Source organism: Prionailurus bengalensis, chromosome A2 (assembly GCF_016509475.1).
Source record: "Prionailurus bengalensis isolate Pbe53 chromosome A2, Fcat_Pben_1.1_paternal_pri, whole genome shotgun sequence".
Taxonomy (NCBI): domain Eukaryota; kingdom Metazoa; phylum Chordata; class Mammalia; order Carnivora; family Felidae; genus Prionailurus; species Prionailurus bengalensis.
In genome coordinates, this window is record NC_057348.1 from 128351290 (window position 1) to 128423378 (window position 72089).

The following is a 72089-nucleotide window of genomic DNA, read 5'->3' on the forward strand; positions in this document are numbered from 1 at the left end:
GCTGGCCAAGAGTTGGAGAGGTAGTGGTGTCCTTGAGGGCTCATGAGAGACCAAACAGCATGAGGGACCTTGACATTTAGTTCTTATACCAGGGTGAGTTTATCTGCTTCCTTAATGAGCAGAACTGTGGCCGCTAGTGCCCTAAGGCATGATGGCCATCCTGCTGCCACTGGGTCCAGCCTCTTTGATGGGTATGCTCCTGGCCATTGCCAAGGGCCAACAGTCTGTGTGAGAAACCCAAGGGTGACCTTTTCTCAAGCACAAAGAGCTTAAAAGGCTTTTCTATATTGGCAAGGGCTGGTGCCTGCCCCAAGGTGGCCTTTATCTCTAGGAAGGCAGCTTCGGCCTCCTCTGTCCAGATACCCCAGGACCGGGTTCTTGATCTGGTCCTACCAAGGGATTTTAGAGGGGTCTTGCTGTTGCCGAGAATCTGGGGTTCCAGATTTGGCAGAATCCCACAGCCTCCTGGAATTCTCATAGCTCTCTCTTAGTTTAGAACTGGGGTACGGAGGTGATGACCTTTATTTCTCTCCAGCCCTAGTGCTCTTTTACCTTGGGTGAGGAGGAAGCCTAAGTATTGGACTTGCTGTTGGCAGATCTGTGCCTTTTTCCATGAGACCTGACACCCTGAGTCCGACAGGAGTTGGAGGAGGGCCCTTGTGTGCTCTGTGCAATGTGGCCTATCTTGGAAAGCCGGAGAAGCCTCTCCAAAGAGGGTAGGCAAATTTTTAAACCTTTGTGGGAGGTGCGTCCAAGTCAGTTGCATCTGACACCCTGTGTCTGGTTTGGTCCATTTGAAGGCAAACAAGGGTTGGATCTGAGGGGCCATGCAAAAGCAGAAGAAGGCATCCTTTAAGTCTAGGCAGGTAAACCAGCTGGCATAGCCTGGGATCTGGCTGAGGAGGGTGTATGGGTTTGGGACCACTGGGTGCAAGGAGACAGTCACTTTGTTGATAGTTTGTAGGTCTTGAACTGGCCGGTACCCTCCTCCTGGCTTCTTGACTGTTCTTGGATGCCTGATCTTGTCTCTTGTGGGAGGGGATATTGCCACTGTCTCTGTGGTTGAGCCCCTGGGATCAACTCTACAATGGCAGGGGCCCAGTTATGGGCAAGTCCAGGAGGGTTGTCCTCAACCCATACAGTGAGGAAGGCAGTCCTGAATTCTGGTGGGCCACTTGGTTGGACCTGGTATTTGGGCCCTCAGCTTTGAGAGTACATCCTGGCTGAGGAGAGGAATAGGGCTTTCAGGTAGGTAGAGGAATTCATGCTGTACTCTATGGTCCCCAAGTTCACATAAAAGTCATAGTTTGGCCCCCTACTTTCATTTTGACCATGGGCTTATGGGGGCCAAGAAGAAGTGAGCCTGGTCCCCCCTCAATCTGAATCTATAACTGCTAGGCTTATGAGGTCTTTTTTGCAGGGTTCTTTTGCGTATCGGCTGGGTTTCTGGGACTTTCCCTGGTTGGGACATTTATTCTAACAATGTCCTTTCTCCTTGCAGTAGGCACATTAATCCTTTGCTAAGGAGGTTCTGGGCCTCCTCCTTTTGGCAACTGGACTTATCCTGTCCTTTTGTCGTGGCTCTCTTGTGCCTCAGGATCAAACAGGGTGTAAGCCTCACATAGCCTCTCATAATAATCCCCGGGGCATTTTCCTTGCTGGTGAGCATATTCATGGCTTCTTACTCTCTGCTCAGATCCCCTGGAGGAGAGTTTCTTGGTACCGATGGGTGTGGACCGGCATCTGGAGAGCACCTGCACCTGGCTGATGGCGCAGTCTGCCTGCTGGTCCGGGGGAGGGAGAGGATCTGCCGAGTCTGAAGGTGGCAGAGTATCAGGAACTGGGGGATTAGGTGCTGACAGTCTTGGGGGAACATATGGCAGGGGCACCATTGGTCCTTCCTCCGGATCACTGGCGAGAATTTGTGGGGGTCAGGACCTCCGTACCCTAGCCTGTCTCTGTTCATTGCAGGTCAGTCGCACCCAAGGGGGAAGGGTTTGGGTAATCCCTAACCAGAAGTTGATATACAGGACTGATCAGGGTGACCTGGGTCCCCAGTGACAACACTCCAGATGCAGCAGACCATTGGGACATCTAAGGTTCACTTCGAGGGCCATCCTATACCAAAAGTGGGACATTCCAATTTACATACTGTCCTTAACTTGCCAGGGGTCATTTTAATTCCATAGTCTCCCCAAAACCCCATTTTTGCACTGTCCTGACCCCATAATGTTCCTGTGAGATGGAGTCGCAAAGAGACAAGAGGGGTAGAGGAGCCCCCTCTAATGAGGAGACCAGTCAGATGCCTGTTTGGCCATGTCCCGAAGTTACTTAGGTGATGCTTAGCTGTAGCGGTCTCAGCTTTGTGACTTAAGATCAGAAACTATTCCAATGCCGTCATAGACTGTGTGCCATTCACCATGGAATTGCAGATGGGTGCACTCAGACTCCAGGTGCTTTTGGGGACCTTATGGGGTGCCTGCCTGTGGAGCCCCAGAATCGAACTTGGCGGGCAAACCAGACCGAGTTGCACATTCACACTCACGTACACACCAGAGGTTATTACATTCCCTCCCACAGAATTCCTACCTTTGAGATCTCTGAAGTCTGAGGCAACAGAACGGGAGACTGCTGAATATCAGGCAAGACATGCCTTCTCCGTTGCAATTCCTCATTCTGTCACTGCCTTGCCGTTTTCCCAAACTAGTGGCAACAATGGGCTCGTGCGGTTAGGGAACCAAATGTTATGAAACCTGGTCTGGATCACCTGATGGAAGAACCAAGCGGCACTTGGAGATCTTGGAAGGCGGGAGGTTTATTTCACACTGGCAGGCTCAGAGGAGATCACTCTCCAGAGGTCTCAGTCCCAAGTGCAAGCATGGGGGACAATTTATAGTCGGTTACTTCTGCATTCCGCATTAGTAGTTATTTGGTGCCCATGGCAAGCAGCGTAGGAAAAAGAACCCAGAAGGGGAGTCTTTGGTTGGGGACTGGAATTTCCCTATCAGTCCTGTCAGCCATCTTGTAACAGATTTTTCCCTATCAGTAAAATTTCATACAGATTTATTTCTGATTATTTATTTCCATAACTGCAAAAACATTCTTTTTAATGCAAATTTTACACAAATTATTTAAAAATAAATATTAAGCTATATAATAAGTAATGCCTTTACATGGATTTTTTTCTTACTCTGAATATAAATTGAACAACAAACATTCTAGAGATCTTATAATTTGAGAGCTAGAAGGGTCTTTGGAGATATCCCAAGAAAACGTAGTTAGTTATATACGAGGAAACTGAGACCCAGTGAAGTTAAGGGACTTATCTAAAATAAGGGACTTATCTAAAATGATACAGGGGCGCCTGGGTGGCACAGTCGGTTAAGCGTCCGACTTCAGCCAGGTTACGATCTCGCGGTCCGTGAGTTCGAGCCCCGCGTCAGGCTCTGGGCTGACGGCTCGGAGCCTGGAGCCTGTTTCCGATTCTGTGTCTCCCTCTCTCTCTGCCCCTCCCCCGTTCATGCTCTGTCTCTCTCTGTCCCAAAAATAAATAAAAACGTTGGAAAAAAAAAAATAAAATGATACAAATAATTAGTGGTGAAATTAGATTTAGATTCAAATCACCTCAGTCAAGTGCCTCCTGTGAAATTTTCCAACATTTTATAGAAAAAAAATTAATTTCTTCACATTTTGTATATTTTTTAAGGTTCATGTATTTATTTTGAGAGAGAGAGCATGAGCATGAATAGGCGAACAGCAGAGAGAGAGGGAGAGAGAGAATGCCAAGCAGGCTCTGCGCTGAGACTTGATCTCACAAACCGTGGGATCATCCCACAAACCATAGGATCGTGACCAGAGCCAAAACCAAGAGTTGGATGTACAACTGACAGAGCCACCGACTGAGTATATGTATACTTTTTAGTTGATTCCTAAAGCTTACTGTGTAAAATTCAAGGCAATATTTCTTAATTATTGTTTTCCTTAGGAAATGTTACTATCCTTGATCATTCTTGAGATCAAAGCAATTGACTAAGTAACAAATATAGATACAAATAGGCCTGGATTCACATCCCAGCCAAGTGTGTAACTAATTTCAGACAAATCACTTTACCAATCTCAACTTTAATTTCCTGATTCATACAATGAAAATAAGAATTGTGCCTTTCACCAGGCTTGTGGCAAGAATTAAATAACATGCACCTTAATTGTTTGCCATTAGTAATAATAGTAATAATAATAATTATTATTATAGCATTTCTTATGTGACTGTTGTAAGGTTTCAGCAGACTTAAAGTAGGTATTAAAATGATTTTATATTACTTTCCAAAACACAAATTCTATTTTGTAAAAGGTGGGAAGGGAAATGGAAATATAAATTGCAGCAGGAGGAGTTAACCTTGGCCCTCCTCTTCCATCCCCCTCAAATGAGGGTTGTTCACTCTTTTATTTCTGTATAGCACTGAATCAGGAGGTGATATTACATTCTTCTAGTTCATTCCTGACACTTTTGTGGAGCTATCACATACTTTACCTTTCACATCTATTATCAGAGGACCTCATAATTACTCCCCAACATTTACTGAGGATGTGGATACCAGTTTCTGGTCCATCTTTCTACCTTAGTTGGTGCTATCAATGGACATTATTTAAAGTTCCAAGTGTACAGCCTATCTAGGATGCCAGCCCTTGAAAATCACTCAAAGAATACTGTATGTCATAGAGGTTTTCCCAAAGGAAAGAAAATAAAAATAATGAGATGTTCAATTGAGGGCATAAATATAGTAACTAACCTTGAATAGATATATAGGTAGATAATGTTTAGATAAAATATTCAAATAATAATAGTATTATTGTTTAATTTTATTAATAATGTATTAATGTGAAATATCCAAATTATGCCATGGCCAATGTAATCATATGATATAGACATAACCATGATGAAATGAGCAGGTTCAGTTTATATATGCAAAACTTTGATGATAGAAAAAAGGTAGAATACAGTGAATTATCTGGATATGAGGTAAATGGTGTCTCCAATCTAACTTGATGGATAAATTAAACTCTTTATTAAGAAATTATTCATTATAATGTAATTTTTATAGTTATAATTTTAATATATTTTAATGTTTATTTATTTTGAGAGAGCACAAGCAGGGGAGGTACAGAGAGAGAGGGAAAGAAAGAGTTCCAAGCAGACTCTGCACCGTCAGCGCAGAGCCCAGTGTGAGGCTCAAACTCATGAACTGTGAGATCATGACCTGAGCCGAAATGAAGAGTCAGCCGACTGAGCCACTCAGGCCTGATTATTATTTTAATTAGACAAACAGTTGGGAAACAAAACATTAAAAATATATCTCTTTTATTAAAAAAAAAAAAAAAAGACCAGGGTGCCTGGATGGCTCAGTCAGTTAAGCGTCTGACTTTGGCTCAGGTCATGATCTTGCAGTTCATGAGTTTGAGCCATGTATCAGGCTCTCTGCTGCCAGGGCAGAGCCCGCTTCAGATCCTCTGTCTCCCTCTCTCTCTCTGCCCCTCCCCCCATCTTGTGATGTGCTCTCTCTCTCTCTCTCTCAAAAAAAAATTTTTTAAATAAATAAATGAGCTAATGAATATTATATACATTTGTGGGCTATACTGTTCTATCTCCGTTTGCTTGTTTTGCTGCCTGCTGAATTAAGCAGTTAAAAGCATCAGTGGCAATTATTCTTGCATCTGCATTAGACCATGTGTTAGAATGCCTCATACAAGTGATTAAAACCTTCAGATAAATAAAAGATTCAAAATCATGGACCTCTAATATGTAGCTAGTAAGAATGATCTTGCTTCAGTTAAGAGTTCTCAGGTTGAATTAAAATCATAGCAGCTGTTGTAGGATACAGCTTTACTTGCTGGCCAGAGAGCAGGATGGACAGTTCTGCCACATTTGGGTTGCAGCCATTGAACCATAATGACTGTAGAGCCCTTTCTATGGCCCCACCTGGACAGGGAAACAATTTGTAGCCCTGTCCAACTGCTGAATACAGCATCCCATCCCACTGGCTAGAAAGCCTGACCAGAGCATGCGGGCAGCCAGAGAGCCCATCACACTGCAGCACCTGAGCAAGGAATCAAGCCAGATATTCTTTTCCACTGTTCCCAGACAGTGGCATGCCTCTTGATCTCAGAGCATGAGCAGTGGCCTAACCCAAATAGAGACACTGATAGCAGGCCCCAACTGCCAAAGGATGCGACCACCTGAATCATGCAGAACTCGAAGCTAAACTGGAGTCTGGAGGAGGGGACAGCTTACTCAGATGTTCAAATACCATTGCAAGGAATTAAGGATCACAAAGAATCAAATAGACATGACACTAACAAAGGAAACTAATACAGTTCTTGTGGTAACCAAAAGAAATCAGGAGTAGCTATGCTTACATCAGATGAAATAGACTATAAGAGAAAAATGCTCAAAAGGGACAAAGAAGGTCATTGTGTAATGATAAAGGAGTCAATCCATCAAGAAGATACAATTCTAAGTATGTACTCAACATCAGAGCACCTAATATATAAAGTAAATAAGGAAAAATAAACTAATAAAAGTTGGGGAGTTAATACCCTACTCTCAACAATGGATAGATCATTTAGACACAGAATCAATATGAAACAATGCTATAGACCAAATGGGCCTAACATATATACAGAACATTTAATCCAACAGCAGAAGAATGGACATTATTGTCAAATACATGTGGGACATTTTCTATGATAGGTCATATGTTAGGGCATGAAATAAGTCTTAACAAATTCAAAAATTTAGAAATTATATCATGTATCTTCTCTAACCACAATGGTGGGAAACTAGAAATCAGTAACTGGAATGAACCTGGAAAATTCACAAATACATGGAAAGTAAGCAACACACTTCTTAAAGGATCAAAAAAGAAATCAAAAGGGGAAAAAATATCTTGAGACAAACTAAAATGGAAACACAACATACCCAAACTTAAAAATATGGCAAAAGAAGTTCTCAGAGGAAAGGATCTAGCAATAAGTACATACACTGATAAATAAGAAAGATCTCAAATAAGTGACCTAATCTCATACCTTAAGGAACTAGAAAAAGAATGAACTAATCCCAAGTTAGCAGAAGAAAGGAAATAATAGAGTAGGACAAATAAATAAGGTAGAGAACAGAAAAAAAAAAACAGAAAATATTTACAAAATTGAGTTGGTTCTTTGAAAAAATAAAATTGACAAACCTTTAGTAAGACTAACCAAGAAAAAGAAAGAGTACCCAAATCATAAATGCAAGTGGAGACATTACAACTAATACCACACATATACGAAGAGTCAGAAGAGATTACTGTGAACAACTATATACCAAGAATTTAATGACCTAGAAGAAATAGACAAATTCCTAGAAACATATAACCTACCAAGACTTATCATAAAAAACAGAAAATTTAAACACACTAATAATGAGTAAGGAGAGTGAATCAGTAATCAAGAAACTCTCAATGAGGAAAAGTCTAGAACCAGATGGTTACAATGGTGAATTTTTCCAGACCTTTAGAGAAAAATTAAAGACAATCCTTTTCAAACTCTTCCCAAAAAATAGAAGAGGAGGGAACACTTCCAAACTCATATTAGACCAGCATTACCTTGATATCAAAGCCAGATAAATATACTACAAGAGAAGGGAGCTAGCTACAGGCCAACATTTCCTGGTGAATATAGATGCAGAAATTCTCAACAAAAATACTAGCAAACACAATTCAGCAGCACACTGAAAAGATCATACACCATGATCAAGTGGGGTTCATCCCTGGGATGCAAAGATGTTTCAACATAGGTAAATCAATAAACATTATACATTAATAGAATGAAAGATTAAAATCATATAATCATCTCTTGATGGAAAAAAGCAATTGATAAAATTCAACATCCATTTGTGATAAAAATTCTCAAAAACACCCTGATAGGTAACATATCTTAACATAATAAAGGTCATATATAACAAGCCCACAGATAACATCATACTCCATGGTGAAAGGTCAAAGCTTTTCCTCTAAGATCAGAAACAAGACTCTCCACCTTTATTCATCATAGTACTGGGAGTTCTAACCAGAGTAATTGGGCAAGAAAAGGAATAAAAGGCATCAGAATTGAAAAGGAAAAAGTAAATTTATCTGTTTGCAGATGACATGATTTTATATATGGAAAATCCTTAACACTCTACCAAAAAACTTATAAATCTTATCAATGACTTCAGTGTAGTTACAGGACACAAAATCTACTTGCAAAAATTAGTAACATTTCTATACATTAAATACCAATAATTTGAAGGAGAAACAAGACAATGTCATTTATGATAACATCAAATACAGTGAAATACTTAGAAATAAATTTAACCAAGGAGATGAAAGATTTGTACACTGAAAGCTTTAAGACATTGATGAAAGAATTGAAGAAGACAGGAATAAATGAAAAGATACTCATGTTCATGGATTGGAAGAATTGATGTTAAAATGTTCATACTACCCAAAGCCATCTATAGATTCAGTGCAATTTCTGTCAAGATTCCAATGGATTTTTTGTTTGTTTTTACAGAAATAGACAAGGCAATCCTAAATTCTTACGGAACAAAAGCTGCAAATAGCCAAAACAATCCTGAGAAAGAAAAAAGCTGGAGGCATTACACTCCCTGATTTCAAACTGTATTACAAAGCTATAGTAATCCAAAACAGTATAGTATTGGCTTAAAAACAGACATATAGATCAATAGAACAGAATAGAGAGCTCAGAAATAAACCCATGCATTTATGGTGAATTGATTTATGACAGAGGAACCAGGTATATACGATGGGCAAAAGGCAATCTCTTCAATAAATTGTGCTAGGAAAACTGGAAAACTAGATGCAAAGGAATGAAACTTATCTACACCATTGACAAAAATTAACTCAAAATGTATTAAAGACTTAAATGTAAGACTTGAATCAGTTAACCTCCTAGGAAAAAATAGGGAAAAAGCTCATTTATATTGGTCTTGGCAATGATTTTTTGGAAATGACAAAGAACAAGCAGCAAATGCAAAAATAAACAAGTGAAATTACATCCAACTAAAACGCTTCTGCACTGCAAAACAGATGGTCAACAAAATGAAAAGCAACCTATGGAATGGGAGAAAAAATCACCTCTCTGGTAAGGAGTTAATATTCACAATATTTAAGAATTCCTACAGCTCAATAACAATAGCAAAAGTAATCTAATTAAAGAATGGGCAAAGGACCTGAATGGACTTGTTTGCAAAGAAAATAGTCAAATGGCTGATAGTTACCTGAAGAGGTGCTCGACTTCCGTAATCCTCAGGGAAATGCAAATCAAAACCACAATGAGATATCACCTCACACCTGTTAAGATAATTAATATCACAAAGATGATAGGTAAGTGTTGGCAAAGATGTGGAGAAAAAACCCTTGTGAACTGTTGGTGAGAATGTAAATTGATGCAGCCATTATGGAAAACAGAATGGATATTCTTCAAATATTTGAAATCCAACTACCATATGATCTAGCAATTCCACTGGTATATGTCCAAAGGAAACAAAATCACTCTCTCAGATATCTGAACCTTCATGTTCATTGCTACATTATTTATAAAAGAAATGGAAGTAACCTAAATGTCTATACACAAATGAATAGGTAAAATGTGATATCTACTTATGTATACATAATGTGATATATAATGTCCACATATATATGGTATAGAGATGTGTGTATTTGTGTGTGTGTCTATATATATGTATATGTGTGTGTTACACACACATATACATATATATATGAAATATTCAGCTATAAAAAGGAAGGAAATCCTACCATTTGTGACAAAATGGGTGAACCTTGAGGGCATTATGCTAAGTGAAATGTTAGACAAGATAAATACTGTGTGATTTCACCTAAATATGGAATCTTAAAAAACCTAACTCATACAGACAGAGAACAGATTGGTGGTTGCCAGAGGTGGGGAGCTAGGGGTTGGGGAAATGGGTGAAGGTGATCAAAAAGTAGAAACTTCTGTTATAAGGTAAATAAATTCTAGGGGATATAGAGTGCAGTATGGTGACTATAGTAAATAATACTGTACTAAATATTTGAAAGTTGCTATAATGTTAAGAGTAGATCTTAAAAGTTCTCATCACAAGAGGGGTGCCTGGGTGGCTCATTTGGTTGAGCCGCTGCCTCTTGATTTTGGCTGAGGTTATGATCCCAGGATTGTGGGATTGAGCCCTACATCAGGCTCCGCACCGAGCATAGAGCCTGCTTGATATTTTCTCTCTGCCCCTCTCGCCTGCTCACACTCTTTTTCTCTCTAAAATAAAATTAAAAAAAATTTTTTAAAGACATTTTTAACTATCTGTGGTAATGAATGTTAATTAAACTATTGAGGGAAATACAAATACTTCACAATATATACCTAATCAAGTCATTGGTACGCTTTAGGCTTATACAGTGTTACATGTCAATTTTATCTCGGTAAAGCTGGGGGAAACAAAGGAAAAGGGCATCAGGTATAGGGTGTCCAACCTAAGTTAGATGAGTTAGGCAGAGAAGGCCTCTAAGGCCTTACTGAGGTATGACCAAACTACTAAAAAAGAGTGTACTCAAAGGTTTGGAAAAGAGTGTTGCAGGAAGAGGGAGAAATAAGTTCCAAAGCCCGAATTTTGAGGAAATTAAGCAGTAAAGTTTAATAACAAAGCTAATATGGGGCAAATTATGAATAAGAACAGAGGACATAACTAATATAGACAAATAGATCTGGGATGTATTCCCATTACCTGAAATATGATGTTGAACAAAATTGTTAAACTCTCTGCACCTCAGTTTCTTCATTAGCAAAATGCAGATAACTGCCTAGTAAAGTTTTTCCAATTATTAAATGAAGTTATATATGCAAAGAACCTTGTTCATAAAAGTGCTCAGTAACTTTTTATTCCATATTTTATTGAAATTGCTTAACCAAATGTTGACATATTACCCCTCTAATTCATGAGATGTTGTTCCAAAGTAAAATTGAGAGAAAGAGAGGAAGGGAAAAATTGATTTGTGTCCTTATGGAGAGGAATTAGACTATTTTGTATAATCTAGTAGGAGAAAATAAAATTTTACCTTCCAAAAGAAAACAAATTCTGAATATTTCTGTCTTAATTTTTTTGTAATAGCTTATTGATGAATACATAGAGAATGGTAATATTAAAGAAACACTACATACGAGATCATCTGTTACTACTGCAATCTACTTCTTTATGTATTAGACAACTCCAGTTCTTGCTCACTTCAGTCATATTTTAAGGAAAATTTTTAGATTCAGGAGACCTTTTAATTAACTAGTGAATATCTAAATATAGGAGTGAGCAGATCCTCAACATTGTATAGAGAATGAGAAAAACACAGGAGGGATTGAAGGAAAGAGAAATACCACATAGTGGTTGCTAGGGAATAAACATGGAGAAATGTATTGCCTTCATAAATATATCTTAACTGGGGTCAGGAAATAAAGTGCTAATCAAATGCTAATTTATTTAGTACCAAACAGAGGTAATTACAGTGGAGAGAGAGAGAGAGAGAGAGAGTGAGAGTGTGTGTGTGTGTGTGCACGCGCGTGCACACTGGCGAAGGGGGTTAGTTCTCCAACAAAACTGTTTCTGGTTAAAGCAGGGGTTCTTATTAATAAAATTGCTGACAGGGAAAAAATTCATTATATGGCGTAAGAGAAATTGTATTTTTTCTTCAAGGGAAAATGAATTTTAAATGTAATGTAAAAACAGTAATTTAAAAGATTCTAATTTCCAAAATGCTTAAGTGACTTGTTGAATTTTCTGCAGTGTAACTTTTTTAGATGAGTGCTAATATATGTACATGTCAATTATTTATTTTAGAAGATCAACATTTTTCTTTAATATTGATTTCTATTTCATTTCTTCCAGAGCTATTACAACTAATTGGTAGGTAGTATGAGTTGTCAAACAGAGAATTTTCTCATGCTAATAGTTTGAAGTGGTGGATGGTGGTATACTACTCACAGAACACTGATTTTATGTGTGTGGTCTTGTTTGAGAGAAAAGGAGGGGCCATAACTCATTTTTAAGATAAAACACAGGCCAAAGAAAAAGTAAATGAGATAATAAAAGATACAATAAGTGCACATGTGTGGAAAGGTTGAGAAAGAGACATTAAGAAATAAATGGGGAAAGAAAAGCTGTCCTCTATTACTCACCTGAATTTCATATTTACTGAGTAATAGCTTATCAATGTGAGAGAGGCTTGAGGTTTCCACTTTTATTCTGCTTGGTCCCATTTGTCCCAGTTCAAATTTAAGCCTCCTCAGTGTTCTCCATTTAACTTCTTTTAACTAAAACGGAAAAAAAAATCTCTCTCAAAGACTTTTCATTCACAGCCATTAATTTAGCCCTGAGACTCTCAATTTTCATTGCTTTCTTTCACTTTTTTTTTTTTTGAACACCATCCCATGAAAACTGTAATGAAAATAATCATGTATGTGCCTGCTTGTCACGTGACCATGCAATAATTGTGACAGCAAATCTTTGGAAAGAGAGATTATTAAACTGATAAAGTGGTCATCTCAGTGGAAAAATTGTTCTAGCACCTATTCTTTACACAGAAATGTTATTACAGATGGGAAAACAAATTAACTGACCATGACAGTATAATGAAAGCGAATTGACTTAAGTATATATCCTTTGTGTGCTGTGTATTATTGTCTTAAGTCTGCTTCATGAAATTTTTTAACAAATACAGTCTTGTCAGCCAGGGCCAAAGACTTCTCCATTTACGGAAAGTGTGATCATGTTAAAATGTCTTACTAATTTTACCCCTTCCTCATTTTTACTATAATCCAATGTCTTATAGATCATAAAGATGGAGTAGAAAAAACAAATGTATTTAGAAAACCTATAAAGGATTTAAATGAGGGGGCATATATAGAAGGAATAAAATTTAGAAATAAGAATTGTTACTAGAGACAAAATAACCTCAGTAAATGTTAATCACAATTTATACATATTGCTTTATTTATTTACTTAAACATTGTCTAACCGCCCCCCCCCAATATAAAGTCCATGTATCAGCTTTAATTTTGCCGTACTGTTGTATTCTCAGCATATACAGTACTTTCAATAAATAATCTATTAAATGCATACACGTTTATGCTTTAGAAATAAATGGCAAAAGCCCTGGCTCCTTGGGTTTGGGGTACATATATTAATGTTTATTGGAGTGGGTGGTAAACATATACAGTTTTACCTGTCTTGAGAACCAGTTTGTTTCTGAAATCAGAAAGTTAAACTTCACCAATTGTAAATTTGGTGAGCTAAAGTGGATTTAATTTTTAGATACAAAAAGGCAAAAACAGGGAAGTGGACAATCATAGGATATATCATGACTTTATTTTGATTAGAAGTGCTCTTTTTGCTTAACATCTCTAGATAATTATGTAGACTTTCACATTTATTGTGTATTAGTAGGAAAAGCTACAAGATGTCATCTCCCATCCATTGTGCTAAAACCCAGAACTCCAGAGGCCTGCATGTCTCTGGTCTTTCCCACTCTCTCAGGTAGTTCAACCATCCCACCTTTAAATGTGTTGAATCTATTCAATATTTTCATCTCCATGGCTGGTCCAAAACACCATTACATTTCTCCTGCATAACCACAGCAACCTCCTTCCTTCTGTTTTTGCCCTCCCCCCACAATCCTTCCTCCACATAGCATCCTGTATGATCATTTTTTATCAGTCCAACCATGCTATCACCCTGTTTCAAAGAGTCAGGTGATTTCCAGTTTCACTTAGAATAAAATTCAAACCTCTTACTTGGCCTATGAAACTATGAAATCTGCATCTCTCTTAGCTCATAACCACAAACTGTAGCACCCTGTATTCTAGTGATAGTGGTCTTTTCTCTATTCTGCAAGAACACAAAGTTTTTTCCCATCCCAGGTCCTTGGCACATGGTACACCCCTTGCCCATGTACTCTACTCCCAGATGTTCACATACCTGGCCACTTAGCATTCATACTCCCATCCTGTAAAAAGTCTTACTTGACAGTATAACTAAAGAAGCCTCTTATCCTCATTTATTCTCTGTTCCAGGGGTTGGCAAACTGTGGCTCCCAGTTCAGCTGCCTGTTTTAGAAAATATAGGTTCATTAAAACACAGCTATGCTTTTGTGTATGACTGCTTTTGTACTACATCAGAGTAGAATGACTTTGGGAACCAAGTTGATGAACCATAGTGACACAGACCAAAAAGCCCACAAAACCTAAAATACTTGTTTTTGGGTCCTGAGGTAAAGACCTGACTGAAGAGACTCATTTTGGAGATGTTACACGAAAGAGAAATAACCTTTGTTTGTGCAAATGATTGGAGGCTTTATGTTATCACAACCCAACTTAGCCAGTATAAATTGACACAAGGAATATGTAGAATATATTGTAGATAAAAATAGAATGGTTTTTAGATCAGTGAAATAAGTCTTTATGTAGAGGTATTTCCATGTTACAGCGTGGGGTGTTCAATGTATCTTTACTAACTGTTCTCAAACATCTCTTATGATTGGGAACAGATGGCTGCAATGATTTTCAGATGATGTTCTGTAATCCTGGAAACAGTGAGCAATCTTTAATCATCTTGAAATTCTTAAGAAATAATTTGTTATTTATTGGGACAAAATGAGCTACAAGGTATTTTTTAAGAATGACTTAGCATAGAAAGTACCCATGATTAAAGAATCAAGTAAGACCAACTGCAATTCAAGTATTCTAATTTCAACTGCATTTTCTTTCCTATCAATATGTAAAGATCTATGTCCTGCAAAACTATAAATTCTGAATATTAAGCAGTTACTGAATAAAAGATCAGAGACAAAAGCAGTACAGTGTTACAACATTCAAATAAGTGTATATAAAGTTGAAATTTTAATGTGAGGTAAAAATATTTAGTAAAAGTCATTAAATTTGACTCACTCATATCTTAATAGTTACTCTTTTGATAGACATATATATCTAGTACTATTAAAAGTCATAAGATTATTCCTTTTATTTAATATGTGGAGTTAATTTAAAATAGAAAGAAAGGATATATGAACTTTACACTCAAAGTTCTTAATCACACTGCATTATTTGGGGCTAGTTGTTACAGTGTGTCTATATCATATCCATGGCTATTATCTGTAAAAGCTTTTACAAAATTTAGATCACACATTATAGTCAGATTCATATCCTGGATTTTTTTTGTCATTATGAGTGATTTATATTTCTAAAATTTTTTAATGTTCATTTATTTTGGAGAGAGACAGAGACAGAATGTGAGTGGGTTAGGGGCAGAGAGAGGGAGACACAGAATCTGAAGCAGGCTCCAGGCTCTGCGCTGTCAGCACAGAGCCTGACAAGGGGCTCAAACTCATGAGCTGTGAGATCATGACCTGAGCTGAAGTCAGATGCTCAACCGACTCAGCCACCCAGGCACCCCTATTTATTTTTTTTAATACAACTTATTGTGAAATTGGCTAACATAGAATGTGTACTGTGTGCTCTTGGTTTTGGGGATAGATTCCCATGGTTCATCTCTTATATACAACACCTAGTGCTCATCCCAACAGGTGCCCTCCTCAATTGTTTATTTATTTTTGAGAGAGAGTGAGAGAGAGAGACAGAGTGCAAGTGGGGAAGGGGCAAAGAGAGAGGGAGACACAGAATCTGAAGTAGTCTCCAGCCTCTGAACTATCAGCACAGAACCTGATGTGGGGCTCGAACTCATGAGCCATGAGATCATGACCTGAGACAAAGTTGAACACTTACCTGACTGAGCCACTCCAGCACCCTGAGTGATATTCTTAGAAAATCTATTTTATTAATAAAATAATTGTGGAAGAACAAATTTACTGAAACTTGCCCTATTTTAGACAATTTTGTTTATGCACTTTGTTATTAAAAGTGCTGTTGAAAGAAATCCATCCCTTTTTGAAATTATGCAAATGTTATTCGTATTATAAACATTATTGAATGATTAGATTGCTGATGCATATCAACAAATTGCTTTCCATATAGTTTGCATCAAATTTTTACTGTCTTGATAAATATGCATCAAAGTGCTATCTTAATATAGGCTCACTAGAGGGGTGGCTGGGTGGCTCAGTTGTTTGAGCATCCGACTTTGGCTCAGGTCACGATCTCATGGTTTGTGAGTTCGAGCCCCGTGTGGGGGCTCAGAGCCTAGAGCTTGCTTCACATTCTGTGTCTCCCTCTCTCCCTGCTGCTCCCCCACTCATGCTCTGTGTCTGTCAAAAATAAATAAACATTAAAATTTTTTTTTAAAAATACATGCTCACTAGAAATGTTACCTTTTTGTTTTGCTTTTTATTTTTGTAGCAAAGAAATCTCTTTATTGTTTTAATGTATACTCTTTCATATTTTATGGCATTCATCAAATACTTAAGCTTTATTTGTAATAAAGTCTTATTCTGGGTTTCTATTCTGTCTCATTGGTTCATACTATATCACAATAATTTATATAATGCGGATCCTCTTTTCTTAACATATTTGGATTATTTCTCTATTAATAGTAGTCAAATGATAATGGTAGCTGAAGTTTCTGGAGTTCTTAGTATGTGTTAGCCACTCTGCTAAGCAGACCAATCTGTTTATGTCTCTATGCAATGCTTATCATTGGTTGTGGCTGTTTGCTGAATTTCTGCTATAAGATACTACTTTTCAGTTTTCTTCAAATGTCTTCTCATTATGGGAAGCAGAGGTTGTGACTGTCTGGAATATGATCTTCTGATGATAGAAAGCAGTAGGGGAGAGTTGGCAGAAACTTGCCATGCCCCTGTAGTCTTTGCTTTAAAGTGGAAGCTAGTCAGTCTGTCATATGACATACTGCAAGTCACATAGCTAAATCCAACATCAGTGGAGCAGAGACAACACGGAGGATGTGAACATTTGCAGACAATTTTAAAATTTACCATACTCAACAATGGTTCTTTTGTTACTCTGTGGTCTTTGTGAGTTCATTGCTTGATCCTAATCAGTGATGCTTTTGGATTGAAATTAAGAAGTTCTGTCCTTGAGAGGATTTTCAGAGAGAAATCAGGGAGGGTTTTATAATAACTTATTTATTATATAGATAATAAAAGCATGGAGGAATTTAATGCAAATATTGCTAATGCTAATGGATTTCTTAAGTTTCTGTGGCAGGAGAATCTTCATCTAGTGTAGAGACTCAATGTTTCATATACTAATGACTTTAAAATGACAGAGGAAATCCTATAACAAATGTAATAGCAGTTTACATTTGATCACAGTGGTCTGATTGATAGTAAATAAAAATGATTTTACTGTCCATGTATTTCCTTTCCATAGTGGTGGCTTTTTGATGCCTGATACACATGTATGTCTTTACTTCAGAAACAGGTATACACAGGTATGGTTTTATATAGCCAGTTATGTCTCTTCTTTCATCTTATGAAACCTAAGGCTATCTGCTCATTTTGGCAACCAATTATGTAGCATTTCGTGTGAATCACATTATGCAGCTACTTGCAACTATTGTGAAGATTACTGAACAAATATGCAAAGTTAGTCAGTCATAGTAAAGTAAGAAATCCACAGGTTATCAGTGACTGTAAAGGAGACCAAAAGTTTAGTTCATGGTAGCAGTTGTCTTTTTGCATGGACTCTTTTATCTTTGCCATGTATTAGCTAGATGAAACTTAGGTTAGGTCTTAAGGATATGCTATTGTTTACCAAGTGAAGAAGAAGTTTTAGACATTCCAATCAAAGGGAAAGTACAGGGACACCTGGGTGGCTCAGTCAGTTAAGCATCCAACTCTTGGTTTCAGCTCAGGTCAGGATTTTGATCTCGTGGTTCATGAGTTCAAGCCCCTGCATCAGGCTCCGCGCTGACAGTGTGGAGGCTCTCTCCCTCCATCTCTCTCTCTCTGCCACTCCCCCACATGTACTCCCTTTCTCTCAAAATAAATAAATAAAAAGGAAAGGGAAAGCACATGACACAAAAGTGAACAAGGTCTTGCAATTAATGGTATGCTTCCTCAATAGTGCAGTTTATAGTGTCATACGGAACTGAAGGAAAATGTATAATCTGAAGGGCACTCATTTAAACCACATCCACATGGTTTCTGGGTTCTAGATTCTTAGAAGATTCAGCCTACTTTTTTAAAAGAAATGTCACAAAGTTGATTGAACCAAAACAATAATTTGTTTAACATTTCACATTAATTTTTGTCCTGCTATATTCCCTAAGAATACAATTTTATATATAAAAGAATATAATGGAATTGTGTTTTCAGGTAGTGCAATTTCTGGGTGCCTACCTTCTAAAATGTTTTCTTTCTCAGATGTTTGGAATTTCATGGAGATGCCCTAGGCATGGGTATATATGGAAAGGTAAGTAAATTGGTTTCAGTGTCCAAGCCTTTCTTCCATCAGGGCAGTTCTACTTGCAATCAGCTGATGTTCCACCAAAGACTTATTTGAGAAAAATGATGACAGTGCTAAAAGCCAGAATGTCATTGTGCTAGATTCTTTCTGGCACACAAGAGAGAAGGAGGGGCACAGTTGTGGCCTGCTTTCACCCTCTGTGAAATGATGCTGAGAGCTGAGATGAACAAAGCCAATTTCATCCGAATACTAAAATCCTGACAGTACTTCAGTGGCATTGGCATGAGGAAGGGAGAGGCAGTGTGCTGCCTCAGTACACACTTCAGTCTTGGAGCAACTCTCACATGCTCCACCAACACAGATTCTTAAATGACTTGGTAAGTCCCTTAGGAATCTGCATTAGGTTTAGAGACTACATTAGGCAGCAGCTGCTGGCTACAGCTGAATGATTACCTATTCAAATGGAACAGATTCTAGGGAGGGTGTGAAGGGAGGCCTTCCCTCACAGTGACTCTGCAAGGAAGATTCTCGAGGCAAGGGAAGCCAGGAGACCTTCAAACAATAAGGTTTTATGATGCTGCTTAGCCTTTCTAAAATCCTTCTTAGTAGACAGATGCAAAAAAAAAAGCAATGAAAAGATGCTGAGGGGTAAATAAAAAACCTCTCCAACATCTAGAAATAATGTAAAGATGATAAAACTTCATTTTTTTTTCAGCTGGTTTGCTTTCCTACAAATTTTTGTGCTGATGAATGAATTTTGTTATCCTGTAAACTAGATGAAGAGGAAGTGAATATGTGAGCACACCATTCATCACAATGGACCTGATCTATAGAAAGTACTCAAGAGGGCGTTATGTGATTTTTCTAAGGACCCCTTTTACAAATGATTTAATTAAAATGAATGATTGCACAGCTGTCGCATAAAGCAGCATTTTGAAAAGTGCCCACTTCTGCCTAATCAGCAATTAAATATAGGTACAGGGAAATGCCACTTTCCTCTTGCTGATCATATATCCACAGATACCTTTCACTTGAATAATTGTAGAGATGTCTGTGTTGCTGTACCTGGTTCAAATATCACCATGGTGACAATAGCGAACAAAATTTTTGAAATACTCTAACTTAGAGATAATATATATATTAAAAATGTATATCACAAATCCTCATATGTAATTATTCTAACTGAAAAGAGAATTTTTCAAATTAGATCACACAAAAAAGTACTTTATAGATCAAATACTTTTGGAGAATGCTAAATTAAACAAATTGGTTTCTACTGCATGAGGCATTTGAAACTTTAGTTGTAAATTTCTAAGAGGAGAATATAGTAGAAAACTCCTCTGATTCTCTTATATGTGTCTGTGTATGTGGGTATGTGAGTGTGTATAGAAGTATGTATAGAGTATGTAAAACATCTTGAGAAACACATGTGTTCCATAGAACATAGAGAAATGAGTGTTCTGTGGGTACTTGCTGTTTTTCTAACAATACTATGTGTATAGACATTCTCTAAAATGGAATTGCTTAATCAGATAATCTCCATGCCTTGTTGTCTTCAGTTATGATGGTTGCAAACATGTAGTTGGTCATTTCTCAAATCATATTGATCACACAGTCTTCAAGTATTACAATCAAGAAGCTACTCTGATAATCAGTTTAGTCATTGACAATTTTCCCAGAAACATGTATATAATTTCAGGGGTTTCCAGACCCCTTGAAACTTCTTGGAGCACAGAGAGGGAAAGAGATCCCATTCACAAACATTCTTTGGGAAAAACAAAAAACAAAAAAACTGAGAATTATAGAATGAAAATATGGATGATTTTGAGAACCATTCAATGCAAAAATTAAGGGGTTGAACTTGGGACCCCTTTTTTGTGGTGAGAAGAAATAAACAGAACAAGTGATAAGGGGAATGAAGAAGGGAATCATGATTATATATTAATGAATAAAGAGAACCCCCAGGCTTTGAACACTAACATATAAATATTCCATTTATAAACATCAGACACTTGAAATACCTGAATTGAAGGTCTCAATCCCACCCATGGCAGAATGAATTGCATGGGTAGCTCTGTCTTAAAGTGATCAAAGGGCAGATGCATAGTGGTTAGCATACAGACTCTGGAGTCTGACTGCATATCCCAGCTCCACCACTCACAACTTGTGAACTTGAGCAAATCATGTAGTCTACTAGTATCTCTGCTGCCTCATTTGTAAAATGTGGGTAATAAAAGAATCTAGTCCATCAGGTTGTGAAGTTCCAATGAGTTAATTTTTTAAAAAATAGAACAGTGTCAAGTATATTTAGATGGAAATATAGACAAATGAATAGACCTCAAGATCAGTAATTTTTGGCGATTATTTTGTTTTATATCTAGATTGTCTTGTTAAGTGGAAGAAGACCCCCTAACATGTTACTAGTGCCAGTAAAGACTATCTCATGTCAGTCTATCTGACCCTACCCTCAACATTACCAATGAAGGAAGATGTGTCCTCTTCATGCAAGGAATGCATTTTCTACAAGATACTATAAAAAAACAATTTTGTGAATAGATTGTACCATTAGCAAGAAACCTCAATAGACATTAGAGGCTAAATACCCTGTATGGCCTTGAAAATATTACCATTTATAAAATTATTTCTATGAGGAAAGCTATTCCTGTTATAAACTTGGTAACAATTTTGTATAATAACCTATGTATAAAATGAGGACATCTTGCAAAAAAATTATACTCACATGATGATTCGTTATTACGATTAGAATAGAGAATATTTGGATTTTGAGAATGCACATGTTCTACTGAAAAGGGCAAAAGGGAAAATAGAACATGTGCAGGGGGAAAGACTTTGATTCTAGGACTATGTATGGGGGAGCAGGGCTAGAAAGTCTCCCAACAGCTGGAAAACTTCTGGTCTAAGGTGTTTTAAACCATAATACATTCTTTTGCCCATTGTTTTTCAAATCATAATTTTGTTAACTTGTAGTTTCAGTGGAAGTCAGGAACGAAGAAAAAATTGGCTGATGGACTATGTTATCTGAAACTGGATGTGACTATTAAAGATGTGCCAAAAAATGAAGGTTTTTACCTGGTTTTTATAGTTTCAGCATTTTTCCAATGGAATTTCATCAGACATAAATAAGCAGAAAAATACATAAAAGTTTTATTTTCAAAGAACTTTTCTTTTTGGCTCATGTGGCTAGCAATATTTGTTTTTATTTACAAGGAAAAAAGATATTAGTTTTCTTTTTTTTTTATATATGAAATTTATTGTCAAATTGGTTTCCATACAACACCCAGTGCTCATCCCAAAAGGTGCCCTCCTCAATACCCATCACCCACCCTCCCCTCCCTCCCACCCCCCATCAACCCTCAGTTTGTTCTCAGTTTTTAACAGTCTCTTATGCTTTGGCTCTCTCCCACTCTAACCTCTTTTTTTTTTCCTTCCCCTCCCCCATGGGTTCCTGCTAAGTTTCTCAGGATCCACATAAGAGTGAAACCATATGGTATCTGTCTTTCTCTGTATGGCTTATTTCACTTAGCATCATACTCTCCAGTTCCATCCACGTTGCTACAAAAGGCCATATTTCATTTTTTCTCATTGCCACGTAGTATTCCATTGTGTATATAAACCACAATTTCTTTATCCATTCATCAGTTGATGGACATTTAGGCTCTTTCCATAATTTGGCTATTGTTGAGAGTGCTGCTATGAACATTGGGGTACAAGTGGCCCTATGCATCAGTGCTCCTGTATCCCTTGGATAAATTCCTAGCAGTGCTATTGCTGGGTCATAGGGTAGGTCTATTTTTAATTTTCTGAGGAACCTCCACACTGCTTTCCAGAGCGGCTGCACCAGTTTGCATTCCCACCAACAGTGCAAGAGGGTTCCCGTTTCTCCACATCCTCTCCAGCATCTATAGTCTCCTGATTTGTTCATTTTAGCCACTCTGACTGGCGTGAGGTGATACCTGAGTGTGGTTTTGATTTGTATTTCCCTGATAAGGAGCGACGCTGAACATCTTTTCATGTGCCTGTTGGCCATCTGGATGTCTTCTTTAGAGAAGTGTCTATTCATGTTTTCTGCCCATTTCTTCACTGGGTTATTTGTTTTTCGGGTGTGGAGTTTGGTGAGGTCTTTATAGATTTTGGAGACTAGCCCTTTGTCCGATATGTCATTTGCGAATATCTTTTCCCATTCCGTTGGTTGCCTTTTAGTTTTGTTGGTTGTTTCCTTTGCTGTGCAGAAGCTTTTTATCTTCATAAGGTCCCAGTAATTCACTTTTGCTTTTAATTCCCTTGCCTTTGGGCATGTGTCGAGTAAGAGATTGCTACGGCTGAGGTCAGAGAGGTCTTTTCCTGCCTTCTCCTCTAAGGTTTTGATGGTTTCCTGTCTCACATTCAGGTCCTTTACCCATTTTGAGTTTATTTTTGTGAATGGTGTGAGAAAGTGGTCTAGTTTCAACCTTCTGCATGTTGCTGTCCAGTTCTCCCAGCACCATTTGTTAAAGAGACTGTCTTTTTTCCATTGGATGTTCTTTCCTGCTTTGTCAAAGATGAGTTGGCCATACGTTTGTGGGTCTAGTTCTGGGGTGTCTATTCTATTCCATTGGTCTATGTGTCTGTTTTTGTGCCAATACCATGCTGTCTTGATGATGACAGCTTTGTAGTAGAGGCTAAAGTCTGGGATTGTGATGCCTCCTGCTTTGGTCTTCTAAGATACTGGTTTTCAACATAAGTGTCTAGGAATTGTGCTAAGAAGGCTAGCTCTCACCCCAGAGTGTCTGTGTTCATGTCCTTGTGCTATCATTTAACATCTGTGTGACCTTGGTGAAATTCCCTGACCATTCTGGATTGCTTTATTGATATAAAAGAGATAACAGTAGTTCATAGTGTTGCTATGAGTATTCAATGAGAACACACACTTTAAGCACTTAGAATAAAGCCTGGAAAATAACAATAAATGCTGGAAAAATTTTGACTGTTAGAATAGTGGGATTACCAAATTGTATATCAGCTGGAGTCCAAAGTGTTTGTTATTCTGTCTTTATAGTGTTTCTTTCCTCCTTACTGATGAGTTTAGCCTCATTTTCAATGAGGAAAGATTCCTTGTCACAGTATGAAGACATATAGTAGATATGATTCCCATAAAACGACCAGTGAACTGTTAACACAGCATTTTGAACTGTTAGTATTGCTTTCATTTACCAAAGTCGCTGCTCCCCGGTTTGCAATCATCATTGTGCAGCTTGCTGTAGAAGAGTGTTTAGCTTCAGTAAAGCACAGATATCACTTACACACAAAACTAAGATGCCAGCTACATCTGAATACCTCCCTACACATTTCTGTTAGTGAACTGATAAAACCGGGATATCAGATCATTCATATAATTTAGATTTGAAATGTGATCCATGGAGAGGCTTCACAGATAGAAGTCTGATGTGGCTTATCTTAAGGAACTCTGAAATCTTTAGTTTGACCAGAGAATCATTAGATTCAAGTTTTGTCATATCATAGAACAGTGTAACACATAGGCACGATTCAACTCAGTAATAAGCAGAGAGGAGTGAAACCAGCCCTCAGAGTGCCTCCCTTAACAAGTGTCAGGCCTGAGATTGAGCCAGTAATTTGCTTAAACACAATCAGTTCTTGGAAAAGATGCACCAAGCAGAGACTTCCTGAATGTAATGCACTTCAGCAGTTGTCAAAAGTGCATTAGCACAATAGAAATGTCTGAGTTGCCATTAACACTGATGAGAGTGTTGTATTCAAATACCAAATTCTTGGGGAGATTGGTGGGGCCAGGGAATGGGTGAAACAGGTGACGGGGATTAAAGAGTGCACTTGTGATGAGCACCAGGTGTTCAGTGAACGTGTTGAACACCTGAAACTAATATTACACTGTTAACTAAACTGGAATTTAAAACCTTAACCCAAATGCTTATATAATCAGTGAATTAACCAGCAGCAGACACTGTTAACTACTTTTGGCTGACTGCCACTGTTGGGAGACAGTTAACCATAGGGATCCTACCTCATCAGAAAGATCTGTGAATTAGTAAGTGCCATTAGAGTACTCTACCATGCCCAATGCTAAGGACTGTTTAGTATCACTGTGTTGACTAAGGAAGTACTAGGCTTGGACTAACAAAGAGCTTATTTTGGGGACATTAGTTAGAAATGATAGTTATCCATTCCTCTCCAGCTCCATGTCAGAAAGATGATAACATCCAAGTAGAGATTTAGAAGTTTAAAGCAGATGAGACTTTAAAAGAAAGAGAGTTAACATTAAGTGCTCTCATACTATGAGGAAGCTCATAGTTTCCCCAAAAGGATAAGGTGTTTGCCTAAGAAAAACAATTATTTAACAAAATAGATAGACTAGATTTCAGGTATCCTGTTTGCCAGGCTGAGGTTGAAAACTTCATTTCTTCCTAGTTCCTTGCCTCTTTCAGTTTCCTCATTATTTTTTTTTTTCCTATCTTAATGTGTAATTCAAAGCAGCTGCATTTGCTAGGCCTCAACATCTCTAAGAAATTGCACACCAGGGATTTTTTTCTGCTCTCCATCCTGCATCCTAGCATTTGTGACCATTCTTGTTGCTGCCATCAGACACTGAACAGGGGGGAAAAAAACCTCTCTGGGTTAGCCAGATAAGGAGGAATAATCTGAGCAGAGTACTCATTACCCTGAGTAGTACACCGTTGACTTTTAGAAATTGTCTCCTTCTCTCTGCCTTTTGCTGGCATTGCTAGAAATGGCTCTTACTCCTTCAGCTGAAGCTTTCCTGCTTTAATCATAGATCACACCTAGAAACCTTCATATATTTAAAGTTATTTATCATCATTCTGGAAAAAGATCTAAGGAGATGTTGAAGGATTGTCTATTTTCCCTCCAAAATATATATATTCTAATCTTTTCTTAAATATTGCCCAGGTGGGCATTGGGGCCAATTCCTAACTCATAGCCTGAGTCTCTAAAAATTGAAATGCACCCTAATCCATGACTGTTCTTCTCTAATTTTTTAAAGGATATTATTAAAATTTTGAAAGTATTTCAAGCAAAAAGAATACTAATAAATATCTGAATACCCCATCTAAATTTACCAAATTGTGTTTGCCATATTTGCTTCATAGTTTTTGATAAAGTAAAATGACTCTGTCAAGGTTACCTTGCCTAGAGTAATTTCTACTTCTATTTTAGCAGATCTTGACAGATTGCTCTTCAAAATGGTTGTAACATTTCAGATGCCCACAAGCATGTGATGAGAACTTTTTCTACTACACACTTACAACAACATTTGTTATTGTCAACATTTTGTTTTTACCAATCTGATGAATGTAAAATAATGCCTTCTTTTAATTTGCATTTTATGGATTGCTATTAAAATGAACATCTGTTCACATGTTTATTAGCCATTTGGGTTTTCACTTCGTAAAATGTTTGCTAATGTCCTTTATCTTTTTCAACTGAAATGTTTGCTTTTTTTCTTATTGCTTTTTAGTGGTACTTTATATATTCTGGATACCTATTCTGTGTTTATTAAATTTGTGGCAAGTGTCTATTGCCAAGTTTATGGTCTGTATTTTCACTTTTTTAGTGGTATTTTGATGTCCTGAGCACTTTGTGTTTCTTGGTTTATTTTGTTTTGTTTTTGTTTTTTTGTGTAGTCAAATGGAGCAATATTTTCTTTGTTGGGTTTGTACTTAACTCACATTAGTTAATAAATCTCCAGCCGACATGTAAAAATTATCTTTGGCATCTTTTTTTTTAAGAAAAATCAATGCAGCATAGTCTTTCTTGTTCAGATCTTTAGTTGACCCAGAATTTATTTATTTATAATAGAAAGTATAGTTCTAATTTTATTTTTTATGTGAATAAATTAGTTTCTGCATTATTTATTAAATATTTAATTAGTAATATATACTATTCCCCCTAATATGTAGCAATTTTCCATAAATGTATTGCTTTATATCTGGACTCTATTCTTATCCCTTGTTCTAATGTCTAATCCTGAAAATTACAACACTCTTTTGATTACATTACAACCTCCCTAAGTAGAATGAATCCTTTTGAAGTCAGAGAGTCCATCAGTTTTGTTCACTGATTTATTAGAAGCTCTTAACACAATGTTCAGTGCGTGAATTGTTTTCGGTGAACATTAGTGGAATGAGTATCTTTAGGTGTGTGTATAGTTTCCTTCACCAACTTTTTCTACAAAATTTGTCAAACTATACTAAGTCCTTTGTCTTTCTATGTAAGATTTTGTTCAATAATCCAGCTTCTGTGGAAAACGTTGGTAATTTGATGGGAAATGAATTGTATTTAAAAAAACACGGATATCTTTTCCATTTCCATGTTAGTGAGTATCCCCATCCATGAATGAGGACTCTGTCCCTATTTGGATCTTTTTATTCTGATTTCCATTAAAGGTTTATACTTTTTCTCCAGAAAGATCTTCCACATTTTTGTTCCATATATATTTTGCTAATTCATTAAATGCTATATTAAGAATACGTTTTTAACTTTTTTAAGACTGTGTAGGGTCAAATTAATTTCCTGTAGCAAACTTAATACATTTGTTACAAGCTACTAATGCTAATTACTACTGAGTGATTGAAGATTCTCTAGGATTTTCTATGTAGACAATCATATTTTAAGTCAAAAATGATATGTATATGCTTTTAAGATATTTTTATTCCCATTTTACTGTGTGGATTAACACATGTAGTAAAATGTTAAATAGAATCTAAAGAGACTGGTCATAAATTTCAACATTATGAAGTAATGTTGTGCTATATACCTTTTATGTAACTTCTTGGATACTTAACAATTTTCAGACTTAATTCTTTTGTAATATAAATCGTAAGGGCTATACTTTTTTTTATAAGTTCTACATTTTTCTATACATTTTTTAACAATTTAGAAACTGAATTTTTTCTAGCTGTTACATATTCTGAATTATTTTAAACTTAGAATATTGTTTTATTTCAAATAGATACAGGGGCTCTTCATTTAACTTTGGATAAAAGTGATACAAAGTTACACTCACAAATGCATGAACAGAGGCATGAACTGCATAGGGATATGGTGTTCAAATTTATACAGCCTGTGCTGACTTTTAAAAATTCTTGCACTTCCCTGTGGCAGTGGGCACATATTTTTCCTTACTGTAATCTTTTACTGTCTCTCTCTTGATGAGCCCTAGCTGCATGATTCTCTTTGAACACTCCATTATTCAATTCTAAAAACTCTTGACTCATGTCTGTGTGAATCTTATCTGAAAGACCTACACACGTCTGAAAGATAACCCATAACCATATAACTTCACCCAGTGCAGTCACAGTGTAAGCCTAGGAGCATGTTGCTCTGGTTTTTAGTTCTCTCTTCATCACTGCCTCCTTGAGATACACTTCAAGGCATCAGCTGTGCATTTGAGACAGGATTTACTGCATGTTAATTTTAATTTTGATGTGTCTGTTATAATAGGGTTTCAAATTCTTCCTATTAAACTATAGCTGGGATCAAATGTCTGCTATTCTGGTTTTATTCTTATTTGCCTTTCTGTTAACTGTAGAGCTTTCAAATCCAGCCCTTTGTATCTAGCATAGCTTACAGCACTTTCTAACTCTAGCTTTGCCAAATAAGCCATTGTGGAATTCAAATGGCTTTATTGTATCCCTTTACCTCATAGTTACTGCCCCAATCTCTTCTCCTTTTTATCTAGTAAAACACTTGGTAAAAAGGTGGCAATACTTGTTTTTTTTCTTGCCTGCCTTACTTACCTCCTTAGCATACAGCCTTTTTGATTACGTAAAGATTTTTACAGATCTTGTCACTATCTAGCAAATGCGTTTCATTCTGGAAGTCAGCTCTGATCTCAGTGTACTGGCTGCCCGCTTTGTGCTGGAAAGAAGCTAGCTGTTTCTGGACTGGGAAAGGCCAGGGGCAGGGGTAAGTGTGATTTCAAGCAAAGAACGAATGTATGAGGTGTTTTTAAATCACTGCACAGTGTAGAGTTTACAGTTACCCAAGATAATACATTAGAACACATCAAAATAACTCATATTTGCTGAGGACAGGATGTTTTCATCAGCATGCTGTATTACTTACCTCCCATGTGCCTCTTTTCTATTCTGCTCTCCATTTCCAAATTATACTTACTGTATTAGCAAGAGTATGGGCTTCGGAGTTAGAATGGCAATCTTGCAAATTGCAGTTCTGGTTCTACCACTCACTAAAAAAGGCAACTCAAGATTTTAAAGGACCTTCTCTTACATGCATCATTCTGTCCTTTTATTGTCTCTCATATTCTAGGTGTTGCACTAGATGCCATAACAGTCACTGTCATAATCACTTGAAATGACCTGAGAGCTAAATATTATCATTCTTCCATAGAGCTGATAGAACTGAGTCTCTCAAACTCTTATTCTTACTTTACTCTGCTATAAACTATAATACTTTGTAATCACTTTATGTACTAACTATTGTATAATTTATAGTTACTTCAGAATAGGGATACCATCTTCTAATAAGAAGTCACTTTTAAAAGATCAAATTATTCTCCAAGCCATAGTAATAAAATATAATAATTTCAAATATATGTGTTATTTTTAGTAATACCATTGGTCTATCATAACACAACTTTTATCTTAGCAGTTTTCAATAACTTGCTAGTATATTTCCTATTTGTTAGGATAATTAATGATCATATAATTTTGATCATATAATTTAGTGTAGAACAAGAACCAGTTTACCTTTTCCATGACATGATAATAAGCTTTTTCAAAAGTAGAATTAGCGTATCAGTAGAGTCCATTCAGGAAGCAGAATAAAAGAACAGAGAACTTAGAAGTTCTTCCTGAGGGTGAGTCCAGATCTCTTCAAAGAGACAGGTATGGCTACCACAGAACACACAGTGTGCTGAGGTGAAGAAACTTGTCAGGGATGGAGATGCTACTTAGAACTGGCCCACCAAAAGGGGAGACTTCTGCCTGAGAACATGGCTGTAACTATAGGTCAGATGATTTCCCAGAGAGTATGGCTGGAACTGGTTTGTGTGGGTCACTGGGCTCCCTTGCTGGATAATAAATACAGAAGATTAAGACCTAAAAATGGAGTGCCTTTCTAGGACTAGCACCTCAAAGTGTCTCTTCAGCGGCCATGGTGGACAGTCTAGCATTGTACCAGCTGGCAAATGAGACATGTCTAAATGGTGTGGTTCTGGTATCACAAGTTGTTGACAAACTCCAAAGTATTGAGCACACTTGAAAATGAGTGTAATATGTTGACAACATATCAAGGATGTTTTCATATGAGGGGCGCCTGGGTGGCTCAGTCGGTTGAATGTCCAACTTTGGCTCAAGTCATGATCTCACGGTTCATGAGTTAGAGCACCACGTCGGGCTCTGTGCTGACAGCTCAGAGCCTGGAGCCTGCTTCGGATTCTGTGTCTTCCTCTGTCTCTTCGTTCTCCCTGCACTCTCTCTCTGTCTCTCTCTCAAAAATAAACAAACATTAAAAAAATTTTTTTAAAGAATGTTTTCATGAGTTTTACCTACATTTTTCTTTTACATTTGAATGATCATAATAGGGTTTTACAAGATTTTCTAGTGAAAGAGATTTTACTCTAAATTTAGAAAATCTTTTCAAAGAACATTGGAATCAAATTTCTTGAGGCATGAGTAGCTTTAACAAAGAGCAGATTCAAAACTTCAACCTGTAATTTGAAGATATTTAGCTTGTTATATCCTTACATTAAAAAAAAAAAGTGGGCACATTTGTTTCTGTGGCCTTAGTTTTATCTCAACTAAGTTTTCTATGCCTTTAGAAGCATGTTCTTTAAAACTGACAGGAATACGCATCTTGACTATCCCATTTTTTAATGATTTCCAGACAATAGATTGAGAACTGGAATTTTGCTTTTGGTTGCTGAATGGATTTTCATTCCTAATTAAAGAAAATAAAAAAAAGTGATATATGCCTCATACATTTTTGGAGTCTACAACTTTTTCTTAAGAATTTTCTAGGGCCCCCTTTTCAAGAGACAAATTTAGAAATTGGTACTCTTTGATCATGAGGTATGGGCAAGGATACTTGTTTAATACTCTGACACCTATGATAAGAAAATAGTTAAAATCACCAAACTTTAACCAATCTCATCTGATCTTACCAACCTCAAGAACTGTCTGTGTAACAATACAACAGCTGGTTTGTAGAGGAATTCATCTGCTATCTTTTCATTGGTCCTTCAAAGTCTACTTTCTAAGCATTATTTATTTAGGCCATAGATCTGACTCTGAAAATGTAGACATTTTAGGAACAAAAACACCAAGAAATCATCTCTTTATCCCCGCCCCCCCCCCCCTTTTTCTTTGGCATAAATGTGATTTAAACATTTTCCTGATAGGGAAAACAAAGAGAAAGGATGAATATCCTGGCACCAATAGAGGGCTGGCAAATGAACACTGCACAATGGGTAAATGGTTTAAAAATTAAGGTGGGGGTGTAGGCACTTGGGTGGCTCACTCAGTTAAGCATCTGACTCTTGGTTTTGGCTTCAGGTTGTGATCTCACAAGTTCATGGGTTCCTGCCCCTCATTGGGCTCCATGCTGACAGCACAGGGTCTCCTTGGGATTCTCTCTCTCTCCCTCTTTCTCTGCCCCTCCCCTGCTCTCTCTCTCTCTCTCTCTCTCTCAAGATAAAATAAATAAATTAAAAAAAAAAAAATTAGGGAAAGCAGGGCTCAAAAGACCAAAACAACTTGATGAGTTTATCTGTACTTGAGATACTTTTCCAAATCCTAAACACTTCTAGTAGCAGTTTAAAATAATAATGACAATGACCATTTATACTGCCCCTAAAAATATGTTTAAAAATTTAGAGAAATGAGCGAAGTTGAAACATAAAGATACTAATTTTTTTCCTAAGATTGCTTAACCTGTCAGAAGTATGAAAATGATCTCTGAGCCAGTGGATGTGCTTTGTGCTTGCTTTATTCAATGTCTGTTTTAATGCTCCCTCTCTCTGAGGGCCTGCAATTTTATTTTAAAGAATTGGAAACCCTTGGAGTATTTTCATAGTTCCTTAGAAGAAATATGGGATGTGGTTGTCTACTCAGTTTTTTCTGTTGAATCAAATGTTGCCTTTGTTTATGGGTTTTTGTTTTATTTTAATTTAATCATTTCGGGGAGACATAAGGGAGAAGGCTAGAAGTGATGGGTTACAGATTAAAGACAGGTTAGGATGGTAAAGGGAAGTGTACATTTAACATGATGATGACTGTTGGCTAGTGGCCTGTGCCATGCTTTTTACTGTTCAGCCACTTTTAACCACACTCCACCTTTTAGATCTGCCAACACTTAGGCCATTTCACTCATTGGTACACTGGACACCCTCAGCCACTGCCCTGTAGCCAAACTTGCATCCTCTGTCCAGAATTTTTCTTTGGTTATTTCTTTAAAACCCCAAGGTAGGGGCACCTGGGTGGCTCAGTTGGTTACACGTCCAACTTCAGCTCAGGTCATAATCTTACAGTTTGTGGGTTCAAGCCCCATGTTGGGCTGTGTGCTGACAGCTCAGAGCCTGGATCCTTCTTCGGATTCTATGTCTCTCTTTCTCTCTCTCTTTGCCCCTCCCCCACTCATGGTGTCTCTCTCTCTCTCTCTCTCTCTCTCTCTCTCTCAAAAATAAATAAACATTAAATTTTTTTTTAATTAAAAAAAATAAAACCAAGTTAACAATTAGCAAGTTCTTTACTGGGCTATATCAGAAAATACCTATGTTTCCTTGACCCCAAATCTGTATATTTTATATAGCCTTTGGAATCAATACTCAGTATTTATTTTGATTAAAAAAAACAAAAAAGACTTTGGATGGAGGTATAGGATATGTTATAAATACACAAAGTTGGACACAGCTGTCCTAGGTCAAGCAGAGGCAACAATTACCCGTTGCTTCTGTGTTCAGATTGTCTTAGTCAGCATCTTAAAATGTGTAAATGCGTGGGGAAAATGTCCTGGATGATTTAAACAGGGTAAATTATTCTCCAGATCCATAATTACAAAACTCAGTTTGAGAACATATTTTTGAAAGTGTTTTTTTTTTTTAACTCAGATTGCCATTTTTCTTGGGATGGATATTTAATGCATTTGTTGTTAGCTGTAGGAAACTCGCTAACCTCAGGGGGAAAAATCCTTAAAATAACCAAGATTTTTAGAAACTAGATAGAGAAGAAAGCAGACTTGATTGCTCAATATAAGACTAAATAAAAAAACGATGTTATCAGCAATTAACTACAAAGCTTGATTCTAAAGAAAAAAAAATAGGAATCAAAGTGGAAACATTTTTAAAGAGATGAAAACACCACTTGTGGCTCCATGGGGTATGGAATTTCTAAGAGGCCATAATCAATTCACATTTTCTTATATCTAGGCAATATTCATCTTTCAGTTATTTTATGAGGATGTGGGGGATACAAATGCTGAGAACATATATAACCACTGGAATAAGCCAGAATGACCCCAGAGCTTTCACCTCTCTCTTTTTCCTCCTTTTCCCTCATTGTGCTTTGCAAATAAGTTATCACCACAAGCCAAAAATGGAACTGAAACATCACAATGCAAGGTTTCATTAAAAATCACACAAAATCCAATTGCTTGCAGTAGTCATGACAAGACTTATGATTAACTGTTAAGTCACTCAAAAAAAAAAGGATGACCTAAAAAGAAATAAATGTGTTGGTGACAATCTTGGGGGAGAAAATGCCAAGTAAATAAACAAGCAGAATCTTTTTTCATTTCAATTATAGCTGTTGCAAAGAAAATAATGCTTGTGTTAGAAAGAACCAATTTTTCTTATGAAAATTGAGGAAGTCTGCTGTTTAACAGAATTTACATGAGTTCTACCAATGCATTTCCACATAACCTCAACATAAGGAAAGATGGGGATGGTCAAACATATGCCCAGTTACTTAGGAAGGCCTGCCATGTATCAGAGAAAACTACACAGAGGATGAAGATTTGTGTCCAGTATCAGGAAAAAGGAAAATACTATAGGCACTCCCTAGAAATTGGCTGAATGTCCTTAGATACATGATGGTTTTGGGGTAGGAATTGATACATAGGTCTGCAGTCAGATGCTTCCAGGCTAATTTATGATGATGGGAGTGTTACAGTGTTAGGATTTCTTTCATGTTCCAGGCCTACTCAGGTTTTTCCATCTGTCATTATGAAGACAGAGTTCTAAAAGCATAATTGTGTAATTATGATTAAATGATCTACAAAAATGTGGAAATTTAGTGGCATATACCACAAATAATACTTTTTTTGTTTAATTTTTTCCCAAATATAAAAATGGTAATAGAAAATAATTATATTTACTAACCTCTTAACAAACAGAAGCAGCAGAAGACAATTTTTCCAGTTCATCCTTTCTAGTTTCCCTTCCTTGCTCTTGCCTTACAATCCAGAAATTAGCCACATTTTAGTGCTTACAACTTAGAGGTGAGACCATGTACTCTTCCTCCTCCATTCTGATGAATGAATGTTAAAACGTTCTACCCACTTTCAATGAATTTGAGAGGACTCTTCAGGCCAAAAGCCGTTCTGCCTCATGAACTGGCATACAGACATTACAGCAGATGATTCCATATGTCAAATATGGTGGTTTTGAAGTTACAGAGTAGAGAAAGATTAGACCCTGTCTTTCCGCAGCGATCCATTAATGCTATTGAGCACGCAATGCCTGGCAGATTTACAGGTGGCAGAAATAAGAGATTAATTGTTTTACTTTATTTATGCCTGGAATGTAACAGAGGACTAAGTAATTTGATTCCCATCAGTAATATGTTTCCTTTTGTCATTTCCCAACACCTGTCATTCTGTTAATTCATCCTTCTGCTTATGAATGTTAGGCACTTGAAGGAAAAGCTGCTGCTTCTTCTGCTTCTTCTTCTTCTTCTTCTTCTTCTTCTTCTTCTTCTTCTTTTTTTCATTCACTTATATTGAACTAGTAACTTGGGAAGCTTTCCTCTTTGTATTTGATTTCCCCTTAGTAGGAAACAAAAGACACATTCTAAAAGACTGCAGCCTGCCATAGGAATTGTGTTTTTCTCTCCTTAAATTACATAAGACAAAGAGATGGATATGGGTAAAAGGACAGAAGTAACAGAAGTTACAGAAGTAACAGAAAAAAAATAAAAACTAATAAACAACAGTGACTACTACTACCAAAACCTCAGCTCCTTCACCATTTTCTGTAGGCTTAGTTTCATTGAAATTCTAGTATCAAGGATTGTTTAGATGTGAAAAGATAGTTCTGTCCTCTGTTTTCTTCTTTTCCTTATTTCAAAGGAGGTGATTTCTCTGATCTTCTCTCTTTTTTTCCTGTCTTCGATCTGTAGCATTTAAATATTAAAATCATACCAGAGAATGCCAATCATTATACTGGCCAAACATTTGTACTCTAAATCTGCTCCAAGTTCATAATGAATATTCTCTCCCATATCCCTGAAGGATCAACCCCTATATACAACATGACCCTGCTCAGTCAGTCACTGCTATGTACTGCTATGTACCTGCCTTTCTCCAATAGCAACACTACCTCTGCTTGTCTCCTACTCAGACCTCAACAATCTTCCTAGGTGGATAGAATGACCAAAAAGAAAGTCCTCTGTCTTCTGTCCAAATCTTCTTCATGTATGGTTCATGGTCAGTGTAATTTCATGTCCTTGAATGTTGATTTTTTCCCTGTAATAATAATAATAATAATAATAATAATAATGAGTAATAAATGTAATTTCAATAACACACAACATCAGATAGTTGTTTCATTAAATGTAAATATTTTATATTAAATACTAGTAAGTATTTGGCATATTCAGAGTTTATTCCCTAAATTCTAGCCAAGGTCAAATAGAGATCATTAAAAATAGGTAACAAAGCTTGAAGAGAGATTTAGTCTACCCCTCTGCCTGTTCCTTCTTTTTTATCCCTTCAATAACTACCAAATTTAGGGTTTAATTTTTTGTTTAAGTTTTCACAAGTGGCCCATGGTTACATTCTTGTAAAAAAAATAAAATAAAAACCTAGAGACACACTGAATCATCTAAAGTTTTCTCCTTTGAAGGGCTCTCCCTTCCTCCCTCAGTTTAATCTCACTTTCTTCTCCAGAGGAGGTGACTATTGTCCACAGTTATGTAGCCACTGCTTCCACAGAATGTTTGTACCTGATGGAAATGTTCCACATCTGACCTGTATAATATTTCAAACATGGGTAATGGGACAAAGGAACTAAATTTTTAATTTTACTTAATTTGAATTATTTCAGTTTACATTTATATGGACATGGGAGTAGGAACCCCCAATTAGTGTAGGTTTTTCATCTGTCCCCAGGGCTATTGCAATGTACTTATTAGTTTCCCTGTATCTAGACCCATTTTCCTCTTCACTGGCATGAACCTTATACATGTCTGATCATATTTCCCTGTTACAAATCCTTCATTCACTCCCCTTTCCCCATGACAGCACTTTAAACTTATTTGCATGATATGCAAGGTTGATTATGATCTGGCCTTTGTGTACCTTCATCTTCTTTACATTTATAAAATCCATTCTTTACATTTATAAAATATGTCAAACTGTCTCATGCCTCAGTAACTTTTCATCAAACACATTTCATCAAATCTTAGGTAACACCTCTTAATTTTTTTGCCCCTAAATACTTTCCCAGGGACAATAGGTTCCTTTTATCTCTGTGCCTCCCAATATGCAACACACAAAAACAGTAGGTACTACATAAATGTTTATTCTCCCATTCTCCCATCTAATGGAGAATGGCTATAATGCTTTCAGCTAAAACCTTGTTTAGTGTCACTAAGGGAGAAAAAGAAATCTAGGAGGAAGTAATTGCTATGGTATATATTTCACAGGGACAAAAATTAATCATTTTTATTCACAAATACGCTAACATATTAGGACAATGTTTGGCATAGATTAGGAACACAATAAATATTTATAGAATGAATAAATTATCAAGTTATAATTTCGTATTTTTTATGGTTATCCTTTCTGACCATTGTCAAAGTCTGTCAAGCAACTTCCAGGTTAAAGTAATTCTTGTGAAGTTATAAAATATAGAATTAAAAGCTGCCATGAATCTCCAAATCTGCCCAGTCTTTTGTGGTTGCTACTTTTCTCAGGCAAAGAAAGTCATTGCTTTAGGAGAAACAACATAAATAAACAAAACACCCAAAAAATCAACTCACAAAGATGGAATCCCATGTAATACTTGTCTAAAGCATCTATTCCCCACATCTAGAACCTCATTCCTGCTAAAACCCAGCACAACACTTTGTCATTTTCCACTACTCTTCTATTTTCATGTCATCAGCAAATGTAATTAAAGCTCATTTTTTACCCATTAGTAAATACTCAATTAAATACTTTGTTTACCATTAAACTCAATGCCTTCCAATGCATAAGTTCACTGCTATGTTAGCTGATTGGAGCCTTATTCGATGGGTTCCATTAATATTAATTTGTGGTTAACTTTTGCTTAATCTAAAAATCCATTTCCTGTCTACAGGATTGTGTTCATATCCAAACCAATTTGTATTAATTTTGGAAGTCAAATATCAGGGAGCATGATGTCAAAATTGTTAATAAAACTTTAATATGAAACATCTTTTATATTCTGTTCATAGTCACATCTTTCAACTGGGTAATAGTATTAAGTAAGAGAATATATATTAAGTATAACTTTGCCACATTACTGGCTTATTGTTCTTGATTTCATTACCCACTTTCCATATTCTTGGATATATCGTCTCAATATTTTTTGTTCTATTTTGATTGAATGACAATTTATATGAATAGACATTTTATCTTTTTAAGGTACATGTGGGTTTTTTCATTGGTAAATGACTCAATATTTTGGTCAACCTTATTTAAGATAAAAATCCACTAGTTGCAACAATGTGGGGATTATTTATCCAACATTTTATAACAATTTTGTCATTAATATCTAGTTTTTTAAACTTGAAGTACTTTCCAGTTGTTCATTCTTATTTTCCTCTCCTGTTGGACAGGACTAAACACAAATGCATTGATTGAGATACTTAAAAAAATATTAGTTTAAAGTATTACAGTTATATTATTTAGGATATCATTTTTATTAAAAGTATTTATAACAAGAACACTTTAATGTCAATATTTGTTTTTACACCCTGAAAATTTGTCATTCTAGTATGTGAAAAAAGCTTGTACTTTTTTATTCACTATCCATACCCACTATAGATTTTTCTGCAGAGATAGATTACTGACTTTCATAAGCCCATCTTAAATCTTTCTTATTTTGTTTATGTTTCTCATTTCAAAAAGAAACGTACATTTTAATTATAACATCATAATACATTATCATTCATTAGTGAAGATTAACATCCTTTCTCAATACTCAGTGTCCATTATTTTTAATTAGCTCAAATGTGGCTTGTATCCAGAGTTTCTCATTAAAACAAATTCATATTTTCTTTATCATGTTTTACAGTTCATTGAGAGCCCACCAATGATGAATATAGGAGGATACTTAGTTTCTAAGAGCTCCTCTGAAGGTTGAGATTGGTATTATTTTATAACCAAATGTTATCTGTGGAACTCTCCTTTAACTTGAACCTGGTGCTTTGAGTTGAAATCCTTTCAGGTATTAGGGGAAATTCTTAACCCTATATTTCTTTAGATGTACTTAATATCCACCAAAAGAAAATTCTTTATTAAAATACAAAACTAAGGAATCTGAGCTGTTTCATTTGATTCCAAAAGAGTATAACAAACCAAAATGTAGATTTATTACATAATTCCTCTCTTCGTGGATATAATGAAGAATTTGCCTCCAAAATTCAACTCTCTCACATGTGGTATTGAAACTTGTATATTTTTTTTTGAAGAGTAAAATAAAAATTGGTTTATAAAGGTAACAGAGGTAGAAAATGAGGCAATGTATAAAAATGTAAGAAAGTGAAAATCCTTTGAAATTGTACAACCCAATATTAACATTTTGACACAGTTCCTGGTATCTCTCAATACATTTACATCCAGTTAGTCATTTATTCAACAAGTATTTATGATGTACTTACTAAGATTTGGCCAGGATTCTAGGCCTAGAGATACGGGGAAAATACTAAACCTCTTCAGCTAATTTTGATGAGGAATATTGCAAAGAAAGAAATACACAGCAAAATTTCAGGGAAGCCTAAGCCTAAGTTGTGTGAAGGAAAATAAAGCAGGGTAAGGGGATAAGGACTGACTGGAAGTGGGATCCATTGCAGGTAGAATAATCAGGGAAAGCCTCTCTGGGGAGGAGACATAAGGAGCAGAGCCCTTGACTGAGGGCAGGAACATCAGTTATCTAAGGATAAACAGATCAGGAGGAGGGCAGTGTCTTTGGCTCCAAGGCAGGAATGTACTTGGCAAGTTAGGACTGTATAATGCCTTGTAAGGGTAGATTAAAGGGATAGCAAGGGTATTGGGTAGGTGGGAGGGCAGGTGCCTCATAGGCCAAGGTGCAGAGTAGAGTTTTTATTATGATTGAATTCCTTGAAGTTTTGAGCAGGAAAGTGATGTGGTTTGCTTTGCATTTTTTAAAAATGATCACTCTGGAGAGTGTGGGAAGAACAGATTATAGACATGTACAGACACGGGGAGAGTCATACAATCTCAAAATGCTGCATATAAATAATCCAAATAAATCTGAGATTTTGTCACTTAATGATACATTACAGACCATTTGAATGTTGTATGGATTGGGTTAGGATTGGCAAGGGTTCCTCAACAGTGGCACTATTGACATTTTTGGCCAAATGGTTCTGTTATGGGAGGTTATTCTGTGCATTACAGAATATTTAGCAGCATCCCTGGCCTTGACCCACTAGATGCTAGAGGAATTTCCTTTCCAGTTGTGACAATCCAAATTGCCTTCAGACATGGTCAAATGTCTCCAGTGGGGCAAAATCACCCCTGATTGAGAGCTGCAGGGGTAGGTAATGCTGCAGTAACAGAAACCTCCAAATTTCAAAGGTTTAACAACATGTACTTATTTCTCACTCTTTCAGAACAGTCTGGTGGTTCTCAAGGGCAGCTTCCTTCTAAGTTGTGGGATCCAGGTGGCTTGCCTCATGAAGAAACACTGCCTAGCTTTCAGGTAACCATTACAGGGAAGAGAAAACCATATCTTAATGCTACTCTGCCAGAGTGACCCACATGACTTTTGCTCATAGTCCTTTGGCTAAAATTCCTAACACAATTTTTTGGACTGCAAAGGGGCTAGGGAAAGTAGGGGAGTACATGGATATTCGGTGACCATTAAACGTTTCTGCTTCACTTCTAAAGGCACCAAATATCACTGGTCAAGAGAAATTCCAGAATTCTGCTGGCAGGTACTATGAAATCCTTTACCCTACGAGTGTGGGGAGTTGGTGATTAAGCTCCTAGAGTTGCTCTTGAATCTGAGGGTCCCAGACCCCTCTTATCATGAGGTAGTTGGTTTTGTTTTTTTTTTCTTTCCATCCTTGTTGGGCACATTGAAAATGGATCTTGGGTTTTGCTCTCCTTTGTGGCTGCATAGCTTTGTCAGTCTGATTTCTGACCTTGGAGAATTGTGGAGCCAAGGATTGTTTTAAGCATTGAACAATCACAGACTTTTAAAGGCAAAATTTATGGTTTTTTGGCAGTATCACTCTCTCATAATCTTAAAAGGCTTCGTATCTTTCCGATTATTCTCATTTCCATGTGCCAGTAAGCTCATCTATAATTCTTTTCTAGGCATAGCCCTTCCATCTGTTTTATTTCTTTCCTTTTTTGCCTTCAGAGTCTTTCTCTCTTAATTTAATGGTATGTAATATAAGATTAGAAAGTAGGAAGGTCTTTCCTATTAAGTTTCAACATTTATATTTATTTGAATTATTCTGAAGATAGGTATAAGGTTTCTGAGGCAGGAACATATTATTGCTCATAGTAATAGCTGCATTCGTTCCCTTTGTCTCAATTTGTTTTTCTCTTTCTTGGGTCATGTGATAAAGGCCAGATAGATGTGACCTTATATGTACCTGAGTTTCTACCATAAGTAAGGAACCCCAAAAATATCAATCTCAGAGTTTATATAGAAGGATAACTGTTTTATCTTCTCCTCCTGAGAGAGAAAGTAATCTTTACTCTCTCATGTAAACAAATTCTCCCTGGAAAGAGAAGACAAACCATCCTTGGCTCTTCAGCTCTGGAATGTACATAATAAACATCTGGAGGTGTGGGAATAGGGTTAGGCAGGCCCCTTCTGGTTTACAACCCCTGTAATATCTCCACGGCCCCAGGCTCCACTCCCCTTTGATAGACAATACACACCTCTAGGGAGGTCAATCCCAAATCCCAAACTGTATTGTTTATGCAGTTATGTTTTCACTTCCTAGTCTTTTCCTTAACCCACGTTTCAGTAAACTTTGTTTCAAAAACCTTCATATGAAAATATTCACTTCCTGACAATGCCCTTAACCTAATTTTAGCCCTGAAATTTTGCAATCTGCTGATATGTTTTACTGAGTATTTTTTACACAGGCTTTTTTTGTAACTTACCCAAGATAATAGCTTTTTATTGATAGGACAATTCAGTTACAAATGTCTAAAGCTATTTATATTTTCCAAGAACTAATAGGAGAAAAGGTTTGTGGAATGATAGTTTAACCTTCTAAAGGATTATTATATTTCCACTGTGTATTATGCCATCCTGGTGGGATTAATGTAGAAAATCTTGATAAATGTACTCTAGTTATGGTATTATTTACTATATTAATTTCATAGTCATAATTATGTTAGATTAATAAGAAAGTGTGGTATCTCTATATTTTCAGTTATATAGATCCTTTCTATCTCAGGGAAAGTTGGTATATATGCTTGATGTACATTGTCTGAGTATTAAAATTATTCAATTCCTTTTTGAATGGCTTCATATTCCACAGTGACTGAACTTATTAATAAACAATTATTCTGTAATCTTTTCTATAAAATGTTTGGTATCACATCTGAAACATGATTTATAACATAAGATTATATCTAAAAGAAAAGCTTTATTTTCCCATAATATCATATTTGATAAGATTTTCCCTGAGTATGAATTCTTTGATATATAATAAGTTTTGATTTATTGTTGAACACATTTATACTTCCAAATACTCATAATATTTCATTAATATTTTAGTTCTCTTTTCTTCATGAGTGCTTGCATTTTGGTTCTTGAATTCATAGGCATTTTCACAGATATGACTGAATTCCTCTGGGCCTAGAGCCTACCACACTCTCTCTTCTCATGTCCAGATCTTCCTGCACCTTGAGGGGCATTTTGTGAGGGTGTGTGGCCCTTCATTGTATACAACCAAGCTCTTCACTATACATACCTCTGTGCACCATACTGGTGTAAGTGTGTACACACTTTTGGTGCTTTCTGTTCAAGAGAGGACAAATCTAAGGAGCAGGCTCATGTGGGCCCTCAATTTGGCCCTAGGGCTCTTTGGACAGGAAGTTATAAGATCTGTGGTTACATGGAGCATGTTTAAGCAGAGATTCAGTAGGCTTTGGGTGGGTCCCCTTTTGGTTCTGGACTCTGCTCTGTGGAGAGATATGGCTTGAAGATGGCCAAAACGGGCCTTTCAAATTGTGACACTTCAGAAAGCAATACCAGTCTCATAGGTCTAAAGACACTGGGTTGAGTGTTCTGATAAATAGTGACATGCTACTTCTTGCTGAAAGCATTCCCACATTTAGTGCTTATATCAGTTTTCTTCCTTGTATGTGTTCTCTTATGTAAAGTGACATATGTGTTCAAATGAATTACTACATTCACATAGTTTCTCTCTGTAATAAAAATTGAGGACTGACTGCTGGCAGTTTTTTTCCATATATATTACATTCACAGGGTTTCTCCAATGTATGTTTTCTCATTTGTGGTGAAATGGGATTTCAAATGGAAAACTGTCACCGCTTTGGGAATTGGTCAAAAGGTATTGAGGGGACTGAAAAATCAAAACAGGAACACTGATATACCATAGAGATAATAATTATGGGAAGAAGCTATCGCCTCTAAGACTGGGGAACAGTGGGAAGAAGCTGAGGATATCATGAGTTAGAAACAGAAAGGAGGGACCTGTAAAAGTGGGATCTAGACTTCTGAGGAATAGTTTTGCCTGGCTGTCATTGACAAGATATCAAAGGAGCCCTGCATAGTGGGACTGATACCTCTAAGAAGGAGACACTGGCTGCTGCTGGTACATCTGATGGACTGTAATAACACTGGTCCTGGGGATGCCAAAAGAAATCAGTGACTAGGAACCAACTATTGCTTCTAAGATGAAGAACCATGGTTGCCATGATGCTGACAGGAATAGGGAGCACTCAGAATGGAGCACATGGCTTTTCCATCCTCTTACCTTACAGTGTCCTTGTAATTAAAGTTCCCCCTATTGGTGGAAATCGTAGCTTCAGCATCAAATAGCAGAGTCCAAGGTAAACAACTTGTTAAAAGGTATCTGGCCAGGATTTTCAGGGGAATTCTACCAAACATTTAAGGAAGAATTAACACCTATTCTCTTGAAGCTGTTCCAAAAAATAGAAATGGAAGGAAAAATTCCAAACTCATTCTATAAAGCCAGCATTACCTTGATTCCAAAACCAGAGAGAGACCACACTAAAAAGGAGAACTATAGACCAATTTCCTTGATGAACATGGATGCAAAAATCCTCAAGAAGATATTAGCCAACCGGATCCAACAATACATTAAAAAAATTATCCACCACAACCACGTGGAATTTATACCTGATATGCAGGGCTGGTTCAATATCTGCAAAACAAATAAGGTGATTCCTCACATCAATAAAAGAAAGGATAAGAACCATATGATCCTCTCAATAGATGCAGAGAAAGCATTTGACAAAATACAGCATCCTTTCTTGATAAAAACCGTCAAGAAAGTAGGGATAGAAGGATCATACCTCTAGATCACAAAAGCCATACATGAACAACCCAACGCTAATATCATCCTCAATGGGGAAGAACTGAGAGCTTTCCCCCTAAGGTCAGGAACAAGACAGGGATGTCCACTCTCTCCACTGTTATTCAACATAGTATTAGAAGTCTTAGCTTCTGCAATCAGACAACACAAGAAATAAAAGGCATCCAAATCGACCAGGAGGAGGTCAAACTTTCACTCTTTGCAGGTGACATGATACTCTATGTGGAAAACTCAAAAGATTCCACCAAAAAATGGCTAGAATTGATTCATGAATTCAGCAAAGTTGCAGGATATAAAATCAACGCACAGAAATCGGTTGCATTCCTATACACCAATAATGAAATGATAGAAAAAAAAAATAAAGGAATCGATCCCATTTACCATTGCACAAAAAACCATAAAATACCTAGGAATAAATCTAACCAAAGAGGTGAAAAATCTATACACTGGAAATTATAGAAAGCTTATGAAAGAAATTGAAGAAGACACAGAAAAAAAATGGAAAAAGATTCCATGCTTCTGGATAGGGAGAACAAATATTGGTAAAATGTCAATACTACCCAAAGCAATCTACATATTCAATTCAATCCCTATCAAAGGGGATCAAACAGCAGCATTCTTCACAGAGCTAGAACAAATAATCCTAAAATTTGCATGGAACCAGAAAAGGCCCCGAATAGACAAAGCAATCTTGAAAAAGAAAACCAAAGCAGGAGGCATCACAATTCCAGACTTCAAGCTATACTACAAAGCTGTAATCATGAAGATTATGTAGATCATGAAGATATGTAATATGGTAGTGGCACAAGAACAGACATTAAGATCAGTGGAACAGAATAGAGAACCCAGAAATGGACCCACAAACGTATGGCCAACTCATCTTTGACAAAGCAGGGAAGAATATCGATGGAATAAAGACAGTCTCTTCAGCAAGTAGTGCTGGGAAAACTGGACAGCGACATGCAGAAGAATGAACCTGGACCACTTTCTTACACCATACACAAAAATAAACTCAAAATGGATGAAAGACCTAAATGTAAAATGGGAAGCCATCAAAATCCTCGAGGAGAAAGCAAGCAAAAATCTCTTTGATCTTGGCTGCAGCAACTTCTTACTCAACACATCTCTGGAGGCAAGGGAAACAAAAGCAAAAATGAACTACTGGGACCTCATTAAAATAAAATCTTCTGCACAGTGAAGGAAACAATCAGCAAAACTAAAAGGCAATGAACAGAATGGGAGAAGATATTTGCAAATGACATATCAGATAAAGGGTTTGTATCCAAAATGTATAAAGAACTTATCAAACTCAACACCCAAAACACAAATAATACAGTGAAGAAATGGGCAAAAGACATGAATAGACATTTCTCCAAGGAAGACATTGAGATGGCCAACCAACACATGAAAAAATGCTCAACATCACTCATCATGAGGGAAATACAAATCAAAACCACCATGAGATACCACCTTACACCTGTCAGAATGGCTAACATGAACAACTCAGCCAACAACAGATGTTGGCAAGGATGCAGAGAAAGAGGATCTCTTTTGCATTGTTGGTGGGAATGCAAGCTGGTGCAGCCACTCTGGAGAACAGTATGGAGGTTCCTCAAAAAACTAAAAATAGAACTACCCCACGACCCAGCAATTGCACTACTAGGCATTTATCCAAGGAATACAGGTGTGCTGTTTCAAAGGGACACATGCACCCCCATGTTTATAGCAGCACTATCAACAATAGCCAAAGTATGGAAAGAGCCCAAATGTCCCTTGATGGATGAATGGACAAAGAAGATGTGTATATATATATATATATATATATATATATATATATACACACACACACACACACACACACACACACACACACAATGGAGTATTACTCGGTAATAAAAAAGAATGAAATCTTGCCATTTGCAACTATGTGGATGGAACTGGAGGGTATTATGCTAAGTGAAATTAGTCAGTCAGAGAAAGACAAATATCATATGACTTCACTTATATGAAGACTTTAAGACACAGAACAGATGAACATAAAGGTAGGGAAACAAAAAAAAAATAAAAACAAGGAGTGGGACAAAACAGAAGAGACTCATAAATATGGAGAACAAACAGAGGGTTACTGGAGGGGTTGTGGGAGGGGGGATGGGCTAAATGGGTAAGGGGCATTAAGGAACCTACTCCTGAAATCATTGTTGCATTATATGCTGACTAATTTAGATGTAAATTAAAAAAATAAAATTAATAAAAAAATAAAACATAAATAAAAAACAATTAATTAAAAAAATAATATAAAAAAATAAAAGGTATCTGGCCAGTCCTCCAGCCATACCCAAGGAAGAATGGTCAGTTTTGGTCTCTGATATTGGCAGATTAGGTACCCAGTATTTGCAATAATAGAATCAGATGAGGGAAGTCCATTGGTTGACTCATGCAGAGTAGTCCTGTGGACACTTTTTATGTGAATTCATGGTTAAGACTGACAGACATGAACAGAATGTGTTATTCTTTCCATCTGACATTGGAGACTGTTCTCTACAGCAGATGCCCAATGATAAACATTAACGTGGATACAAAGATCTTCATACTCTGCGCACATTGCAAAAGTTCATTTGCCCATCTTTTCTGCAGATCCTCTTCTGTTGTTTCCATGTCTCTGACCATCCAGTCAGTTAGCCACTGCCAATGCATCAGGAGCTATCTCTCAGTCCAAATTGGAAAATCAAATATATGGTTTGAAATTCTGCTCTTGAGCGTTCTCTTCAGTACTATTTTTCAAGAACATTCCTGAATAGAACAGTGATGCTACCAAAGGCCACTCCCTGTTGGTTCCAGGAATATGCTGTGAACCATCTATAAAAGTCAGAGATTTTTCCTCCTCAGTCAACTTGTCACTGGAATTTCCCAAATGGAAATAGATGTGGTATGAGGGAGAAGAGACAATACAGGAGAAGTTGTCAAAAAATAATTTTCTGTGTAAGAGAACCATGGAGTAATGCATTTATTCCCAATCCCTGTGGATACATTGGATTTCTTCTATTGGAAATTTCCAGAGCTGTTTGTAATAGCCCAATTTTTCTTAGACACTGTTAAGCATCATTAGATCTTATGTATCAATAAGTTCAAGTAGTACAGTGGTTTGTATTAAAATCTGAGCCAGCTTCAGGCTTCTCTCTTCCTCTGGGCCCCTCTGAAAAATTTTCACTTTATGGGTTTCCATAAATTAGTAAGAATAGCACACTCTGAGATGCTATACATTGTCTCAAGAATTCAGAGACTTCCAACCACTGTATTTGTTTTTTTAATAGTAAAAAGTGAAAATGCAATAATTTTTCATTTTGGAGTGAATGTCGCAAAAACTAGATCCCAGAAACATAACTGAAGTGATTAGACCCTGAATTTTGATAGGATTAATTCTGTCATCTTTTGGCTCATATGTGTCTTATTAAATCCACTAAGACAGTCTCTGTTTTCTGCTCATTTGGTCCAATTTTCATGATGTCATCAATGTAGTGGAAGAAATGCCCTATTCTGTAGGATTTCACTATGATCCAAACTTAAGTGGACTAGAGTTTGGCAGAGAAGTGGAGAGTTAATTTGTTAACAACTTTTGACCATGCTAGGTAAAAGCTGACTTCTCTTTATGTTTCTTCACAATTGTTAAAGAGTTAAAAAAAAAAAAAGAGCAATTGTCCTATCAATAGCTGTATACCAGGTACCCACACCCGGGATAGTAGCAAAAGCGTGCTGGGCTTCTCGACGTTCGCTTGCTCAGGTCTGGCCTGGCGGGCATGTGCAAGGGGCCACAACGCCTGTGCCTGCGGCCCCACCTGTTGCGAGGACAGCCCGTGGCAAGGAGGGGCCGGGAGCTGCTGGAGGTGGTACTCTTCCTGCAGACCTGCAGTGTGGAGGCTGGGGTAGCAGCTCGTTCTCTTTCGGGTCTTGGGGTGGGCAGACTCGGATTCGCTCTTTCTATGGGAGAGGGCCAGGCTTCACCTGGGCACCCGCATCCTAGCCATGGCCACGTACCACCGCTGTGACCCGTGTTGGTGCTCACCTCCACCTCCTATATACTTACACTTAACCTGCACTGGCTTTGCCCAGCCCTTAGCCAGGATGACTGACAAGCCGCTCACCAGCAACAACCTTCAAAACACTGACAGTAACTTCACATTACTTGTGGCAACAGGATCAAGGAAGAAATGGAGGCTTTTCCGGAAAAGTTCTAGTAGAGGGGCAGAAGTGAGATTTGTAACTTAAATACACTACACATTTAAATCAATGTATTAAATTTCAGGGGGGAAGAAAGTGAAGCTGACATGTGTGGAAACGAGAGAAATATAGTGGTTATGAAATAGAGGCAGCATTCAGTGAACACCGACACTGACTTCCCCATCAGCAGGTATGAAGTCCACAGTCCTGCACTGGCCTGTTCTGTCTCCTCTGCCTCTGACAGAATATTGGTTGTGCTCTGTCTAAACTCTGTATATATCCAGTTTCTAGAAGAAGATCAACTACATGTCAGAGTACTGTTAGTCATCTTTAATAAAAGAAAGAAAAAGCAGACGGCTTTAAAAGAGGTGTAATATTGGACTGCTGGGGGGAGAGAGCAAGAATATAATACAGTGTGACCTGGGACTCCTCCCCAGCAAGTAGTCTGGCTCTGCCTCAGGAAGCCTCAAGTCCTCTGAGGTCCAGCCTGGCTGTGAGGAGCCAGGGCACCTGAAGAAGCTGGGTCGTTTCTCAGACATCAGCACACACACACTTGGAACTCCCTCGTGTCACTTGTTCTACTGCCCCAAATGGCTTCATGCATCCCCACCCTCCAGAATATGGAAGAAGAATGCAGAGAAACTGGCTCATACCATCTATATACCAGGTATCAGAAGCTTTGATACGTTGCTCCCAAAAAGGTACTATTTCTAAACTAGCAGCTTAAATTGGTATAATAACCTGATTAAGTTTATGAGTGTCTCTCTCTCTCTCTCTCTCTCTCTCTCTCTCTCGCTCACCCTCTCTCTCTCTGTCTTCCTCTTGAGAGCCACTTTCTGCTGGTGGCTCTTATCTGCAATTTCCCCAGGCATTTAGTATAGGGAGAGGGAAGTTCTGAGGGAGTCCATTGATCCTGTCTTTCATAATAATAGTCCATATTCCATGAGGTAGGGAGCAAATGTCTACCAGCTGCTAAGTATATCTACTTAAATTATACATCCAGGGAATGGGAATATAATCACAGGATGGGTCCTAGACCCACTGAGTTCATTGTGATACAGACTTGAATGAAAACACCATTTATCAAATTACCACTATATGCTCATTTTGACTTGCAGAATATTGTGGCCTTTGGGGCATCCAAGAATGAATACCAATTCTGAGCCTTTATTTAGACATTTTTAAAGGTGTGGCTGTCTCATCTTTCACATGTACCAGTCACCAAGGTAAATGGTGGTAAATACCTTTGGAAAGACTAGGAGAAATATTTACAGTATTTGTGGTAGTTACTCAGGGTCATTCCTCAAAGGGAACCAGCCTCCCCATCAATCAGGCTCTTTGGGTCTGTGAACTGTCTTAAATCTATTAAAACTGGCTAAGCAGCTGTGATTTCAATTGTGGTTATTTGAGTCTGGTGTTTGGTCACCAGACCTATTTTTTTTTCCTGTTATACAGATCAAATAATTTCTTAGTTAGGACTGTCTAACAAAATACCTGGGTAGTTTATAAACAAAAGAAATTTATTTCTCACAGTTCTGGAGGCTGGAAGTCATAGATCAGGGTGCAAGATGATTGGGTTCTGGTAAAGACCTTTTTTCCAGTAGACTTCTCATTGTGTCCTCCCATGGTGGAGGGAGCAAGGGAGCTTTCTTGGGCCTCTTTTATAAGGACATTAATGTCATTCATGAGGGTTTCACCATCATGGCCTAATCACCAAAGGCCCTCCCTCCTAATACATTGGGCATTAACATTTCAACATATGAATTTTGGAGAGACACAAACATTTAGACCATAGCAAATAATATTTAGTGACTGCCCATATATTTCATTTTTAAAGACACTGGTGAAAAACCAAAAGCCAAAAACTCATGTTCTTAACATTCAGATTATGACTTCATCCTTATGTCATATTACAGTAATTACCACTACCTTCTCACTGGAAGTTAAACAGTGCCATTGTCCATTAATATTCTGTGAATCCATTTTTTGCTTTGAAATCAGAATGTTCAAAACCCAAGCTTGTCATTTCCTTTCTGCAAACTCTGTAGTGCAGAAGTCTCTCCCTCATCAGTGTTTTAAAATAATAGTTATGTAACAGAAACATGGAGCCTTCCTTCAGGATCTCAAAGCACTTAAATCGGCAGATCCTCACAATCAGTCACAGGTCACTTAATTGTGATAACACAGAGCATCATGGATTACTAGCATCCTATTGCCATAAGCAAGGATCCCAGCTGTGTTTTCAAGACCAAAGACGAAAACAATTGTCCTAGGATTTCGTTTTGAGGGCTTGCTTCCTAGTACTCTCCTTGGTACTAATTCTATCTTGATCTAATTGTTTTCTTATAATACTTGCCAAACACTATCAGTTAGCAAGTAACACACACTATTAAGTCCATTCAATCATCATAGTCATTGGCCCAGAGCTACAAGTTAATTAGGTATGTAGACTCCAGTTTATCAAGTCTTCAATTTTATCAAATGTTTTGCTACTACAATAACATAAATCTAATATCTCACTGGTCTCTGGAAATAGTTTTCTTACTATCTTCCACTTGCTAACTAAGCCAATGTCACATATTTTAGGCTTGTTGTTGTTGTTACATTATCCACCTTTGCTAGAAATGCCTTTGTTAGGTTAGTCTCTATGATGGTAATTAAATCACCAAATTCTCCCTAACACACTGAAGTTTGTTTTTGATAGTCTGTTGTGGCTCTAATAGCTACCTTCCAATTAGTGACTCACTGATCTAGCCAACATTTACCTTGCATATATGCTATTTAGAAATAATAGATTCTGGGTCAGGGGCAGCTGGGAGATGAATGTTCACACACTGGCTCTTAAATACTTAACGTGGACATGTCACCCATCACTTCTGCTCACCACCCACTATTCATAATTAGTCATATACCTTGGCTTAACTGAAAGGGTGTTGAGAAATGTGATGGGGGAGGACACACATGTATATAAAGGGAACAGTACATGGAGAGACTCAAATTAACATCGATATTCATGATCATTTTAATATGGAGCTTAGATAACAGGATAGTTCTTACTTGATAGAAATTTAGATTGTTTCAAAACTTCTGATATTAAAAAATGCTCCTGTGAACATTCTTGCTTAAAATTCTTTATACACTTATTCATATATCTCCTTAACATATATTTTTAGTAATGCAATTTCCAGAATGAAAGGTACCTTTCTTTCTTACTGACTCTATGTGGGATAGATATTCTCCATCACGTTTATAATGCTAAGTATTTTAAGTCTTTTTGTATTTGCTAATCTGGAAGAGAAGAAACAATATTTTATTATTTTTTATTTATATTTATTTAATTACAAATAAGTTTAAACATGTTCAATTGTGTTGATGTGCCTTTTGGATTTCCTTATTGTTAAATTTCTATTGATGTTCTTTGCTTAAGTGTTTGTTTTTAAATGAGAATCTTTGTTAGGTTTGTTTTTTTTTTTTTTTAATTGGCTCATACAATGACCCACTGATGCTATAGTGAAAGAATCATGCTTACAGCCATAATCTGTTGTTTTTATGTCCATTTTTTATGAGCAGTTGGAGGCACTGGTTTCAACTGATTATCATTAGGATCTTGTCTTAGTTTTACTCTGCCTACCTTTCCCAGATGGGTGAGAAAAAATTAACTATGTCTAAGATTAGCCATGGTCTTAGAGACTAGTATAGTGCACTGGATTACTGGATAAAATAACCCTATTCTCTGTAGGGTTCATAGGAATTACATGCAGGTTTGTTGTTAGTTTGTTTCTTTTGTTGTTAATCTTTTTTTTTAAGTTAAATTTTGAATGTTTTTAGGACATATAATCCATCTCTGATGCTGGAACAAAGCTATATTATTTCAATTATTGATTTGTGCCTTTTGCTGACAATATTTCATTAATATTGAAGGGTCCATATAAATGTAAAAATGTATTTAACACAAATGGAAGTCATTCTGTTTTCATGATTTAACCTTTACCTACGAAACATATAAGTGAACATCTTCAAATAAGACGTTCTGCTTTTAAAAATAAGTCTCTGTTCTGCTGTAGTTTGCACATTCTCAAAATTCAACTTTTAACTCACCAGATTACCTTATTAAAAGTATCTTGATGGTAAACCACACAGTATTGTGAAAGCGGCATTGAAGAGATGACTTATTTAGCAAGTGTATTGTATCAGAGTTTCAATAAAGAAGTGATCTGGTCAATTTCATTCAAAATTATGAGACTTCTTGCTCACTGATGAAATAGATATGACAGAATAATGGCTGATGTTTGGTGCCAGTCACATACACAGGTGTCTCCAGCCATCATTCTGTTTCCAAAAGAACCCATTGTATCTTCGCAACTTAGGGGATGGCTCTCTCTATGCATTCCATTTCACTTTAATATATGTATCTTGCTGAGGAGAAAATGTTTTCTCTTTAAGATTATATTGTGGTCTCACATGTATTTACTTTCATTATTTAAAAGCAATATGGGCTTAATTTCTTTGGCAAAGCCAAAGAAGAACTGTTGTAGGGTTTGATGTAGCTTCCTCATATGTATTATGCTCTGATTTGTGTAAAGGTCAATATAATTCTACTATAAATCCCCTGAGATCTTGCATTTTAGCAATTCAAGTGAGCAGACACAAATTTTCTATGGCTCATTTAGGTACCTCAATTTCAAATATTAGCAACAAGATAGTATCATCCATCTACTTTTCCTCTGCACTTACAAATAATGCCCATAATACTTTTACAAACTATTTTTTTCTTATGGCATAGATATACCTCCCTTATGTATTATACTTATTTTTGCTAGACCTAATTTTGATGGATTCCTTCTTATGTTTAAACACATATGGTGCTATTTTGTCACATATTTTTTACCAAGTTTAACAGATGACTAAATTGGACAACTTATATTTAGGGAAAATGACATTTTCTTGTTGTACACTGTAAAACACATATTGGTGGCCTGTGGGAACTTTGGATAAAACATCTTGAGAAAAATTACATGATTCCTTTAGTATAGAAGAGGAAGTAAAATATATGTGTATACAGAGTATGTGTGTGTGAGAGAGAGAGACCAGATGATCCACAAGATTCTTTCAAGTGCTAAAACTGCATAATTCCGTTATAATATAGTTTTATAATATTAAGTTGTTCCTAGTGTGAGACCAAGCCATCTTCCCGAGGGGCCCATTTACTAGTGATCAGTCATAGAAGCCTCTATTTAGGCATTGTGAGCTTTCTTAGAGGCCAGAAATAACCTCACTAAGATTCCATTTATAATTTATTCTCTTTCCTATAAGAGGTACTATCATCTTAGGAGGGATATATAGGGTGGAAACTTGATAATTGCTTATATTAAGATGAACCAAAGAGATGTGTTTGCTCAATCTCAGATTATTAGTTAGGCACAAGGCATTTCATATGTTTCAAACTCCCAAGAATGGTATGCGGTTTGGAAAAGAGTATAAAGGGAACCTGTGAATTAGTACTATGGGAAGTGTGTGTGTGTGTGTGTGTGTGTGTGTGTGTGTGTGTGTGTGTATGGAGACAGAAAGATGTGCTTCCTACTGAAAGAATATAAACTTTTTTTCCTGTGTCCATGGAAATTTTACCAGAATGTATATCATTTTTGTTATAAAATAAATCATAAATTGTTTAAAGTAGAGATATTATAGGTGGCATTTGTATAAATCAATATATTTATTTAAAATAAATTTATAAAAATTTTTATAAATAAAAATTATACATAAATAAATAAAAATTAAACACATGGTTCTTGTAGCTCACCTCTCAAGAGCTCAGAATAGCAGGACAAATTAAAACATGAAGTCTCAAGGGAAGAAATAGAGCCAAAAAGTTGTAGATAGTAAAATATATATTTATAAGTACAGAAGTAATTAATGAAAAGTGTATACTCAGAAACAAATTGAAAAAAAAATTTAAAAAAAGAATACTACCCATACAAATCTTTGTACAGACACAGGGCAATGTGATCAGAGATGTAAGAGAAGGTAAATTCCTATCCAAGTCACTATGAGTAAAACAAGATAAGGTGAAATTTGAAGGAAAAACAGGCTAAGGTTAAGATGACAATGAAAGAGAAATTTTGGAAAATTTAAGTCCTTATAGAGGTCTTGCAGTGACAAAAATAAGAATACACACTTTCTCTTTTTGCAAAACTGAGGCAGAGATTTACTAGGATAGCTGATGTTTAACCAAAGGGTGAAGACACAGACAATTTAACAAAAGATATTGCATCTCAGGGATTGGGCCATGGGAGGCAACTGTGGAAAGAGTATGCGGGGCTGGTGGGTTCTGGCCCCACTGCAAAGCTCTAAACAAGTCAAAAGGCCTGTAGGAATGGACCTTTGACTGCCTTCTTCAACAACATGTGGGAGAAATGTGAAATTTCTGACACAATAAAGTAAGGCCTATTAAGCCATACTAGTGACAATAATCTGTGATAGGAAGTATTAGAAACTGGGCATTGGTGTTTATAGACAGGTGTTAAAGATGTTTCTAGAACTTCTCTTACTAACACTGGGGGAAAGAGATGAGGGATTGATACAGAAGATGCAGTTCTTTATTAAATTTTGGATGGATCAAAACTTCTGCCAAGGGAGAAAATTAAGCAGGATGTTTGCAATGCTATCTCAAAAAAAATAAATTCTGAGACTAGGAAAAAAAAATAGTTGTCAGAACTTTTTTTTTCCTGACAGAGCCCCTGAACATCATATTGGGGGTCAAGACCTTTTAGAATAGGGCTACCTCCAAAACCATTCTGAGAATCCACAGTTGGCATCTCATGTGTTTTGAGAATTTGTTTTCTTGTTCATCATTCTGTTATTTGCCTCTCTCTGCTCCTGCTTACTGTGGATGTATATTTGGCTATCTTTGGGTAGCTCAAAGGAAAAGCCATCATATAGACACCCACCCAAATACTGGGGGTGTTGCTGGTTCTAGGCACTGAGGTCTCCATCCATGTCATGGTGATACCACAACAAAGCGCTAATATTTGATGAGCAGTTCCTATGTTCCAGGTATGATTTTAAGCATCTCATGTACAACCTCTGATTTAATCCTCATACTGAAGGATATCCTGTATGTTTTTATTTGGGGCCTTTATATATTATGGAATAGAATTGCAGTTTAGAAGATAAATTCACAAGAAGAAAGAAAGCTTGGTCTGACTGGTACAGAATTGTTGTTAGGGTACAATGTTTTGGTTTTCAGTGTTAAGGCAGTGGTTGCTCAAGTTCACATTCCTTCTACTACTATTGAAATTTAAGAAAGCGTTCTACTAACTGGAACATTTTAAAACAAAACACCAAGCTATAAAAAGGACATAATAAGGATATTTAATTCTGAGTGACAGGAAAGTGTGAGAAGGAAGAAAATTACTACCCAGGAAAATATGACATATGCCTGAGCTTATAAATAAAAAAATAAGTTTTGTAAATGAAATCATTAAAATCTAATTATAAGGCAACCATAATAAATTAATAGTCACTATTTACTGAATAAGTACTGTGTGTCGAACAATAGTCTTATATTTTTATATATGCTATTTTACTTAATCTTCACAATATCCCTCCTAGTCAGGCACTTTTAAAGCACTAAAATAAAGCAAAGGTTTCATTAAGTGTGCTGCCTCCCACTCTGAGCAGTGGGTGAAAATAACAGAAGTTTTGGGTTGAGGGGAGAGTCTCAGCCTAAATGAAGGGTATAGAGAGGAAATGACACCATGACATTTAGTATCTGACTTTGCTACTTCAGAAGGCTTTTAAAGGCTTTTAAAGCCAACTATCCAAGATCATGGAGAAAATGTGTAAATTACAGTTCTGGAAAAAATTTTTTTGATTTCATGAAAAGGAAAGGGTGAGGAATGAAAAACTAATACTTTCAAGATACAAACCCTTTCCAGTAGCAAAAATATATATAAACCTTATGAATATGCAATGAATGCTACAGAACAGTTCAAAAGGTAAAACACATTGTGTAATAAAGAAGGATGAATAGATTATGGCAAAGCAATAAAAAAGAAGTCTGTTTTGTGTTAATTAGAAACTACTCTGCAATGTTTGAAGGATTTGTATTGATCTTTTTTGGAGAATCATTAATATGTATTACATGTAAATTTAATAATAACTTACAAGAATTGAATGAATGATGGAGAAATTTGAAATGATATTAAAACACTAACCAGATGTAAAGTAATTTTAATCCTCCTCTTTAGTGAAATCAATTATTTGATCAGATATTGCAACAGTGTGTTTTGTTTTTTTTCTTTAATCAGCTCTAATTTTCCTTTAAAGTGACCTTTAAAGGTGACCAGCAGGGAGTGTGTGTATGTGCATGGGTGCATGTCTGTGTGTGTGTGTGTGTGTGTGTGTGTGTGTGTGTGTGTGTGAGAGAGAGAGAGAGAGAGAGAGAGAGAGAGAGACAGAGACCGAGACCGAGACCTAGACACAGGGAAGGAGAAGGATAAGAGGGGGAGGGGAAGGGGAAGGAAGAGAGGGAGAGAGAGAGAGGAAGAGAGGAGGGAGAGGGAAAGAAAGGGGGAGGGGCAGAGAATGGTAGAGGGGTGAGAGAGAGAGAGAGAGAGAGAGAGCAATTGAAAGCAGAGGGTCTGGACTCAAATTTTGCTAACTAGTTGTGGAAACTTGGTAATAACTTACTCTCACTGAGCCCCAATTTTCTCAATTATAAAATAGAGAAGTAAACAGAACTTATGCTTAATAATTGTTCTGAAGAGTAAAGAGATTGTCTTTTACCAACAGTCCCCAGTTATATCTTGAATTTATTTACACAACCAGACATATTCTTATATTGCATTACATATTTCATTTTTATAAATTTATGTTCACAGATAACATATATTTATTTTTTTTAAAAAAGAGACTGGTTCTGAAAGACTGAAATAGTGAAGAAAACTGTGCTGGAATACAACAGTTTTAGTCCAAAAACCATTCACTGGGTACTTTCCATATGCAGGTTTTTACATGTTGCATTCTGGCTGGGGATAAGAATACATATTGCTGTAGTAAATAAAAGTAATACTTGATCAGTGCCATTAAATCTGGGTCAGAGGAAGTACATAGAGTGTTGAGAGAGAAAATTTTTTCTTCAGTGATTAAGGGAAGGCTCAAAATGGAAATTAATGTTTGAGTTGGCTTTGAGGAAATGTAGGATATTTTTTTTTGGCAGAGATATTGGTGGGTGGACAGTACACTTTCAGAAAAGCAATGGCATAGAGGAGATGTAGAAAATGTGGAACATTTTCAAGGAATGGCATTAATCTGGTAGGATAGTTAGTATCTTGCTAACTCCAGAATTTATCTCATTTCTTTGTTCCCCTTCGTAACCGAACTTCACTATTTTTAATTTACTCTTCAGAAATATTAAATCCACAGTAAATAAGAAAGCTATGTTACCCATAATCTCTCAGATCACTTTTGCCATACTTCCATGAGATCCTTTTTTCCTTTCTTTTTTTTTTTAAGAAAAACATTGTAAATATAGTTGAAGAAACCCCATTCCTCTTTCATATTCCTTCTTTCTCTCCCTAGGAGTGACTGCTATTCAGAATTTGGGATTAACCCTTCCTATTTCATATTTTTAAACATTTACCACACATATATATAATATATAAATGTTATATAATTATATATAATTATATATATATGATAATATATAATAAATAATAATATACATAATATATATAAATATTATATATAAATAACATATAATATCATCTGTTGTTGTCCTTTTCGAAAGATGTTTGATACTGTGTATTTATTTTGTCTGTGGTGCTGCGTACCACTCCTGGATGGATGGATCCCTTGGCCCTAAAGCTGTCGTTGAAAACACACTGCATAAATCTCTCACTCCTTCCAGGAGCTTTACTTGACCAGCTGACAAGAAAACCTTTATAGTAATTGTGTGAGACCTTCTTTAAAGAGTTTCAGTTACCCTAACTACATAACCTTCTTAAATTCTGTAGCTGAAGCAGGCCTTTTTGGTTTTGTTTTTAATTCCACCAGGCATTTGTTTAAATTATCCTACCAAATATTTAATTGATAATTTGGTTTCATTCTACCTACGTTTGTTAGACACAAGACCAAACTTGTATTCTGGTTAACTAGTAACAGATATTTCATGCCACCTTTGCTGCTCATCATTTGTAATTAAACACAGCTTAAAGCAATTTATTTTAATAGTGAAAACTCCCTTCTAAGGAATATGTTCAGGATATCCTAGGGGAAAGAAGAATAGGAAGTTACCATTTGAAAGTGCCAAAGGCCTTCATGTAAAAATATTGGAAATATTTCCCCTGGCTGATTCCACAGGGGCTGAATTTCCCATAACTGGCGTTTTTTTCTTACAGATCCTACCAAGAATCTATGTATATTTTTACCTGGCTAAAGCATGATGCTTTGTGGAAAATGAAGTATACGAGGCACAGGAACAAATATTTAGAAGACTAGATAAATTCTGTATAGGTTTTATACTAAAAAATGATAAGCAATTATTGCCCAAATTTCAGCAGAAAAATACACAAACAAACTCAACACCTGATAGACATATTTGCAAAGCTGTTAACTTGAATTCTTTTAATTGTTTTTGGAAAAAAAATCACTCAGTACTCGATCATGTTAGGGATAGTATCTGTACATGTTATGCAATCAAGTGTGTTACTTTGAATCCTATCAAAATGGGAAAAAATCAAAATCATAAAAGAATTACCCATGTAACGTAACATTTTTACACTATACATGTTTGTGTATCACACACATACACATGTATATATGATTGAAAGACAATTAAACATGAGTTTTATATTTGGTAACTCAGATTTTTCCCTTCAAGTCAATAATTTCAAAATGTTTGTTGTGAAAAAAAGAATTTCATTTTGAGTTATGAAACACATTTCAAGAGGGGTTCTGATTTTGTTACTGTGCCATCAATGAAGTTTTGTTTCTCCCTCCTGGAAATGCAATGATGGAAATCAACAGGTAAAGTCTGAGTGCTAAGAGAAGGAACACATCCCATGTATTATTAATTGCTGCTTGCTTTGGTAGGTTTTTTTGGCTGGTGAGGCAAAAAAGGTCAAGTATGAACATAATGGATGTGCTGGGATCCAGGTCTTCATTAATAGCATTCTTCAGCTTTGGGGTCATGTAAAGATGACCCTTGGCCTTTTTTAGTCAATTACTGTTTTATATATTCATTACTAATACAATATCTTAACTGTTATATTTGGGCAACAGAATATCTCTTTTTCACTCACATATCTTTTTTTCCTGTCTATGGGAACGAAAATGACTTAGGGGGTTATCAAATTTTCCATATCATTTCTTATTAGCTAAAAGGAATTCTCTCAGTTTCTCTCTGAGTACTACTCATCTGACCTAAATGGGAAGAGTAAAGTTTATTTTATGTTTAGGTATGTAAGCTTTTTCACTGAACTTAGGAGCAAAACAGTAGTGGGAGAGTTCACAAGTATAAATATTTGCAGACATTTAAAATTATGGTTGAAAATAACACATGGGAAGTATAATAATGATTGGAATATTCTCTCATTTCTCACTGGAATCATGAATTTGTATAGGAGATAATTTTTAATATTTCATAATTTAAAAAAAATGTTATCATAGGGTTCCTGGAGTGTCTCAGTTGGTTAAGAATCCAACTTCAACTCAGGTCATGATCTCGCAGTTTGTGGGTTCAAGCTCCACACTGGGCTCTGTGCTGACAGCTCAGAGCCTGGATTCTGGTTTGGATTCTGTGTCTCCCTCTCTCTCTGCCCCTCTCCCACTCACGCATGCTCTCTCTCAAAAAATAAAAACATTTAAAAAAATATAGTCATTTCTCAAGTTTAAAGGATATATTTGATATAATAGTTTAAGCATCAGCTATGGTAAATACAGCACAGTGATAGATATATTAGTGAGTTACATGGTCTTCTTAAAATTTACATTTATTTTAGGTTTATGTTGAAGTAAAACTAGTAGAAAAACATTACAGTGTTTCATAATTGTGCTCCAGGCACCTTTAGGACAATTCACTGCTTATTAACTAGCAGCTAGATAGTGGTCAACTTATGACTGCTCACTAATGAATCAAAGTTATTTTGCTACAACTGATTTTTCTTAAGAAAAGCCTAAGGGTCCTATCTCCTGTGGGTTAAAACTGACAGAGATTAATTTGAATTCATTCAGCAGTCCAGCTGAGACAACTGTGGTAAGGTGGTAGTCATAATTTATCTGTGCTCTGAAAATGTTCTGACCTTATTTACTTCCCAAGCTATGAATGAATGAGTTTTAAATGGCTCAGCATTCAGGATGAGTGTTGGCAAGTAAAAATCCCATACACAAGAGGAATAATGTGACAGCAGAGGTTTAAAGCCAAAGTCCACAGCAGGGATCTCACAGGAAGTTGCCTCTTTCATAGCATTCATATTTATAACTCTTTTCTTCCTTCTCTTCCTTCCTCCCACCTTCCCTTTTCCCTTTCCCTTTCCTTTTTCTAGAACCAACGTAGCCTACATCTTAGAAATGATTGGTATTTGGGGGTGCCTGGGTAGGTCAGCCAGTTAAGTGTCCAACTTCAGCTCATGTCCTACAGGGGGTGTCTGCTGTCAGTGCTCAGCCTGCTGTGGATCCTCTGTCTCCCTCTCTCTCTGCCCCCTACTCATGCTCGCTCTCTCTTTCTCTCTCAAAAATAAATAAAGATTTTAAAAATGATTTGTATTTGTAAACAATATGCAAGAATTGGTTTCTATTTTAAAGGAATCCACATTTCTAGATTAAGCAGAACAAGAGAATTGGACAACATACGAAAAAGAACTTGCCTTTTCTTTTTCATTTACTGTTTTACTTCTGTTTTCTTGTACATTAAATCTCATGGCCATCTAGAAACAAAGTTGTAAAAGAGATGAAATTTGCCTTTCTTCTCCCTGCCTTTTAGCATCTCTCTTTCAATTTCTGTGCTCCTACCCTGAACAGAAACCCTTTTCTGCCTTTCCTTATTTCAGCATTTCAAGTAAAGCTTGAATGGTATATGGCATATGAGTCCATTCCCTTTACATCTGAAGAAAATTAGAAAACTAGAGCTTACACGTTGGTAGGACAGGTAGGTTTAAGGATAAATTAACTTTCATTATTACATGGAATTTTCTCCTGTAATGCTACAGTGTAGTTAGAATGACATTGTTACTCAATACATAAAGAAACTTGGTTCAGAAAGGTCCTAAGCAATGCCAATCAGTAAGTGGCCACTGTAGAACTGAAACCCAGGTCTTCTGACTCATAGTTGGGCATTGTTTCCATGACCTTACTTTGGAAAGGTCTTACTTAGTTAAATTTTATGTGACACTTATATATGATAAAAATGTCCATTTTTCATCCTAGAATGAAACTGGAGACAGTTTCTAAACCCAATTAGAAGACCATCAAGTGATAGAATTTCAGTCACTAGCAAGAGTGTACTGGCTGTGAAAATACTGTAAGGAAGGTCTTTTTGGTATTCATCTGGTACCAGACAAGGTCTATGGACTTCACCTGTACATAAAACAAACCCTTGCAAATCCAATCACTTACTTATACCACTTTTTGGTAGAAAATTACAGAATTCTTGTTTTTACCGTTCAAATGCTGGCAATAGACCTAAGAAAATTCTAGATACGTAGCACAATTATTGAGAACACAGGCTTTGATATGACACAGATTGGGGTGAAGTACTGACTCTGTATCTTGCTACCTTGATGACTAAGGTTTGCTTAATTAACCTTTCACAATCTCATTTGCCTCAGTGGAGAATGGGAATGATTAGGTCTAATCCTCAGCTTTTATGTCCTATATGGCTGTATTGATTGCTAACTCTTCAATTATTGAAGACTCATAATGGCTCTTAAAAAGTTACACCACTTTTCAGATGACTCCTTTCTTTCAGTATAGTACTTTTTTCATTCCACAACTTAACTAAATTCCCTACATTAGCCAACTTTCTGACACTTTAGTTGCAGTCAAAAACATATTAAAACTTTTTCCAAAACATTGTTTTTGGTCATAGAATATTATGTAAAACAATTTTCAATCACTGTGTTAGCATGCTTGCCTAGTGTACTTAGAAGTGAGAAGTATGAAGAGGTACCTGCTTCTTTGACACCTCAATCTGTTGTGAGCACACACTAGTTTCAATTATTTTGAAGTGTTCTCAGGTTTTGTCTTTATTTTGTGCTTCAGGGTTTTTTTTTCCCTGTGCTGTAACTATTTTCAAGTGCAATTAGAATGCAAAATAACCATGTGCCACCCAAAAGGCTTACCTGTGTGAAAGTCAGTCACTTGGCTCTCTCCTTTTTAAATTCTTTTCCTAGTATGATTTCTTTGTACCTTTTCCCACCTACTTCCACCTGCTATTCAGTCATCTTTTCCTCCTTTGGTCGGTACAACAAGCTTTCATGATATTGCATGTTTTTTAGATGTTCAGATTTTTCGATCTTTGAACATTGTTCAAACATCATCAAGTGTCTTGGGTTAGGATGAAATGCACCATATTTTTTCCATTAAAATTAATGGAAATGTTTATAGTTTATTATTTAACATCTTTGCAACTAATGGCAAGGTTTTTATGAACACATTAACATCATTTCACAAGAGACACTAGTTGTTAAATAATGAATGCCCTGAGTCCTCTAAGTGCTCCCCCTCCTACCCTGGCTACAGAAGTCTTCCTCCAGAATGTCTTCCCCAGACATTCCCCAACACAGGACTGGACTCAAAAAATCCTTCAGAATTTTATTCCATTATGCATGCTGGCTTGCCTTCCAAATGGTCCATATTGTTGCTATACTTGTTATTTAGTATCGTGAATATTCCTCCTAGTGATGACAATAATGGAACCTATCCCCAAAGGTTGTTTTAGGAATAAAATTGTATAATGCATGGAAAGAACTAGTGTAATGTTTAGTACCCAGTAAATATTCCATGCGTATTAGCTGTAGTTGTAATATTATTGTTTAAGATGTAATAATTTAAGAGGTGCCTGGGCGGCTCAGTTGGGTAAGTGTCTGACTCTTGATTCCATCTCAGGCAAGATCTCACAGTCATGAGATTGAGCCCCGCATCAGGCTGCATGCTGAGCGTGGACCCTGTTTGTGATTCTCTCTCCCTCTCTCTGTGCTCCCCAATTCTCACTCATGTCTTGCCCCCCTCTCTCTCTCAAAATATACATTTTTTTTAAAAAAAGAGGTAATGATTTAAAAATCTGTGTATTTCTATAAGTTAACACTTTAAACATCTCAGTTTTATAAATATGTTGTGCTAAGTGCAGGCTTCTATAGCTAGTATCTTCAGTTATATTTCATTAGTGAGGAATAATATATTTGATTTTAAAGTTGATATCCATTGGATTACATAAAACCAAAATAAATAGCAACACAATTAAAATTAGAAATCTTCACAATTGATTTATTTTTTAAAGAAACTTACTTAAATATTAATGCAGAAAAATCCTTTGTGTGTAAATATGTGTGTATGTAATCAAATATTTAGCATTTCAACCAATGCAAGATTCTAATTTTATTGATAACATTTTCATGGAATCAGTATATGATTCAAACTTAGGTACGTATTGGTTATCTTGGCTAATTTAATTTATATGTGATACTTACATGATTTGTGTCAATTCACAGAAAGCATGTAAATATCTTCCTTTTAGTACTCTGAGAGAAACTCAGCAAAATTCGATAATTGGGCATCTTGAACCTTGAGAAAATCAAAACTAACCCATTTTTTCCCCTTTCTGGTAATTTACATTCTTAACATTAGTCACTTATTGCGTCTACTCATTGATGGAGTAGTCACTGAACAGAGTACCCATCAACCTCTGCAGACTACATGGGAAGTCAGGCATATTTTTGAGCATCTCATTAATGTAGCCTCTGAATGCAAGCCACGAGGATCTGGTATGACCCTATGTTGGTCGCCAGGGTTGAGTGAAGCAGTTAATCAGGTTTTCCATGTATCAGTTTTCTCATCTGTATAAAAGAGAATAAAAACTCATGTATCTTATAGTGTTGTAGTGTAGACTTACCAAGTTAATACATTTAAAACTTTTAGGATAGCACCTGGCAAAGAGCATGTGTTCTATTAAAGTCGACTGTTTTTACAAATAATCATTGTCATGCCATATCCCATTGAGAAGAATTAAATGATGTCAATTTTGACAATGAGGAGTGTACCTGACCATGTGTGTTTCTAATCCTGATATTTTGATTTTCATAAAAGTAGATACACTGTTAATTAAAAAAAGGTCCAGCATATTTTAAATTATTTAGTGCTAACTAGTATTATTTTACTGTTGGATTTAAACTAAGCAAAAAATCAACTTCTTAATTAGGATTATTATATGCTGGGCATTAAAATGAAAATGATTAAGATAGGATAGGGAATTATTGAAAATAAGTCATATTCTATAAATTTTAGATCAATCTTAAATTCATTAACTGAGCTTCCATTAGAAATAGAAAGCTCAAATCTGTGAAAATGTGAAAGAGTCCTATGCAAAGCAATCTCTTCCGATGGCAGTAACAGGTGCAATTACTTGTATCCTCTCAAAGAGCAGGAAACCAAATTAGGATTGTACTGAAAAAATGGAGTTTTTAGTATTGAGGAAGAATAAGCTCAGATGTAACGGAAAGGGACATTAGATAGAGGAAGAGAACTGCAAGTTATACTGAAGAGTGTGAGACAGAAGGAAAAAGAAGATGTGACAAGTGATGTGGAGGATGCCAGAAAAAAAATGAAAAGCATCATAGGAAATATAAATGAGGAAGGGTTTATAAGAACGAGACTAAGAAGAAATGAGAAAGAAGGAAAAGATGGAAGAGAGATTGCAGAACCTATGGAAACAGAAACTGTTGTCTTATCATTTTTTTTGTTTCCTTTCACTTTTGCCCCTGTTTTTTTCCTTGATTTTTGTATCATTTCTTTCAGAAAATACAGAGCCTCTGGCATAAATGAGTATTTTCTGAAACAAATGATACAAAAGTCAAGGAAGAAAACAGGGGCAAAAATGTAAGAAAACAAAAAAAGTGTTAAAACCATGATATAATTGAAGTCAGTTAAATGCTCACCAGTGTCTACCAAAAATTCGATTCCTTTAATATTTTAATAAATTCATCACTTGTTCTTTTAAAATACGACACAAATTAGCATTGTTCACCAATTTGCTAATTTGAGAAACATTCTTCCTAGGTTAATCTATTGTTTATTTGTTCAAACACTGTACCAATAAACAAGCAATTATTCTGTTATTCTAAACAAATATGTTAATCTCTTTTAAGGTCATCTTTTCAGCATATTACTAGAAGTGATTACAAGATTAAAGAATGAAAAGAAATGAAGCCAAGAATATGCTAATGAAATTTACATTAATTACTGTGCATTGACAAGGATGAATGATCTTATTTTTAAATCAGGAATCAGTCCTGAACTAGCAATCCACCACTGACACTTATTGTCATGATACTTCTAAAATGGCCTTTGAAAAGATCACTGTTCTAATATATGCATATGCTTTAAATGTAGACACTGTGTTAACTCAATCTTCAAAATATTCACACATGGTGCTCGCTTCGGCAGCACATATACAAAATATTCACACATGAAATGATATACTTACAACATATATTTGCATTCATTTTGTTGTCCAGGGTTTAGTTGAGGCTCTAAGATACAAAGACGATAAGACTAAGTTACTACTCCCAATAAACTGCAGGCTTAGTAAAACAGATATCTAAAACAACTTTAGCAAAATATATGTCTGTGTTATTACAGTTTGGTGAAGGTGAGACAAGGGGAGATGAAAAGAAAGTGTCCTTGGAGTAGGTGTTTTTAGACAGGGTCTCAAAATGTAAATATGGGATGGCTAAATTATTTCTTACAAAGGAAAGGGCAGGCAGAAAAAATACAGAATATTTTACATGTAACAAATGGGTCAACCAAAGACAATGGTATTCTTATTTTTTGAGGTGAATTTTCAGGATTCCAAGTTTCTATTTTGTATCCATGTAGGTTTATATCATGATCCAAACCTGAAAATTAAAGGACGAATGACACAAAGTCATTAGCAGCAATGATGCTGCTCATCAAAGCAACCATCATTAATCCTGAACATGACATGCCTTTTTACACCTCTTAAAGTTTCACTGGTATCTTTACATATTAATAGTGGAAACATGCTATATCTGGCCAATACCTATGTATTTTATGAGTAGGGGAAACAATTAATTTTAGCATATTTAAAAAAAAAGTTTTAAAATTCTTATATTTAATTACATCTAATTGTAATTTCATCAAATTATAATTACATCTAATTGTACAAGCCAGCAGTTAAATTGACAAGAGATACATGAACCATCTCATATATAAAAACTTCCAGCCCAAAGAGAAAAATGAACCTTTCCAAAGATAATTTTGCTCAACGTACTGCTATTGAGTGGTAAATATGCTTGTCACTGATAGATGCTAAAAGGTAGGCATGAACTTGGATAAGATGTTGTCTGTTCGTGTTTGTCAAAGGAAAGAGTGCATAGGAAGCTGTATTAGAAAAAGATGCATATATATGAAAGGAATGTGGATAATCTAATTGGAAAGGTAGCATCGCTAGGAATTGTTTCTAGAACTGCATTTGCATGGCAAAACTGTCGTTTATACTTAAAACTGTATGTTTATTTTGGGAGAGGGAACTTATTGAAGACTGATGGAGGTTTATGGGGTTAAAGTCATCCCTTGGTGACATCACTATAACCAAAACATTTACTTAGGGGAAAAAAATAAAGAAAAATTACACTGGAATTTCAACAGGTCTAGGACAAATCCGGTTAAAAGGATCCTATGGTGAAATGTTGCCCAGGCAAAGTCTGCTAAAGAAGACTTTAGTCTGGACTAGAAAACACAAATGTGCAGCAAAATTATTGCAAGAAGAGACAATAATATCAATTTATTGGGAATTCCTAGGAGCAGAGGGACTACTATAAATAAATGGATGATGCCCTGAAAGACTACTTATCTTTCTTAATCTACGAATCATACAGAAGATATCTCACAGTTAAAACCCTTGGGTACAGAGACCACAAATACAATTTATTGTGTACATTTCAAAAGTATTATTCAAAGTATGTGAGAAAGATAAATTATTCTAATAAGCCAGAGAGGGACCTGATATGGTGGTAATATATTGAGTAAAAATATCAGAATGAACAGAACAAATTTTGCAGAGATCAAGTTATGTTGAATATTAATCCTAAAAGCTAACAGAATACTGCACCAAACTCTAGTGTACTTACTTGTCAACTTTGCACTATAGAGGAGCTGAGCAACTTTCTTGAAGGGGACAGAAGTTTCTGCCTCCATTCTCATGTGCAGTAAGAGCTAACCCTTCAATGAGTCTTAGCATTTTGGTGCAGAGATGCTTTAGTAACTCTACAGCCCTTCCTTATGTTAGATTGCAGTCCCTGTCTAGCACAGGACCTCTCCCCTTAGATAATCAGAATAGTTATTGCATGCAATTTAGAATTTCAAAGACTAGCCGAAAGGAAGGAATTGCAATATAAAGCTTGTGGCTTGCATTTGTATTGCTCCTCTCTGCCGAAGGTAATACACTGGTTAGCAATCCAACAAACAGAGTTTAATAATTGTTCTATTTAGGGGAAGGTATTAGAATGGTTAATTAATGGCAGTCTTGTTGCTAGGAGACAAAGGAAGTTATTACAAGTAAGGTTTTAACATAGGAATAGCGCCCTCTAAGCCTACAGTGAATTCTTATTAAATGATTGCATAGTTTCTGTTAGTTCGTTTGTTCTTGTTTTCGTCTTCAGAGTAAATCTATCATTTGGGTCTACCACCTGGACCATAAATGCAGTGTCAGTTGTTTTTCTTTGTTTCTTTGTTTTTTAACTGAGATTGAATTGGTTTCAGATATATTCTAATGCTCATCAATTTTTCCTCTCTTGTAGGAATATTTGACAATATATAACAAATCGTCTGAAAAAGACTTCAGTTTAAGGTTTAGAAGTACTTCCTGCCTTTAATTATTCTTTAGAATCCTATTTGCCATTCAGCAGACATTTATCAAGTGGTTACTGTGTGCCTGGTACTGACCTAAGCATTGTATGGGAACACTACAATTTTTGCTTTCGGCCAAATTTGGGAGATAAGACTTGGCACCGCAGGGATTCAGAGGAAGAGCTATGGGAGTTTATAGGACATATAATCAGAAGTAGAAGGTATAATATAAAAATAGTTCAAAAATAACAACTATAGTGTATGTTCTCAAATTAACACGTTTTTGATTGCCTGCCCAGCATAAGACTCCTTCTCTGGACCTAGAGTCATTCTAGTGCTTGGTCAGCTGCCGATAGGAGTCTGTCTTTCAAACGTAGAACAAAGAAACAAAGGCACTGAGGTAGAATGGCAGAAATGAGTTCATAGAAATATCACATGGAGTCAGGGCAATGGAAGCTGTACTTGGTAAATTTGCTGCTGAGAAACACAGAACATTACAAGTTTCTCAAGTCTAATCTCCATGCTTCATGTGATTTAACTCTGCTTTGTTCCTGTTTAAAGATTCTGTGCCTGGGGCGCCTGGGTGGCTCAGTCGGTTAAGCGTCCGACTTCAGCCAGGTCACGATCTCGCGGTCCGTGAGTTCGAGCCCCGCATCGGGCTCTGGGCTGATGGCTCAGGGCCTGGAGCCTGCTTCTGATTCTGTGTCTCCCTCTCTCTCTGCCCCTCCCCTGTTCATGCTCTGTCTCTCTCTGTCTCAAAAATAAATAAAAACGTTTAAAAAAAATTAAAAAAAGATTCTGTACCCTTTCAATAGACTCTCCTTTATTTGGACTAGCTTGAGTTGGTTTCTGCTCCTTGAAGTCAGAATCTTGACGAAGATATTATGATCAAATGGTGAGTCTAGATTGATTGGTACCTTAAGTGAATCAGAATGAACTAGGGGCACCTAGTGGCTAGTTGGTTAAGCATCCAGTTTCAGCTCAGGTCATGATCTTGTAGTTCATGAGTTTGAGCCCTGCATCAGGCTCTTTGGGAGGATTCTCTCTCTCTCTCTCTCTCTCTCTCTCTCTCTCTCTCTCTCTCTGCCCCTTACCCACATGTGCTCCCTCTCTTTCTCAAAAAATAAATAGATAAACTTATAAAAAGATAAATGAAGTGCTCATGAGGTTAAATGGGATGCAGATTTTGGAATTTCCTGATTCCAGTCATGTTTTCTATACTGGGAACAATAAAAGAAAGTTTCTGAGCAGGATGGTGGTGACATGATGAGAGCTATATACTTGAAAAATTAACTCAGCTTCAGTGTGCAGAATGGATTGAGGGAAGGGTCACGTAGACAAATTAAGAGACTAATTAGGCGATGTGAGTGTGAAGCAAAATGATGACAGTGGTAATGAAAAATAATTTGTGTAAGTAGAATCATCTCCGTGAGGCAACTGCTGGGATACCACAGTTAAAAACGGAGGAATAAAGAATATTTTAGAGCATCTCTGCTTAAATGACTGCCAGAAAAGGAGAGACTTAGGGCTGTAGATTTAGGAATAAATTTTTTGAAGGTAGTATTTTGAATCATGGGATTAGATCAATAAGTGATGTAGGGTAGAGAGTTATGGGGATAGATGCTTAACAGCACAACCTGCAACCTTGAGGAATGGCTTTTTAGATAAGGACAAGAATGAGAAAATTGATTAGTAAAAAAGAGATTTCCAAAAGGAACAAGATTTAATGACATTAGGTTTATATAAGATAATTTCAGTGTATTTTGAAGCAAGATTAAGAAGATGAGAAAAGACCAAAGGACTGGGATAAATGAATCATTGGTGAAGTTATGTGAATACAATTTCAAATTAAGTGAGTGATGGTGAAGGAAAGACTATTTGTTTAAAATATATTTGATAGTAGGAAAGTTTTATGTACTGCTTGGAGGGGTAGTAAGTTCAAGAAGAGATTTAGGAGATGGACAGCCAGGCTCTTTCCATAATTTGGCTATTGCTGATAATGCTGCTATAAACATTGGGGTGCATGTACCCCTTCGAATGAGTATTTTTGTATCTTTTGGGTAAAATACCTAGTAGTGCAGTTGTTGGATCATAGGGTATTTCTATTTTTAACTTTCTGAGAAACATGCATACTGTTTTCCAAAGTAGCTGCACCAGTTTGCATTCCCAGCAACAGTGTTAAGAGTGTTCCCCTTTCCCCACATCCTTACCCAATGGAAGACATGATATATATATATATATATATATATATATATATATATATATCCACACACACATACACAAATACCCACATAATTTCATTCATGTGGAATTTAAGAAACAATACAAATGAACATAGGGAAAGAAAAAGAGAGGCAAATCAAGAAACTCTTTCAACCATAGAGAACAAACTGATGGCTACAAGAGGGTAGGTGGGTGGGGGAATGGGTTAAATAGGTGATGAGAATTAAGGAGGGCACCTGTGATAAGAAGCTGGTATTGTATGTAATGTTGAATCACTAAATTGTACATCTGAAACTAATATTGCACTTTATGTTAACTAGCTGGAATTTCAATTAAAAATTGGAGGAAAAAAGATTTAGGAGAGTGAAACTGGATTGCACAGTAAGCGTGGAAAGGCTGAATATTCAAAAGCATGGTGAAAATAATCTTAATGCATAATAATTGTGAAGATGATAGGAAGGCTGAAAGTAGTGCACAAGTATCAGAATGAATCTTGTAGACTGAAGGTAAATAAAAGACCAATTGAAAATTCAGATATTTTAAGGCAAGCAAATAGGAAGAATAAACAATATTGGATGGCCTCAGAAAATAGTAGATATTATTTTCTGCTGAAAGGAATTGGGACCTTAAAGATAGCAGAAGAGGAAATCAATTGGCTAGTAATAAATCATTGATGAGTTAGCAAGAGTTTTCAGTAAGACCAATTTATCTAGTTTCATGACATTTTCTATTAATTTGAAGGAAATAAGGAAAATACTAAATTGAAAGAGTAGACAGAGAATCCTGAGTTCTTGAAGTATAGAACAACTTCTTCTAACAATATGGTTAGCCATATATTCTGAAAAATACTGTCATTATAGAACATGTAGATGCATATAAAACATGTAGACTATCAAATTAATAGCTAAGCTTAAGCAAATTGAGAAACATAACCAAAAGAGTAAGCAGATATGAAATCTGTGGTTACTCTGGGACATTTGCTTTTACTGGGAAATAGAGTTGGGTTTTAAAGCCTCTGTGGTAAAGTTAATACAATATCTAGGGTTCTTACAAAGTGACAAGTTTGCATTTTGACCCATATATAAAGAACGAACCCACAAAGAACTATAGTGTCAATGAAGGAGGGATAGAAATCTGACCTGTGAGCAAAAGAAGATGACAAGATGACTTGTCAATTTTGGACACATTCAAGATGAGAAGCCCAGAAAACTCTCTGAGAATATAAGCATAGGTTTTCCTTACATGAACAAAATTAATAAACAACATATTTAAGTATCTAAGAACTCTTGATATTTGAATTATTTAATATAGAAAATAAAATAAATGTATTGAAATGGCCTGAACAGTTAAAATATAGATTTAAAAACTATAACCACTAACAAAAAAATGGAATAAGAAACTATAAAAAAATTATCAGACCAATTGTAAAAGAATGACAAGAACAACAAGAAAAAGCAACAAAAGATTTGGAAATTAAAGAGATTATCATCAAATTTTAGAATGTAATTAATTGATTGGTCAAATAGAAAATGGCATTAAAAAGAGAATTCATGAAGTTCTGTGATCATTTGGCAGGGTAAACCTCTAATATTCTAATTGTTCCAAACATAATATGAATAAACCCTGGACTAATGCAAGAAACAAACAAACTACCTGTGGACTCCAGAGAGTGAACAAAAGCAGGCAGATTTTGGCAGGAAGTTGAAACTTGAAAAAACACCATGGCATAGGTGAGTCCCATTCTTGTGAATTTTGGCCTGAGTGTGGGCCTTGTTCACAGTGCAGGGAAAGACAGCTGAAGCTGTAATAAAAAGCCCATTGCCTATGCTAGTCAACGAGAAGAGACTCGTGGAAAGGAGAGAATGTAGTGTTCTGTGTATAATCCTTACCTAAGTCTCTACCTGATCTATAAATAGCACAGGCAAGCATCCTAGCTAAAGGTTAAAAAAAGAAAGTCATCCTGAGAACTGGGTTGCTACCCATTTCATGAATTTGAATGAATTCATGAAATTGAAATTGAAAGCAGAAATAGAGAAATTAAATAAAACCAAAAGCTGGTTCTTAAAA